General features: G+C 51.4%; 2 protein-coding genes across 5 annotated transcripts; both read left to right on the top strand.

Annotated features, from left to right (window-relative positions):
- The first annotated feature begins 23146 nt into the window (after positions 1–23146).
- Positions 23147–37183, top strand: SFT2D1 (SFT2 domain containing 1). The gene is made up of 8 exons (XM_072966191.1): positions 23147–23312; positions 29877–29963; positions 30286–30368; positions 31413–31494; positions 32426–32461; positions 33816–33874; positions 35187–35216; positions 36652–37183. Exons 1-8 carry the CDS (start codon positions 23250–23252, stop codon positions 36689–36691), a joined length of 480 nt encoding a protein of 159 aa, XP_072822292.1. The 5' UTR covers positions 23147–23249; the 3' UTR covers positions 36692–37183.
- Positions 37184–43705: 6522 nt separating this feature from the next.
- Positions 43706–49176, top strand: PRR18 (proline rich 18). 4 transcript variants are annotated; one of them, XM_072966190.1, is made up of 3 exons: positions 43706–43821; positions 45118–45758; positions 45850–49176. In XM_072966190.1, exon 3 carries the CDS (start codon positions 45881–45883, stop codon positions 46685–46687), a length of 807 nt encoding a protein of 268 aa, XP_072822291.1. In that variant the 5' UTR covers positions 43706–43821; positions 45118–45758; positions 45850–45880; the 3' UTR covers positions 46688–49176. The 4 variants fall into 4 exon arrangements, 1 of the variants encoding a protein (XP_072822291.1); XR_012075128.1 differs by lacking the exon at positions 43706–43821 and having other exon boundaries at positions 44684–45758; positions 45850–46973; positions 48321–49176; XR_012075127.1 differs by lacking the exon at positions 43706–43821 and having other exon boundaries at positions 44684–45758; positions 45850–46973; positions 48317–49176.
- The last annotated feature ends 19279 nt before the right edge of the window (positions 49177–68455 follow it).

Genomic DNA, 68455 nt, shown 5'->3' with positions numbered 1-68455 from the left:
CCCCAGATGAACCACGGGAAAAAGTGGGGAAGGGTGTGAAATGTTTCACTGCTGGAATCTGACTCCTAATTATTTCCTAATTGGACACAAAAAACTATTTTGCAACAAGATCTCTCTCTCTCTCCTCTCTCTTTTTTTTTTAAAGGTTCGTGGTTGCTTTAAAACGACCAATGTCTCATTAGCAAAAAGGACAGAACAGTGGGCATTCTCTTTGTAAGCAATAGCCTTGTCAGACAGACTTACCAAACGGTGCTGAAACTTCTCATAGGATGTGGGAGCCGGAAGCCCTCTCTCCAGGCCCGGGGCCGCTCGCACCGCTCTTCCTGGGAACTTATGGAGCTTTGTCTTGCAGAGAAATTTGAAGTATGTGATCACAAAATGTGCGTTATTTGGCCTGAGGGGGGTGGTATAGCTCAGTGGTAGAGCGCATGCTTAGCATGCATGAGGTTCTGGGTTCAATCCCCAGTCCCTCCATTAAAAAATATATAAATAAATTAACCTAATTGCAGCCTCCTCAAATAAAATTAAAATGCAGTAAAAAAAAAAAAAAACCCGGGGAGATAAGATCACAAATAAAAATTTCTTTTTCACTTTGGTCTCTACTGTGAGAGCAGTGCCCTAGTCCTTTCCGGGTACTCTCAGGGCATCATGACCTGAGCGTTTGGGGGCTGTATCGGGGTAAACACTGCCAGCAAGGGCCACGGATGTACGTTCACCATGAAAGGGAGTTCGCGTTTGAAGTACTGACAGGCGCAACTAAAACGTGGAAGCACAGGATTGGGTAGACGCAAAGCTTAATTACTTCAAAACCCCAGGGATGTATTTTCAGATGTTTAAATGACCTCACATAACACTCTCTCTAAATAATACTCAGGGGCTCAAAGCATTTTTCGTTTCAAAGAATAGAATACGGCGTTTATGGATGTGCATGCGCTGTGAGTAACGTCCAAGATGAGTGACGTCACTGCCAGGTCCAAAGCGCCGCGAGGGTTTCAGCCCCAGAGCATCTCCTTCCTCCGCGTGACAGGTCCACGAGGCGGAGGCGGCCAGTGCGAAGTTCTTTCTGCACTGCCTGGACTTTCCAACTGGCAGGCAGTGGGAGTCCTGGCCCCGGGAAGTGCTCCTCCCCGGGTGCAGACGTGGCAAACCGTCAGGGGGAGATGGTTGAGAAATCCAGTTTCGTAACTCCTCCAGGCAGCTGGCTGGGGACCACACAGCTCCCATCGGTGCTCTCCCCAGGCACAGGGCGGTGGTCAGTCCTGCCACTCAAGCCGGTGCGGTCACTCCTCCCCTCTCCTCCCCTCTCCGTCTGGGATTTCTCAGCTGTTTTCTCCGACGCCTCTGCAGGCGGCTGCAGAAGGCAGCAGTGGCTGTTACAACATCTGGCGTCCTGACACCCCGACGTGACGTTATATTACTTCAAAGTCACTTGATTATCTCAAAATAATTTTGTTTTTCAGGATCAGAAGAGAAGCCAACAAGAGCAAAGCCGGGTTACCTGGGACTGAAGCCCCAGGCAGGGTGGTGGGCTTCTAGGGTCCCCGGGGGTGCGAGGAGGGCAGGCCGCTGGTCTGGGAGGGGAATGCCGGCCCCACGGGCTGCTGAGGGCTGAGCTAAGCCGCGGTGGCCACAGGGCCCCCAGGATGCCGCTGCTGGAGGTGGATGTAACAGAAACCACTGAGGAGCTGTGTGAGGACTAGCAACTCCCTGCCTGGCAGCTTTATTGCGACAGCTGGTCTCAGGCCAAAGATGTGCTTGTCCACAGGTGCACAGAGAGAATGTTTCTGAACCAGCAGGCATGAAACGTGGCTGCCATCCGTGCTCCTGATGGGGCCCGGCGCTGACTCCTCCCAGGTGCTCCGAGGGGGCCGCCGGAGGCCGGCGTGGGGATATTCCAGCCCCAACAGTAGTTCTCAACCCAGCTTGTGATCCGTGAGGGTAGCTGGACCGTGGCTTTCTGTCTCTTGTTATCAGAGAGCCTTCTGTAGAACAAAGGTTTACTCTGCCCACCAAGACTGTTCACTGAGTCTCAGGCCTTGCTGAGCAAACCCTGTCGGAAAGGGAGGCTAAATACTCTGTTCTTCCTTTTCTGCCCAGTTTTAAAAGTGTGATTGGTTCAGTAGCTATTTCAGTTGTAACAAAGTACTTTGAATTATTTTTTCTGGCTTTTGTCCTTTTGAGCGTAACAGACTCACGGATTTTCATAGATATATGTTTATCAACAATGCATATTATTGCTTTTGCTCAGTTGTCAAGAGGTGGCCACTGGGAGCCCCTCCAAAGTCTCTTTTCAGTCCATCCACCAATCGAGAGCCCGTGTTCCCTGGTGCGAGATGCCCCCTCCCCGCTCCGAAGCTTCGCTGCCCCAGCGCAAGGGCGATGCCCCGCGGAGCCGGCTGCACGTCCGGGGCATGGCGTTCGCACCCACGCGCGGGCTCTTGGCGCGATCTTGCTGCTGGAGGGGCAGGGCGTCTTGGCCAGTCCAGCGCGTGGTGCTGAAAAGGACTTTTTTAAAAAATCATGTGTTCATACTGGTAGTTCCCTGTCAATCCCAATGTAGTATTTCTACTTAATTTCTTTCACTTTCACAATGGAATCTTCGCTGTTGTACTGAATTGCTTTATTTCTAACAACACAAAATTTCATGACTTACTTGCTCTCCCTAACAATATAAAGAAAAACAGTTTCGCAGTCGTACCATTATCACCATAAACAATGAAACTACTGAACACAAGCTCGAAATTTCCCTTAACTCTTTGTCCTTAGAATGCATGTTCCAAGGACGTAAGTTCCAAGTGAAGTTCTAAGCTCCCTTGAAGCAATCTTGTCTCTCTGCCACGTAACCCTTGCCCCACGCAGAGCTCCTCCCAGCTGTGCGTTTTTATTTTCAGTGTGAAGCCTTTGCATTCTCGCAGCTGGTAGTTCTGAGAAGGTGGCAGCCATCGGCCAGTGTTCCCAGAACAGGAAACTGGAGGCCAGTCTAACACAGACTGAGATGACGTGAGCGCCTGAGTAGTTGAGTCCCTGCGAGCGCTTGGACCCTCCCCCACCCAGCCTGTCTGCACTGGCGGGTTCTGGCCAAGCAAGTCAGTTTCTCCTGCTGCTATTTAATTTCTAGCACTGCTACAGCCTACGTAACTGAATTGTTTAATGTTGTCCTAATGTGAAAGTCTTACCTTGTGCCCTGAGTTATAATTTTCCTCTTTCAATAAAAATATTAATATCCAAATTTGCTGCATACCAAGCTATGTATTTTCACATCAAGTCTTGTATTATACATATTACATTAAATAATTCTCAGTTAATATCCTCTTGACCTCGTGCATTAATGTTTAATTTTCCTGTAGGGAGATTTTGAGGAGATAGATGATTTCAAGATTCCACAGGATAAAGAAAGGCAACATATGTGAAAACAAGCTCCCCTCCATTTTTTTTTTTTTGGTCTGAAATCTCTTCACTCAGAAGTCAAAATGCAGGCTTTGCGTTATTTATGTATTTTCTAGCACAATCGAAAACCTCAAACTTCATAGTGACTATTACTAGGTACTTAAAAATACAAACAGAGAGCCAGGAGTTTTGCACGACCACAATTGCTTAGTCTGTAACAGCAGCACGACTTCCGGCACAGTTTTTGCTGAGACGCAGGGTGAAGGTCGACGTGAGTCAGCCAGCCAGCCGGGTGTGCAGCAGCAGCTTCGCTGCAGTGCCTTCGCTTCTCGCCAAGAGAACAGGGCGTACCTCGTGACAGCAGACTCAGCCGCCTGCTCTGGGCACGCTGCCACCCGTCCTCTGCAGGTGCCCCAAGTGCGTCCCGTTCGGCAGAGAAGCTGGAACACTGCTGCCGCCACAGGCGAGACCGGCCGGCCCCACGCTGGGCCTGCTGCTTTCACTCTGACCTTCGTATCTACTGCTTTTGCCGCGAGTTAATCACTAAAGGGATGTTGCCTGTACGCTTAACTGATGCATAATGGCCCATCTCTGGGAACCCTGCCTCCCAGGTAATGAGTGTTAAACTAAAACACCGTTGTTTAGCTCCCAGGAACCATCCTGACCAGGGCCACCTGTGAGTGACTGCGGGAAGGAAGGAATGAGCACATCCCATCCAGAGGCTGACTGGGGCCAGGAAATGCCTGACTTTCCTCCCTTCCCTTTTAGTGTAAAAGAAGTGTGAATTCTAACTGCGGCAAGATGGTTCTTTGGGACACTAGTCCACCATCTTTTCAGTCTGCTGGCTTTCCAAATAAAGTCACTGTTCCTTGCCCTAACAACTTGTCCCTTGACTTACTAGTCTGCCATGCAGCAAGCAGTGGAAGCTTGGACCCAGCAACACAGATGCAATAATGTGTATTATTGTAAAGGTGATAGTAAGTCTATAATAGATGGATCCAGTCTTTCAAGTTTTGCTTCATTTAAATTCAGCCACATTCCACTCTCTTTTAAAACCCTTTCTAATTAAGAACAATACAGTCTCATAATTTTTTATTGCAGTTTTCAGAAGTTGCTACTTAGAGCAAGCAGCACATCTTTAAACACAATTTGGGCACGTAAGCCAGCTGAGGGGTGGGGAATGACTCAGCAGTTCTCTTTCTAGACAGAAGGTCTGCAAACTCTCCAGATCAACGAGGTAACATCTCGGGGGGACAGGCAAGCTTACAACATGGGTAAAATGGTCTGAAAACTTCTTGAACATGTGAGCAAGAACTCCGCAAATTTTATTTAAAAGGCTTCCCTCTCATGCAGACAGGAGAATTAGACAAGCCCTCGGAGACCTGTGTCCCTTTCCCCACAGCGGTGTTAGCTGTCTTACATTAGATTCTACATCTTGGCTCTATCTCAGCCTCAGCCCTTGGGCAGAACTGAAGATGTCTGCATGTCTCTCTCCGCCATTGGACTGTGGGCTCCTTGGGGGCCTCCCTGCTGAAATTTGTCACAACCATAGCCCATAATGATTAAAACAGCCTTTGGGTATTTTAGGAAGTTCCCAAACTCCCCATTTCCTGACAGGCCTCTCGGGCAGCTGGCAGGCTGGGCGGGCCTCCCTCTGTGCCACCCAGGCCCTCCCACGTGACACCGGGTTTGGAAGTGAGCGTCCCAAGGAAGCGGGCTCTCTGCAGAGCAGCCACGCTGCCGGCCCACGTGCAGCCTCCATCACTGAGAAGAGGCATCAGCGCTGGGAGCAGAAGTGCAGACACTCACCTGGCGGGGGCAGCTTCCTCACCTGCGCAGTCCCATCCTGTGGTCTGGGCGATGGTCCTGGAAACATAGTCTCAACACTCATCGCCGTTCTGTGCGATTCTCTGCTCGCCCTCACAGCACAGTACATCCTTTCCTGCTCAAGCTGGTCAGAGGAGCTCACGTGGTTTGCAATCGGGCTCTCACTGTGAAAAAAAAGCCCAGCTGAGCTAACAAGCTAAGTCATAAATCCAAGTTCAACAAATGTCAGTAACGTGATCTGTTCCAAATTGAGAAGCTCCAGTGTACTGATTCCTTGCTTTTTGTTGTTTGAGCCTTATTGGCTAATAGCCCCATACTTGTAGTTAACCCTGTAAAACCTCATGTGCACGTCTTGGAGGTGCTCAGAGCTTCGGAGCAGAAGCCCCTCTGAGCCCGCCGGCGTAACACATCTGAGTACTCCAACCCTCCGAGTGGTGCTTGTTTCTTGGCTGGCCTGTCATTTCCGTAACATCACCGTGCTGAGTCTTCATGTCCACGACTCCTGACGGGCAATCAGTAGAGGCCATGCCTGGAAGTTCTTAGGATGGCCAGGGGATCGGGCTCCTGACTTCACAGGCCCAGAGATTTTGATCAATGCCTAAGGCCGTGAAAGCACTCAGAAATTAAAATGTACTGGAGACAGAGATATAAAGCAAAACGCCTTTCTAAAATTTGCAGTAACAAATGTAAGTCTCACAAGAGCTTAAGCAGCTCCTGTTGGCAGGATAAGGGACTCTCTACATTTGACCACAAGAAAGAGCCTGGGGGTGAAATTACAGCAGGAGTAACTGGTACATGGATGGAGGGAGAGGGGGAGGAGGAGAAGGGAGGAGGGAGGGAAAAGGAAGGAAGGAGAGATGACTCAAATGGAAAGAGTTCATAAAAGGCCAAGCAACAGACCCACACCTAGACGTCCTATAACAAACCCAACAACATCACATGCAAATGAGAAAATTCTGAAAGCTTCCAGAGAGAAAGAGCTAAGCAGCTGTAAGCAGGGCGACTAAACACCCTGCCAGTGAGCAGAAGGCGTGTCTTGGCTTTCCCAGGAAATCTGGTTGACACCTGCTGCCCGGATCTGAGTCTCCTCATCACTCTGCGAAGCGTCCTGGTTGGAGGACACATTTGATCCTCACCCTCCCTGCAAACGAGTAAGAGGCGGAGTGGGAGGGCGCTTCTCAACAGCAGAACAGGACAAGAGGATGCTGGTGTCATGGTTTTACAGGAGTAAAAGAAAAAGTGAACTTTGAACGTTAGGGTTTTTTTAACCCAAACGATCACTCAGATGAGAGAATATAAATATCCTCACTCATATAAAGTCTCAAAAATGTTCCCACACTTTGGAAATGCTCTTGAAGGAAGGATTCAGATAAGAAAAGAAACAAAGCTGGGAGATTCGTGTAAGAGACGTGGAATTAAGGGTGATCATATGCCTGGTAGAGGTCAGTCACCACGGACCAAAACAGGAAACAGACTGTGTCCAGTACAGTCCAGAGCGAAGATGTCAACACTGTGTGGGCTGAGGGAGGGGGACTAAGGGACATGACCACGGGCAAACCCTGAATGGTGAGGCGCGCCATACTGCCATTGCTAACTGTACTCCTGACGGTGAATGTGAATACTTACAGGCTTAAAATTGAGGGTCACCACAGTAAGAACAAAAATACCATGTTTCACATTTTAAACTGGCAGAATACTCGAAATGACCAAAAGAAAGCAGGAAAAGAAAATACAAGCAGCAAATGAAAGTCCAACAAAAGCAAAATATGAAATAAGACAGTGAAAACAAATCCACTACATGATCATTATAATAATCATAAATAGAAAAAATATAAAAGATAAAGACTCTGATTGAACAAAGAAAAAAAAATCCAATAATGTGATGTCTAGAAGAGGCGTAATTAAAACAGAATGTTTGAGTATAAAAGGTGATAAAAATATAAATGTTGGCAAGTAGAATTCAACACCACATTAAGAAAATAATTCACCACGACCAAGTGGGACTTATTCCAGGAAAGCAAAGTTGGTTCAACATTTGAAACTCTAATAATATTATACACATATTAACAGATCCAGGAATATAGCATATAATTATCTCTGAAGATGCTGTAAAAGCCTTGGACAAAATTCAAAACCCATTGCTGATAAAGATTGCTCAGTTGGATTTGAAAGCTGCTTTCTTAATATAATAATTATATATATACATGTCGGTCCTAAAGCCAGCATCTCATTTAATGGAGAAACATTAAAGGCCCAAATAAACTTACTTACAAAACAGAAACAGACTCACAGGCGTAGACAACGAACTTACAGTTACGATGGGAGATAAATTATGAGTTTGGGATTTGCAGATACTACCTACTATGTATAAAATAGATAAACAATAAGGTCCTACTGTACAGCACAGGGAACTATATTCAGTATCTTGTAATAACCTATACTGAAAAAGAATATGAAAAGGAATGTATTATATGCATGTATGTATAAGACCGAAGCATTATGCTGTACACCAGAAATTGACACAACACTGTAAACTGACTATACTTCAGTAGGAAAAAAATTCCTAAAGGCATTTTCACTAAGATCAAGAACAAGGTAAGCATGCCCAGATGCCCAGTATCTCTCAACCACTCAACACTGTATAGAGGTGTCAGACGAGGCAATTAGGTAAGAGAAGGCAATTACAGGTGTAAGAACTGGTAAAGAAGCAGTGAAAACTACCTTTCTGCGTATGAAAGTACACCAGGAAAACCCTAAAAAGTCAAGGATGAAACTGACGACAATGAAAGAATTTAGTGTACTACCAGGATATAAAACTCACATACAGAAATCGAGTCTTCACTTACACAAACAATAGGCAGTCGGAGGACGATGATGGAGAAAACAACAAAGAAGATGAGACACTAAAGAAAAATGTCACAGGAAATATGCAGAAACTGTAGGAGGAAAGCTGGGAAGTATTCTGGAAAGGCACAAAAATAGACCTGAACAGATGGAAAGTTCTTGCACAGGATGATTCAAAATTATAAACATGGCAGTTCTCCCTAATTAGCTTATGAATACAATAAAATACTAACAGAAATAAAAATATCAGTGCTTTCTATGGAGTTAGACAAGTTAATATTAAAGTCTATATGGAAAAATAAACATTCAACTCTAGCAGGAAAATATGAAAAAGAAAACCGTGAGGGCGGCTCACCTCTGCCAGACAGCAAAGCACGCCATGCGCCTTTCACGTTGTTGGGCACGATCAGAAAACAGAGCAGTAGAATGGAACAGAGAGCCAGGAAATATACTCAAGCACATGGGAAACTTTAATATAAGAAGAAGGCAGCATCTCAAGTCACCAGGGCAAAGAGGAAGTTGGGTCGAGAGCAGACCTCTCAGTGGCAAAGCTGGACACCAAAGGACACTGGTAACTGTTGCAGGGACAGCTGGGTAGCCGTTGGAACCAGACATAGACCCTCACACCGTACATAAATACCAGAGGAAACAAGGACATCAGTGAAAAAGGAAACCATTCAAATACTAGAAGAGACCGTGGGTGGATTCCTCTCAGTGCAGGGAAAGGCTTTCTGACTAGGACTCAAAATTCAGAAGCAATAATACATAAAGAACTCTTTGAAATTGAAGAACTTAAAACCAAATCGTGATACAAAAATAGAAAAAACGCATGATCGGACAAGATGCTCACTTAGATATTAAAATGGCACTGAAACGTGTGGAAAACATGTTTACGCTCACTCATAATTAAGAAATCAAAATAAAACAACACCGAGACACTAGTTTTCACCTGTCAAATTGGCAAAAACAGAAACGCCCCACAAGCCGTGCGGCTGTCCAGGCCGTGGGTGAGCGCACTCTCACACGTCGCCGGTGGGGACGCAGATCGTGTAGCCCGCCTCGAGGAGGGGGGTCAGCGGTGCCTGGCAAGACTGCGCGTGCTCGTACGTTCACCCAGCAGTCCTATTGCTGAAAATTTTCCCTGAAGATACATCCCACGCTAGGCAGACTGTAAACGGGCTCCCAGGACCCCCAGCTCCTGGAATTCATGCCCTTGTGCACTCCCCTTCCCTGAGCGTCAGCTGCACCTGGCGCCTCACCTCGAACCAACAGAACGTGGCAAACGTGATGGGGTGCTGCTGCTGAGACTAGGCTGCAAAAAGATCGCGACTTCGGTCTTGCCCTGTCTTGCTTGCTCACGTGGATGGAAGCCAGCTGCCAAGCCGTGAGCCACTGTGGACCACAGAGGAACTGAGGCCAGCCTCCGGTCAGGGAGGCACTGAGGCTCTTAGTCCAACACCTGGTGAATGACCGCATCCTGCCAACGGCTGGGGGCGTGAGCTCGGGAGTCGACCCTCCTTCAGCTGAGCGTTCGCAGGAAAGCACAGCCCCCCGGTACCCTGACTGCTCCCTGGCAGGGACCCTGAGCCAGACGGCCCAGCCAAGCCCCGTGTGGACTCCTGACCCACAGATTCTGTGAGGTGATGAATGTTTGCTGTTTTAGGCTATTATGTTTGGAGGTAATTTTTTCATCAGCTGTAGATAACTCATAACTCTAAACATACACATGTATACATGTATGTGTATATACATCTACGTGCATTAAGTTTTTCATTGTAGCATTATTTGTTGTTTGAATTTTTTTTTAATTTCTTTTTTGGGGGGTGGTAATTAGGTTTATTAATTAATTAATTAATCTATTTATTTATTTATTTATTTATTTTTAAAATGGAGGCACTGGGGATTGAACCCAGGACCTCATGTCTGCTAACACACACTCCACCATTGAGCTCTACCCTCTCCCTGTGTAGCATTATTTGTTATTGAAAACCTTTAGAAAGAACCTAAGTAGTTGCTAAGAAAACTATAGAACATAATGTAGTATTATGCAGCTGTAAAAAAAAATGAGAATGACCTCTAAGAACTGATAGGGAGCATTGCTAAGTGAGAAAAGGAAAATACAAGAGTCTCTCAGTACACCAGCCTCATGTAAGAGAGAAGGGGGTGTGGGAAAGGATGCATCTTGCTGCTCTTTCTTGCAAAAGAAATGCAGAAGCAGAAACCAGAAATTAATGAGATGAGTCCCCATGCCGGGAAGGTGGGAAAGGGGTGGAGAGAGTCGGGGAGGGGAGAGGGACACCTCTGCATACCTTCTGGTCCTAGAACAATTCCCCCAGGTAGGTACTTAAAATCAGCCAGGACGTGGGGCAGCCTGAATGAAAGAACGTAACTCTGGTGAGGCTGAATGGCATGGGGCACTGGATGGGTAGGGAAGAAACTAACCCTGTTACGGGTGGAAAATGGCAGAGTGACTACAGCCTGAAGCTCCAGACAAAACAGTCCGTCCACGGGTATTTCCTCTCATTAGGAAGTGTGTTTTCTGTAGGCATGTGGACAAGAAATGCTGAACTGCATTACATTTAATCTAGGAAGGAGTAGACATGTAAACACACTGCAGGTGATGGAAGCCAGGTTCCTCACTGTCAGAAAAAGACATTTCGAATTAGGTGAAGGGGAAGCAGAATGAACGGGAGGTAGAAGGAGGGTCTCACGGTGTCCCCGTGTCCCCGGCTCAGGTCTATCTACTCAGGTGGCCCGGCGGCAGTGGCACCCAGGGCAATGAGCACACCTAGAGGCCAGACAGGCATTTCTCAGTGTGAGTTTCCAATAAAAGGAAATAGGTCTCCTTAGAAACCTGTTGACCCTGGTGCAGGGTTGGGAAAACATGTGAACATCATATGGTGCCAGAAATTAAGGCAGTGCTCAAAAAATGATGAGGGTACGTTGAAAGCACACAGGAGCCAGAGTGAAGAGCTCCCAGTGGCCAATCTGGGTCAATTTGAGCAACAAAATAAGTAATGATAGTAATTACAAGTCCATAGGATACAATAAATACCCACAAGTCCATGGTCATATCAACGGATAAGTGAATGAATGACTGAGTAAACACACACGCATACAGAGGAGAATGAACAGTTCTTCCTTATAGAAGAATCATAAAGATAAGTGTGGAATGGACTGTGGATATAGAACATTTCTCCCCGGCCAACACCACAGTAACAACAGGTGCGTGCAGGCTGGGAAACGCTGGTTAGCCTCTCAGTAAACCTCCTCCAAGGTATGTGCTCATTACAGAGGGGGAAATAGATAGCGACTCTGCACTGAGGAAACCCAGCTGATGCCGCCCAAGTGATCAGAATTATCTTTCATTATCCGAGGTGGTTGGTTCCAGGATCTCCCAACCCCAGGCACCAGAGTCCACAGATGCTCAAGTCCCTGTATGAATGGCCGGTATTTGCACATAGCTTGCGCACATACCCCTGTGAACTTTGAATCGCCTCTAGGTAAGTTACAGTACCTAATAAAATGTCACTGCTATGTAAATAGTTGTAAGTACAATGTAAATACTTTGTAAATATTTGCTGGCACCTGAAGACTCGAGTTTTGATTTTCAGAACTTTCTGGAAAAAAAATGTTTTTCGAATGTTTTCATTCAGCCTCAGTTGGTTGAGTCCACCGGATTTGGAACCCGTAGATATGGAGGGCTGACTGTCTGTAGTGAGACCTGTCAGCACAGCGTCCTCCCTGAGGGGTGCGTTGAGAATTCCGCGGTGTTCTTGCAAAGACACACAACCTCAATGTAACCATGAGGAAACGTCAGATTAGCCCAAAGCAGGGACATTCTACAGAACTATTTGCAGTAATTTTCTAAAGCGTTCAGGTTGTGAAAGCGGAAGAAATCTTGCAGGGCGGCCAGGGGCTGGAGGAGATGTGGCTTCTAAATGTGGGATTGGACCCTGGACATAAAGAAGCATGTTCGTGGGGCAACTGGAGAAACATGAACAAAATCTGCAGATTAGTTAACAGCATTGCATCCACGTTAATTTCCTGGCTCGGATCATTGCGGTTGGTCGTGTAAGACGTTAACGTTTAGGGAAACTAGGTGAAGAGCAGACACAAACTCTACTTTGTTTGCAACATTTTTTGAGTCTGAAATTATTTCAAAAGGAGACATCCTGGAGGACAAAGATGACATTATCATAAGCAGCATATAGGATGCACTTAATTAAGGTGCTCGAGGCACTTTACCCACCACGCTGTTCGCTCTTCCACAGACAGAGCTGGATGCAAAGAGGTTAAATAGCTTGCCTGAGATCAGTCCCACAGGAAGGGGGAGCAGGGCTGGAAGCCGGCTCTTTAACCCCAGAACCCACCACCTACCCACTCACAGCGGGTCGCCCTCAGTCCCCAGCGCTCACAGAACGTTCACCTCGGACGATGTGTTCGTTCTGACGTGATAACTGCCCACAGTCGCAGAAGCTGAGATACGTGTCTTACTCTACCTGCTCTCAGCTCTCGTTCCATGAGAATAGGACAGGCACGGCCGTCCCGCTGGAGTTTCCCTAACCAGCACTCGGATGACATCCTACAGTCAGAGAACAGATTTCCATCACGTGGAAGCAGCACAACCCTTAGAAGAAGAACCCCTTCCAGAAAGCCCGGGGCACGGAGCTGCCTCCCAGGCGTGGGCCTGAGCTGCTGCTCTTCCTCCTGTTCACACGGGCACTTGTGGGTTGGTCCCCAGGCAGCACTGTGAGTAGGTCAAGGTCAAAGGTAATACTGGGAATGGAGGCTCCTGAATATGAGAGAAAGAGGGAGGAAGGAAGGAAGGAAGAAAAAAAGAGAGCGAGAGACAGAAAGAGGAAGAAAGCAAGCGAGCTGGGGGGGGGGAGGGAAGAGAGGAAGGAAGCCGCCAGTTTGTTTTTGTCAGTTTTAGCAACCAACCAAATATATTAGTTTTTCAATAAAAACCACGTGTCAATAAAACCTGCTACATCAGCGACACAGCTGCAGGGATGGCCCTGCTTTCCCTGTTTCCAGCTGCGGCCCCTCAGGGGCTCAGTCAGGGGCTCGTGCTGGGAGGGCCTCTGCCTCCGGCTCCCGGGGAGCAGCGGCACCTGAGGGCGAGCCCGGAACCGCAGACACCTGCTTCCCTTCCCAGCATGGGTAGAGCCAACGCGTCTATACCTGTCTGCCCCTGGATTGAGGATATTTTGCGGCGAAATTACGCCATCTTGTGGCCTCAAAAGATTCAAAAGTTGAAGTTATGAGTTATGTCTAAATTTGTGTTCAGCTAATATTTGTCGTAAGGAATCTAAAAACACTGTTTAAGGGGAGGTTGGAGGGATACATTGGAAGTTCAGGATTGCAGATACTAACTGCGGTATGTAAAATACATAAACAACAAGTTTCTCCTGCATCACACAGGGGGCTGTATTCAATATGTTGTAGTAACCTATAATGAAAAAATATGAAAATGAACATATGTATGTGTATGTACGACTGAAACATGATGCCGTACACCAGAAATTGACATGACATTGTAAAATGACTGTATTTCAATTAAAAAAGAAAAACACTTAAAAACACATCCTCCTTATTAGAATCTCCCTTTTCTCTGCTAACATACACACAGAAACTGAGGACAAAAAGCTCACAGATTCCTCAGACTTAGTGTCTGGCCAGGTCAGGCTGGGCCCAAGACGTCTGTGAAAACGGCTTTAGGTGGCACAGCTTTTAGTTTTTGGTTACCAACCCTTCTGCAGGAGTGATTAAACAGTGACCCTGATGCCAAAACAAATCTACCCTTAGACTGCCTTCTGCCTGCACACATCTTTCTGAGTGGGAAACGCAGGTGAAGCGTGAGGGAGACTCCGCGGGTCAGGAAGGATGCCTGCGGACCGTCCACACCGCCACCACTCAGGTCCGTCCAGATGAGCAGTTCTGCTCAGAAGTGTGTCATTTGCTCAGCATGCAGCCAGCTAAACGACTGCAAGGATGTTACTGCATGTGGATGTTTGGTTTATCCATTTAAGAAGGAGGAAAGATGAGATAACGTCCAGTGAACCATTGGAGCTACAACTTTTTGCTCATCCATTCAAGCAAAAAAATACTTATAGAACATCTGCTGTGTCATGTGACTCTGCCAGACCCTGGGACACATGAAGGAAAAAGCCAGGGTGACAAGGACGTGGTCCCTGAGTTCAAGGAGCGTCTCCTGTGGGGAGATGAGAGCCTCCTCACAGGGAAGAGGGTGGTGTCTTGTGGGCCGGGGTGTCACGACACCACTTCATCACCAAGTGGAAACTACTAGTCAAACTCTGACACCAGGAACGCCACGCAAAAGCCTGGAGAAGTCACAGTGTGTCTGCTGAAACACCTCACGGCTTACGGAAAATGACCCCCGCTGACTGCTGACTGCAACACACCGACCACTCATGAAGCTGGAGAGCCCCGGGCATTTCATCCAGGCAGCCAGGGTGCTCCGATGGCACAGGTTCTAGAAGAGTCTTTGATAGGCTGGTTAGAAATCTGGTGCCCTCACCTCTTGGATGACCCTGGCTTTTGTAATAATTGTCACAAATCTTCCCATTTATCTGAACAGAAGCATGAAACTCCTCTAAGCACTGAGAATGGACAGTTACCCACTGAATTTTTAGGAAATTTTATCAGCATCAGCTGTATTTCCTGCACTTGCACGAGCTTTTCAAGCAGCAAACGAGCCCCTGCCCGGGTTTCTGTACAGTGCCTTCACTGCTCCGATGACAGGAAAACCAGGACAGGGTAACGGTGATAGATGTCCGGTATATTTTCTGACGTTCAAATTGCGTTATTCTGGAGTAAAGACAGCATGCGATTCAGTCAGCTGGTGCAACGGCAAACCCAGAAAGAGAGTGCCAGGTGCCAGCGAGCCCCCAGCGTGTGCATCTCCCACGTTAGTATACTCTGCAGCTGCACAAAGCAGCTCTTCCCTTTTCCTCTTTGATTATCTAAATAGATTGCTTAACACGGATTCGCAATTCATTTCCTTATCCAGGGAGCAGAATTTCCAAAAGCTGCAGTCAACAAAAAGAAGTGCATGAAGTAATGTTATTTCTCAGCAGAGACACGAAATACAAAAACAACAGAAAACCTGCACAAGGTCACAGCAACTGAGAGACCAAGCGGTGACACAACTGTTGGTTTCTCCAAATAAACGATGCTCATAGCGTCAGTTGCTCACAGCACTCAGCAAGGAGCAGGCACAGTTCTAAGACCCCTGCTTGCAGAATCTCATTTAATCCTTACAACATCCCTGTGATGTCGTACCATTAGGATGCCCAACTGAGAGAGCGGAAGGAGACAGAGACAAGCAGGAAGTGAACAGGTCCTGTGAAATGACTGCCAGGAGTCAAACACAGACAGCCCCAACACCGACGCAGGCTCTGCCCAAGGTGTCTCTAAGAGGACTTTCTGTTCTTCAGCCAAATGGCTTCAAGGACCTGGAGGGTGCAGGTATAACTCAGGGCTATTTGTGCCCTGCACTCCCCCAGGTGCCCCCACGCTCCCTCCAGAGTCCCCCTGTGCTCAGCGAACCTTTCTGGCTATGGCAGGAGAGCACTGCGTCCCCTGCCACACCCCGCAGTGGCCTGCTGCCCAGGGCTGCGGCCGACCTTGCAGTCGGCTCCTCAGTGATGCTCGCCTTTCCACGGTCCCCACGCACAACCTCGGCTAAGCCACTCGGGTGCTGCTTGAGCCCCTCTTTGGGAACGGCCACCTCATACGGTGTCACACCTTTCCCCAGGGACAGCTCCCATCCATTGACAGGTGGATGCAGAAGTGAAGGCCTGGACCTTCCCCCTCCACGTGGGTTGCCTCTGCAGGGCCACCCCCGCTCCCCAGGGTGGGCTTGAAGCCTCCTCTGTGACTGTTTGTATCCCACTGTCTGTGTGCTCACCTGTTCCTGCCATTACCCCACCGGCACTGGCCCCCTGTCCTGTGCACAAACTCCTGCTTCCCTATCTCCCAGGGAGCCTATCTGGTCAGGTGGTAAGGCCCTGACCTGTCTGGAAGGGAGACCCACGTGGACATGAAAACTTGGGACCATCACGTGTGTTCCCTGGTCAGCAGAATGGGGGCTGCGTCAGAGCAGAAGCAGGGTCCATGGGGAGGCAGGGATGCTGGCCAAGAGGGGACAAGGCTCAGGCTCTGCAGAGAGAGTTGAGATGGAGAAAGACGGTGGGCAGCAGCACAGACTGGGGAAGTAAAATCTCTGCAATTTGGCAGCAAATCCTTGTTTTTATACAAGCATCCTTCCAAATCTGCCGCCTGAGAGAGCCGCCTTGGGGACGAACCAAATTGAACACTTTAAGTATGTGCAGCTTATTATATGTTAACTATGCCCTGATAAACTGTTACACTTCGGAAGAAACTAAGGGAAAATAACAACTAAATGCAATGTAGGATGCTAGTAGGATTCTGAAAAGAAGAGAGATGTTAGTGTTAAAATTGGTAAAATTCAAATAAAGTCTGTGGTTTAGTTGCTATTAGGCCGATGTTAATCTCTTGCGTCTGGCCATTCCACTGTGGTCGTGCAGAAGGTGTAACATCAGAGGAAGCTGGAGCAGAGGGATAGGGAAGCCCTGTACTGTCACTGTGGCTTTTCTATAAGTCTAAAATTAATTCAAAATAAAAAGTTAAAAAGGCATGCAATAAAACTTAGAAAAGAAAACTGCCTTGGAATCTCCCTGTCTTTCCCGGACACCCGTGTTTGTCACACTTTCCTGTGCGTATTCATCACCGAAGGGCCCGTTAGCGGGAAGCTCTCGCTCCATGGCCCGAGACTCCACATTTCCAGCAAGCCTCCAGATGCTGCGTGTGGCCTTCAGGGACCACTAATGGACTGTGTGCTGTCTCGTGTGCTGTCTCGCTTTGGTTCATTTCTGTTTAAGTATCATTTCAAAAATTAACATGTAACTTCTTCAAAGGCGAGATGATGTCTTTCTCTTTTCTGAACAAAGTACCAAGTATGCAACGAATGCACGTCGATCCACCAGCCCTTTAAGGGCGAGATCGCATTACTGTAACTGGATCGAAGTCAGGCTGCAGTGATACACACTTCGCCTACAGACTGCACCCTGGTCGCAGTTGCTGTGGGGACATGCTTTATTCTTCTGGGTCAGACTGCAGTTGCATTTCCACTAACTAACAGGGATACAGCAAATGGGTCTGGACACGCGGCAGTCTGGTGGGACGACTGACCTCGGCCAGGCAAAGTCAGGAGAGAGACTGGTGACTCTGCTCAGGGGTGGACAGACCAGCTAGGAGGCTCCGGGCAGGGGCCCCCAGCATATCTTAAAAGGTCCAAGAACAAGAAGGATTTACTGTACAGCACAGGGAACTATAGTTAATAACTTGTGATAAACTATAATGAAAAAGAAGTGGAAAAAAGATATATACATTAGATATATACATATATATGTGTGACCAAATCACTTTGCTGTGCACCTGAAACTAACACAATATTGTAAATCAACTGTACTTCAATTTAAAAGAAAAAATCCAGGTTGGCTCCCTGGAGAAGGAAACCCATAGGTCAAGGGGAAACTGGCCAAGAAAGAAAGTCTGGGGGAATTGGCAGGTGGAGGACCAGGCACTGGAGGGGAGAAGGATTTCAAGCGGTGAGAACAGAGTGTAGAAAGGCCTGCAGGTGGGATTGTGGGTTTCACAGACTCTGTGCAGGGAGGCCTGGCTAAACACGTGTGTGTTACCCAGTGTGTGTGCACACATGTACACACGCGTGCACAAGTGCTTGTGGTGGAAGGAAAGACACAGTGACGACTGAGGCTGGAGAGAGAAGCGGGCCCGAATCTTGGCCAGCTCTGTGTGTTACGTTCATCCATTGTGTCCTTTGTTATCGTGATGAGAACGTCCTTCAGTCTGAGGATGTAGTGGGCTGGCTGGAGGTTTTTCTGCAGAGGAGGGAGAAGAACAGATTTAAAATGCCTTCCATGTCACGTTGTGGAGAACGGCTGAGTGGAGCCAGAGGGAAGGATTAGCCAGAGCTATTGGCCATTGGAGTGCCTTGTGTCTCCTGGGACTGGACACGGTCAAACCACGTGTCATTTACTTGCCCACAGCCTGCCTTCCCTTGGTGGGGTGGGGGAGCTGTCTGACTCTCGTCTCAGTGTCCCTGCTGACCACTAGGAGCATGGCCACGGCACAGGCCTCCTGACCCCGTGGACACCCCGAGTGTCACCTTTATGACAGCGGCTGACAGGGCACGCCACTTTGTTTCCAGGGATGACATCTGGAAGGGAAATGCTGGAATGTGGCAGAAAGGATGAAAGTCTCTCTGGGAACACAGGAAGCCAAAGTGGGATGAAGTCTGCACTTCTCTAAAGGTTTGCCTCTTCCCTTTTCATTCCAGGCACGTTCATCCCAGACAAGCGCCCCCAGTTCCCTCTCCCCCACCTCTGCCCCGGGGCAGCCTCTGGAAAGAGACCAACTCACAGGCAACCGGCTTTGTTCCCTCAAGAAGCATCCTGAGGCCCCTGTCCTCAAAGAAGAAAAGTCATTGTGTCCTGTTTTGCAGAGATTGGCTATCATGTCCGGAGAAGCGGTCAAGACCAGCTTATCAGACACAGCCAACAACCAGTGACGGACTATTACGAGGTTTACCCCAGACTCGGGCTGCTGCGCTCCTCCTATGGTGATTCTAACGGCTCAGGGGCTCAGATTCTGGTGTGATTTCCTCCATGAATTGTCACTTGACAGTGGCTGATACAGTTCTCTACTAAGTACTGTATGAAGTCCAAGAAACGGGACCGGGAAGTTTGGGACATTGTATATCATCTGTGTTTCAAAATGCTCAGCATGTTGCCACTGGGGAAAGTCAATCTTTATGACTTTTCTGGGCTACAGCCCCTCTGGGAACGACCGCCTTCACCACAGTCAGCAGGTGGAGGGATGGTGCTTTGCGTGTGGGGTCCCCTGGGGGCAGAGGTCCTAATGGGGGATGGAGTGGGGCATCTGGGGGGTGGGCCAGCCTGGACTCACCTGCGGAGAGGACCACACTCTCGGGCTCCGGCCCCCTCCCCAGCGGGCAATCTCTGTCTCATTGCCGGGGAGTGGGTGTGGGGGGGCCTTTTCCACTGGAGCTTGTCCTGGCCCCCCTCACTCCACTGCCCTGTGGTCGGGGAAGGGGAGGGGAGGCCACTGGCTCCGGAAAGCATCGGGGCTGAGACGCAGGAATGTGAACAAGTAGGAAGCTTGGAGTTTTCTCGAGGTTTATGGGCAAGAGGTTCAGGCTCACTTTAGCTTTCCTTACAGACTGTTCAACAGTTCACCAGGGTGTGTCAGCCTCCAGAATCATGCAGGAGGCTGCAAAGAAGAAGAGTTTATTTGGGGCCATAAGAATTGTAATTCGGGAGACAGATTCAGATAACCCCAAAGGAGTGTTCCAAGGAAGGGAAAGAGTCAGGGGCTTATAAAGACAAAAGGCCAGGAAAAAAGAAGAAAAATCAGAAGGCTGTTAAAAGCTCCTGGCAAGACTGTGATTGACAGACGCAAGTCAGAAAATTTTGTCCTTAAGGAATCATACGTTGTCTTAGGGCAGGGGTCCAGGAAGTAGCAGACTGTCCTAAGTTATTTTAGGGTAAGGGTCCCATACGTATCTTGGGTTTCTGGCAGGTGTTCTGGACGACTTCATCAGGCCGAGGTGTGCAAGTCGCTCTTCCTCCCTGGCCTCCTGGCTCCGTTTTAGAGAGCTCTCTGTGCAATACCGACTCTGTTTAGATATTCCTTCCACAGATGGGAAGGGAGACAGGGACCCAGAGCAGAAATTATACATGACGAAACAACAGTAGTGATTATTACCACAAAACCCAACATTCACTCAGCCCTTGGCATGTGGCAAGTTTTGACACGTACAGTCACTTCTTGTTATTTGCAGGTTATGTTTGAGAGAGTCGCCCTGAACGCTGGAGCACGAAGACGGAGGACTGCTGCTGAGGGAGACACGGGTCGGGTTCCTGCCAGCCTGATTACATTCCCCTCAGCTGATCTGCCCATGACCTTGTCTGATGCGTGCTTCTGTGTAAGGACACCTCATTCCCCATGCATTCTTGATTCATTAACATGGAACTCACAGCCATCAGCACATAACGCATGCCTGAACAAGGCTTCTCTAAACGTGTATTCTTTTTTCTCTAGAAGGCAAGTCAGAGCCTTCCTTTGCTTAAGACACTGGACAACACTCCAGCACTAGGCCTGGGGCTATTATTGAAGTAGTCAGTTTACAGTGTTGTGCCAATTTCTGGTGCACAGCATAATGTCTCAGTCATATATTTGCATACATATCCTTTTCATCTTCTTTCTCATTGTAAGTTACTACAAGGTATTGAATATGGTTCCCTCTGCTATACAGCAGAAACTTGTTCATCTATTTTATATACAGTAGTTAGTATATGCAAATCTCGAACTCCCACTATATCCCTTCCCCTCCCCCATAACCAGGTTTGTTTTCTACATCTGTCTTTGTTTTGTAAACAATGTGTCCTTTTTTTTTTTAGATTCCACATATAAATAATATCATATGGTATTTTTCTTTCTTTTTCTAGTAGGGGCTATTTTAAACAGTGAAATAAAATAAAATTAAAAGGCACAAATATGTGAAAAATGTAGCACTGAGCAGACCACGAAAAGCGTGCTTGTTTGCAGTTTGAGCTGAAACAAGAAGGGACATCACAGCCTTGCTCCACCCCAGCCGTGACCATGTGTTGGGTGACTAACTTCTCACTGTTCTGCACACATCTCTGAAAGACTGGGAAAGTTCCTGCGGGTATTGATTTTAGGGCTACAAATCAATGTTGACAAGTAGGTGAATTTGCAACACAGAACCCCTGAATGATGAGGGTCGATGGATGTATTGTTTTATTTAATCCTCATACCAACCCTGCAAAATAGGAACTATTAACATCTTGATTTTCACATTTGAGGAAGTGAAACAGGTTAGGTTGACTGAGCCAAGACTCTTAATCATTTATCTCCATTGTATGCAGTATTTTTTTTTTTAGGAAACCAAGCTTGGCTCACAGGGTATGAGAAATGAAAAAGCCCAAACCACTTTCTTAAACCTGCAATATATTTTCTAAGTACAATTTCTTACACCCAAGTATAGATTGAAATATGTGAAACTGCCCTTTTTAGGTTAAAAATAGTTGGACACTGGCAATTTCACTGGCTGAACCTCATATACCCTTAGAAAGCTTTTCTCCCTGCTACTAGAGGTATCAGTTTATTTCATCTTTTTGCATATGGAAAACTGAAGTTACTACACTTCAAAGTGAAAAATTTTAAAGAGTGTTTGATGTACTCTTTTACAAAATAGAAGCACAGAGGTTTATTATTTTACAGCAGATGTTTACCATCTATTTTCTGATCTTTTTCAGTTAAAGACAAAAGGATGTGATCCCACACTTTAGTATAAATAGGCCAAATGTATTTTCTGCCTAAAGGATGCTGAGCACTGGACTGTTTTTTTCAGAGCAAGCATGTGATCTGTTTTTCTTATAACAGATCTTATAATATGTTTTCTATCTCACCGCGATTAGATAAAATTCTACTGAAGGCAGTAAAAGTCTATGGGGCTCTATCTTTTAATTACCAGATTTTAGGGAAGGAATAGAGTATGTGATGTAATACGAACAGAACAGTAGACATTTTCACTATGATCACCCCAAACTGGAAAGGAAAACGTATCACTTGGTGACCTGAGAGTAGTGTATTTACGGAAACCTGCAGACTGTCTGGAATTCATACTGTACAGGCAGCTCTAGTTTTTTCTCTCTCAGCATGGTAGAGAAAAAGAAAGGGAAAAAGTCACTACACCATGGCTAGTGTTCCTCCACCCAGCACGGGCGAGCAGTGTTTACATTTGTGCAAAGGTTTGCAGTGATTATGCTCAATTGGAAAGATGGGCTGGATTAGCTATTCCTCTTTCAGGTAGGGTTTCACCCTCTCAAACTCCTAGCTGGAACAGGAACTGAGTAATTAAGCACGTCTCACAAGCGGAAAGGAATGAAGCACCCTCTTGCTGTCTCTTCTGAGATAGTTTCAGGTACAGCTGATCCTTGAACAACGCGGGGTTGAACTGCACCGGTCCACTCATACATGGATTTTTTCCAGTAGTAAATACGGCAGCACCACAGGGTCCTCTGCTGCTTGAATACGAGGACGCAGAACCACGGATACAGAGGGCCCGAGGATAAGGAAGGATGAACCACTTGGGCTGGCTGTAAGCTCTTCAGGGATTTTAGACTACAGGGAGGGCAGAGCCCCTAAGCCCCACGTTTAAGGGTCAACTGTGGTATCTGTTCTCATCTGACCTTGAAAGGCAGAGAAGTATACCAGCCTGGGTTCCCAATGCCACAAGCACAGTGGCAGGGCTGAGGTCAGAGCACAGAACCGCTGGTCCCCAAAGCCTGTACTTTGTTCCCGAACTCCTTCCAAGCAGAGACACTTCGAGAACTGCAGTTTAGAACTGAACCCTGGCAGTGTTCTCACACCGACCCCAGCATCCTTCTCCGGTGTCAGGCTTGGACCTGCGTCCGTTTCGCAGGACCTCCGGTGTACGGGACTGGTTCTCGGGTCTGCGCACTGACGTGAGTGTGCAGTACTGGACATGAGTCTGCAGAATCAGACCTCTGGTCCAGGCACTGGACGTGGGTCTGCGGACCGGACCTGGGGTCTGCAGTACCGCAGTGCTGGGTGTCGGGTCTGCAGAACTGGACCTGCGGTCCGGGCCCTGGCCCCCGGGTCCGCAGGCCTGGACGCGGGTGCGAGGCACCGGCGCCGGGGGCACCCGTGAGGATGCGCATTCGCGGGTCTGTCCGTCCAACAAGCAGCAGCTGCGCGCCCGCCGGCCCCGCCTCCGGTGGTGGGAGGCGGCGACCGCTGCGTCGGCGCGCGGGACCGGGCCCTCCGAGTTCTCGCGCGACCCCTCGGCCCCGCGGGCGGGCGGGAAGGGCGCGCGGTGCGGACGCAGGGCCCGGATAGGCCGCCCCCGGAACCCCGCGCGCCTGCGCGCTGCTCGGGGGCCGGAAGCGGGGAAGCCGGACTTCCGGCCGGTCCGCGGCGGCTCGGGTTCCGGTTTCTCCGCGGGCGGAAGGGGCGGGCGAGCGAGTGGCCGCCGCTGCGGCCCGGGAGCCGGCATGGAGAAGCTGCGGCGGGTCCTGAGCGGCCAGGACGACGAGGAGCAGGGCCTGACCGCGCAGGTAGGAGCCGGCGCGCGCCCCGGGGGCGGACGTTTGCTGGGGCGGGGCGGCGGAGCCTGGGCGCCGGGTCTCCGCCTGCCTCCCGGGAAGCGTCCGGGGAGCCGTGCAGGCTTTCGTGGGGTCTGCAGAAGCTCACTCTGAGCGCCCCTCCCCGTGGCCTTGTGACTCTCGGGAGCCCACCTGCCGCCCGTCCTCCTCTCCCGTCTGTCCGCGCGCTGCCCCCCCCCCCCCCCGGCCTCTGCCTGGGCTTCTGCGCCTGGGCTGGGCGCTGCACGCGGGCCGGCCGCGCCGCAGGTGTGCAGGTGCTCGTTCTGCCAGCTGCGTGAGCCGAATCCTTTAAAGCTTCGTTAATTCCGTTTGCCCCTTGAAGTAAAAGATGCGAGTGTGTGTGTGTGTGTCTTTTGGAAGGAGGGATTAGTGAAATAACACTGATTAGAAAGTTGTCTGTTGAGCCCTGTTGAGAGATTTAAAAGAAAAAACACACACACACACACACAACCGTTGTCTCCGTGCTTTACCCACGAGCCGTGATAAGGGTTTCTCTGATAAGAGGGTTAAAAATGGAGGAACAGTATAGCGCATGCTCAGCACCCAAGAGGTCTTGGGTTCAATCCCCAGTACCTCCTCCAAGCGGAAATCAAGGAAGAGGGTTAAAAAAAATAGTGCAACAGGAACTGCTTTATAAGTATTTTTCTTATCTGCACGCCTGCAGATGCTTGTTTGGCTCTTACGGAAGTGGAGCATTTTAAAATCAAACGTATTACGTAAGAATCTTGTATTTGGTTCTTTTTCTGTCCTAACTTCCTACTTTGTTGTCATAATTATTCAACGATTCTTGTGAACAGGGTTCCGGACTAATCTGTGAGGGTTCAGAAACTAAAGGACAAGCGTCTGCTCTAAGTGAACTCAATGCTGTATAACCAGTTTGGAAAATCATAACGTTAATACAAGAACCCATACAAATAGTGATACGAGGAATGTCCATTAGGCAACAGTGGCTTGCCCAGCTCACTCACTGCACTACTATTTTGTGCTTCACTTTATGCTGTAGATCTGTGTTATACAAACAACAGCTGTAGTTACCTGTGGCTATTGAGGTTTAAATTAATTAAAATTAAGTAAAACGTAAAATTCCCTTCTCAGTCACACCAGCCGCATTTCAGGTGCTCAGTACCCACATATGTTGGTGGCTGCCGCATTGAACAGTGCATGCGTGGGGCATTCCACTGGAGAAAGTTCTGTTGGACTGAGCTGCTCTAAACCTTGGGGACATAAAAGTGACAGTGCCACTTTTCTTGAGCCCACTGTCTAGAGGGGAGAAAGAGTATGCAGAGAAGTCCTTGATGGAAGATTGGAGTGATTGACTGGAATGGACAAGTGCTGTGAGTTCACAGGAGGTGCTCATTTATTCATTCAACAAGTATTTTGAAAACTACGTATGATTGGCACTGTTCGAGGTGCTGGTGTTATAACAGTGAGGAAAACAAAGACTTCCCTCACATGGAACTTACATTTTAATTGGGGGAAATACATAATAAAGAGTACATATAAAAATACATCTGCCAGTGATACATACCACGGGAGAAGTTAGAGCAGGGTGAGGAGGCTGGGGCTGCCGTGTTGTGTTGGATGGTCAGGGAAGGGCTGTCTGGTGGGTAACATTACAGCACAGGTCGGAAGAGTCGCTAGGATACCTGGGCAACTCATGGAAAAAAAAAATCTCCTAGGCAGAGGGAACAGCAGCTACAGATCCTGAGAACAGAGCGCTCACATGTTCAAGGCCAGCAAAGAGGCCAGAGTAGCTGGAGCAAAGGGAGAGAGAGGTGGGAAGGTAGGAAGTGGGGCTCCAGATCACGTGGGGTCCCGTAGGACCTAGAAAGGGTTTTAGATTTTACTCCGAGTGTGCTGAGAAGCCAGTGGGTTTTGAGCCAAGGGGTGGCATGACTGATGGGTTTTAAAGGCTCACCCTGGCTGGTCTGTGGAAGCCAGGAGACTGGTCGGAGGACTCGTGTAGTAGTCCTGGGGAGAGATGACTGGCCTGAATCAGGCAGATGGAAGTGATTCTGTCCATGGTTTGAGTGAAGAGCCAGCAGGATCAGTTGTTGATGGATTGGATGTGTGAGAGTCAGAGGACCCAAGGATGCTTCTGTGGGTTTGACCTGAGCAGCTGGAGAGATGGAGTCACCGTTAACTGCGATGTGGAAGGAGCAGATCTGGGGAGGAAAATCATACAGATATTAAGTCTGAGATGCCAGCTAGCATCTGAGTGGAGGTGTCAGGAGAGCAAGTTGGCCTAAGATTCTAGAGTTCCTGGGAGGAAGTGTTTGAGATAATCAAGGGATTGTGGGTAAGGAGGAAAGAGGTAAGGCCCACGGTTGGACCTCTGGACCTTTCCAGTGCGGGGAGCTCAGGAGACAGAGGAGCAACCAGTGGGGAGGGAGGGAACCTGGAGAGGGCTAGGTCATAGAAGAGTGTTTCAAGGAGGAAGGCGTGGGTCACATAGTTAGTGGGTCAGATAGTTCTGGGGAGGAAGGCAGGTGTGGGAGGGGCGCTGCCTGGGGCTGCAGACAAGGAGACCCAGGGCTGGGAGTGCAGGTGTGAGAGGGCAGGACCAGCTGCCCAGGCCTGGACCCCAGCTCCTCCCGGAGACCTCGGTGCAGACCTTGGTGCCCGCGCTGTGCACCCCGCCTGCTGGGGCCCGGCCTCTTCCCCTCTCCCTTCCCTGTCCCTTTGAACCAAGGGCCAGACTCCTCGCTGGGCACTGGGAACAGGCCCCCAGGAGTGCTCATGGGGTATTTGCTGAGGTTGGAGGGTGAAGTCAAGCTTTTTGTTTGTTTAAGATGGAAGAGGCTTACGAGTGGTTAAAGGTTGCTGGAAGGAGTCTCAGAACACCATTCCCTCTTGGAGGGGGTGGGGGCAGGGTGGGGTTGCGAGGAGTGGATAGGAGAGCTGGTGTCAGCTCCCTGGGGAGGTCAGAGGGCAGACAGGCTGGCCTCTGCCCCCGCGGTGACCTGAGGACAGGAAGAGAGTGCATGTTCTCGAGGTGAGCTTGGTGTCCCAGAGTAGCGAGCAGAGCAGGGACTTCCCATGGACGGTTGCCGTTTTTGGTGTGAAACAGGGGAAGTTTCTGCTGAGAGGGGAAGTGTCAGCACAGGAATTGAGGTTGAAGGGGAGGATGGTTGAAATGGTGGAAGGAGAGGGCAGGCTGCCTCAGACCAGCAGTGCACTTCTGGCGGCCAGGCAGGCGGTGTCCGGGCCACTTCAAGTTGATGGGGACCTGGCTGCAATGCCCTGTCCTGCTGGGGACTCTGCCCAGAGGAGAGGGAGGAAGGCTGGCATCGTGATGTCACTGTGCCCGATGGTCGCAGAAAGGAGACTTAGGGGCCCTGCTGAAGGGAGGTGCCCTGACATTTCCACCGACAAGGAATGTGAGTAAAGGGGCCCAGGAGGCTGCAGAGGCTTCGAGGCAGGAGCAGTGGAGTCAGGCGCGGCTGGGAGGGCTTCGCAGGGGGAGAGCAATGACTTGAACTTTGGAGATGGAGTAGTTGCGGGTGTGAAGAGTACCTGGGTCCCTGAGTGGCAGGGAGGGTGAGGAACAGAAAGGCTGGGCTGCCCGTGGGGATGCTGGAATCGTCCGAGACTGTGAGGATCCAGGGTAGGAGTAGGGCCTGTGGTCGTGGGTCCTGAGAGAGAGAATGACCAGGAGAGCGGTAGGTGACAGAAATGAGGAGGCTGGCTGGTTACAGACGAGCTGTAAGGGGAGGGGGCCGAGTGAGGAGCAGGACACCGGCCCCCGAGAGGGTCTGTGGGCGCCTCTTCCCTGTGCTCACCGTCTGCACATCTTTGCTTTCTGCACACCGCTGTCACTTAGAGGGAGGACTTCCAGGAATACTGCCTTCAGTGAGTTCGTTAGTTCCCTTTATGCATTCAAGCGGTGGCAGCTGGGGAGCAAGGCTCAGATGTCCTCAGCTGTCCCCTTTGTGCTGGCGTCCATGCCCCCCCCCGGCTCTTCCATCGCCGGAGAAAGGCAGCTCGAGCCTGTGCCGTGGGCTCGTTCACAGCGGTGATGTTGCTGCAGTGAAGGCCCTTTCCTCCGTTGTTTCCAACTCTTTTTTTTTTTTAAATAGTTGAATTGAATTCACTATTTCCAGGTGATGTTTATTGATTTATTGCAGCAAGAAGGAGAGCACTGGAGAATGGGAGAGTCGCTCCTGCCCCCAGGAGGTCCTGCCAGAGCAGGTTTGGAGGGTCAGGGCTCTGTCTGTCTCCCACGTGGACAGGGCAGTGGTGAACAGTGTATAAACTGTCCCAGTTAGGAGTCTGGGGATCTGTGATTTGTTTCTATGTCCTGGACGGTTTCACGGCTTGAGACAAGTCGTTTCCTTGTGGATTGAATATTCATTCCAAACTTACAAATGGGGATAATTTGTCAGATGTTTCATTTTAAAGATCATCACTTGGAAGGTGGTAATAAGAGGAAAAATGCCGCCCACTGTGCAGATAACCATGCTGAACGCCACCAGCTAAGCTTGCGGACAGTGGGGTGATGTAGACCTGTAAGGGGAAGTGAAAACGGACACTTCCTCCTCTCTCGTTAAGTCATCAGGTCACTGTGTTTTCACATGACCAGTTAGAAACCCTGCTTCTTAGAACCCTGCACCCACTTCTTACAAACCAGCGGGTCATTTCCTGTGCGACATCGGTCTGCAGGGTCAATTCTCTTCTGTTTAGTTAAAATGAACTCGATGTGCCTTCTTCCTGAGCAGGAAGAATGAAATTTGGATGTTCTTATAGGCAAGTTCATTCTTTGTTTAAAACACAGTTTTACCATGAACAGATGACATTGCTGGAAACAAGAATGCCTGTGGGTTAAAGCAAATTTTAAAAAACATTATAAATATGCTAAAAAGTGATGGATAGTCTTTATTTAGTTGCTTTTATCTACTTTTCATGCTTCCTGAGGATTCGCAGATTGGTCTGTTAAGGTAAGGAATATAAAAGGTATTTTGGGCTTTGGCATTGAACTTTCCACTTTTGCTTCATTATTCTTGAAAATACATTATAAACGTGTGGTCTTATTTTAAAGTATATGATAATATGTTAGAAATTTAAATTTTGGAATATAAACTTCTATTGTGTGTTTCTAGTTCATTGGAAGAGCTCTTGTTACTACTTTGCCAGCCTTACTGGGAAAGTAAGTTTCAACAGTGTGCTCAGTAATCTAAGTAGGTGCTTACCTTTGCAGCAGCGTGAGGGGACCTGGAGGGTATTGTGTTTAGTGAAGTAAGTCAGACAGAGAAAGACATATATATGTTACCACTTCTGTGGAGGATCTAAAAAATCAAACGTGCCTGAGGAAACAGAAACAGACTCACAAATACAGAAAACAAACTGGTGGTTACCAGTGGGGAGAGAGGAGCGGGGAGGGGGTGGTTAAGAGGTGCAAACTACTGTGTATAGAATAAACGAGCAGCAGAGATACTGGCCAGCACCGGGAAGCACCGCTGCTATTTTGTAATGACTTCAAAGGGAGTATAATCTGTGAAAACACTGAATCACTGTGCTGTGCACCTGGAGCTAGCACAGCATTGCAAATCAACTCTACTTTGATTTTCAGAAATGTGTACTTAATCATTACTGTATTCCAGCTTATTGTATAAAGTATGCAGAGTATGCTTTTCCCACATAATTTGGTCAGAATTTGCATGACATACAGAAATGCTGTTGCTCTAGAATTAATTATCATTTCGAAGTGTGTGTTTAATGATGGTTGAGGAGATGCCCAAGGCTTTTGTGAGTTGCTTTTAAGTGAACTTTTTCTAACAGAAGTTGGGAGTGTGTCCATCCCATGGCGGACACTCCTGGTGGCTCCCCAGGTTGCTGTCGTTAGGCGGGTGTACCCATGGCCCAGCAGCTGGACTCCTGTGTGAGCACAAGGAGGTCCTGCAGGTCCTCCAGCCCCAGCCCTCCGCCCCCCACCGGCAGCCAGTGACCAGCTGATGGGAGGTCCAGCCAGACCACGGCCTGGCTCATTCCCCCCTTCTCTGTCCAGCTTCCCTCCCTGCTCCCAAGGTTTCTCCCGGGAGCAGTTCCTGCTGGAGAAGCCCTGTCCCCGGCTCTGCCTGTCGGGCTTTGCCTGAGCACTCTCAGACGCAGATGCCGAGAGAGGGCTGTGTCCCGTGACGCCACCTCTGTGTGTGTCAGCAGTCGGCCCGTCTTCCTTCATCTTTCCCGTTTTTCTAATAACTGAGCATCTCGTGATGCGTCTCACACTTAGGACATTTCCTCCACATCCGTGCTTCTGTCCCCAGCAGGTAAGAGCCTTTTAAGCTGTAACACGATGCTGCTGCCTCACCTGGTAGAGGTAGTCTCAGGGCCACCTGATTCCTGGACCATGTTTGTGTTTCCCTTCGCAACCACGGATCGTGAGATTCTGACACCCTGCGACTGCAGAGTAAACAGAGTTACTGTACATGTTACAGGGGAACGCCGCCTCCCTGTGGTGTGAAGATTCAGATCGGCAGGTGGCGATCTAGAAACGAGTTCTGCCCCTTCCTTCCTCAGGTCCTGGATGCCTCGTCCCTCAGCTTCAGCACCAGGCTGAAGTGGTTCGCCATCTGCTTCGTGAGCGGCATCTTCTTCTCCATCCTCGTGAGTCCCGGCTTCTGTGCTTAGTCGCCTGCTCTGTGTCACTCGGCAGTCCTCGCCCTCCGCGCGCAGCCCACTCTGGACTGGCTTTGACGGGGTGTCTAGTCACCTGAAGTAAAGGGTAGAGATCAGTAAAAAGATGGAGAAATTAATATTTTACAGGCTTTATGGACTGTTAAAATAATTTAAGAAAAATTAGTGTGTGTTAAGAGAGTTGTAGTCGGTGATTTAGATGCTCCTGTTATTACGTTATAGTAGTGCATTTATATTTTAATCTGTTCAAATGATAAAACTATTTTTAAATAACTGTAATATCTTCACTTAGGGAACTGGATTGCTGTGGCTTCCTGGTGGCATAAAGCTTTTTGCAGTGTTTTATACCTTTGGAAATATTGCTGCCTTAGCCAGGTGTGTACAGAAGTTTGGCTTCTCAAAATGCTGCTTCTGCGGTCGCTGTCCCCCCACCCTGTCCTTTCTAGTAAGTGGTTTCCTAACAGGACATATTTCTGTAGACGTATACACATCGTGAATTCAGCCGCAACTGAATTTGTATTTGTTCAGTAAATACTTAGGACTCCTGCTCTGTGCCAGCTGCTGCGGTAGGGGGTGGTAAGGGAAAGAATGGCCGGCGTTCCTGGCTGCAGGCACTTGCTGTGGGCCGGGAACCATCCTGAGTGCTTTGTATCTGTTACCCCATTTGTGAGGTGGGCAGCATTACCTCCCCCATCCTGTAGCTGGGTTAGTGGCACAGAGAGTCACTCAGGCCCCGGGAATGTGCCGAGGGAGGTGACCAGGCCAGTTCCAGCAGACAGGCCTCCAGAGTCCGTGAGTGTAGGCCCCCAGGCACAGCGGCAGTGCCCCCAAGGCCCTGTGGGCGGGGTGTCGGGTGTCCTCTCTGAGGGCCTGGGGCCCGTCTTTGGGGGTTGATCTCTGGTGGAGCAGCTGTCATGGTTACGAGCTCTCAGCTTTCAGAGGTGAGCGCCTGTCTCTCTGGGGACGTGGTGGGGCGGAGGTGCTGGCGAGTGGGCGGCCGTGCCCTCTGCAGCTGGTCCCTGGGTGCCTCCTGCGGTCCCAGAGGACCCGATGGAGCAGCTCCTGCCGCGTCGCTGTCAGGAGCTTCACCCTCACGGCTCTCTTGGAGGGTGTAAGAACCTCCAAGTGCAGTGCGTGCAGACAAGGATGGTGGTAGGGCCCAACTGCCACAGATGAAAACAAGCCACCTTGTCAGCTGGCCTAGCTGTCCTGTTCACCTGTGGCTGTAAAATGATGCATTCATGTGTCACAGAAAACGAAAGGGTTAAAGTTTCCTTCTAATGCTAAAAAAAAAAAAACCAGTGAGTGAGCTTTTTAAATTAAACTCACGTAGGATTTCTTTTCTTCAAAGCACTTATTTTTACATAGCTAGACAAATTAATAAATCCATCTCTCAGTTCTTTTATTTGTTTCAAATAGTACGTGCTTTTTAATGGGGCCCATGAAGCAGCTGAAGAAAATGTTTGAAACAACACGATTGCTTGCAACGATTATTATGCTTGTGAGTAAATAATGATAATTAAAAAAAACTTTCATTGAATTTTTTTGCATTATTTTATGACTTATTACCCACTCTCATGTCTGTACTATTGTTATATTTCTTTTGTTGAATATAACGAACATGTTCTTCAGACTGTGTTTGAAGAGTTTGGGTTATACAGCGTTACCTAGAATGCTTGGCTGGGCGAATTTGTTTCTTTTGCATACATCTAACAGTGCTGTTCTGGGTATTTCAAATGGAAATTAGAGCTGTGCACGTGTTTCATATTCACGCCCAGGAGAGCATTTCTTAATGGACCACTGTGTGCACTTTTGGAGAGTGGGACTGGAGGACAGGTCACTTCTGGGTCCATCTGAGTCTTCTTTGGGAGAGTTGGCTTAATTCAAATAGCCTGCCACCTGGCTTCTGTCCCCGCCCTGTCTGACTGTTGCTCAAACACCTAAGTCCCTGTGTCTAGACCTGTCATGTTGCTGCCACCTGCCTCCGTGGAGGACACAAGTGTGGGATGACAGTGCAGTCTTTCTGTGTGAAGTCAGTCTAGTAGGTGCCTCCTGTAAAGCCAGTGCAGGAGCGCTCACCGTGTGTTATGGGCTGTACTGAATCCGGGTTGGCGGTTTGCTGTGACTGAGGGCGACATGAGCATTCATATGTTCCCACCAGCGGCTGTTGTCACTCTGGCTCATTCTTCAGTCTCTCTGTCGGCTTAATCAGCAGATGACTTACTAGATACTTTCAGTTTGCCAAGGAATCTTGCAGCCACAGACTTTAAAGTAAAATAATACTCGGGGGATTTGTAAATACAACTAGAGTAAACGGTCTTGTTAAATTTGTTGTGAAGTATTTTATGCAAATGAAAGCAGAATAGCATGTGCATTTTTGTTAACCTTTTGGAAAGGCTCAAACATGCAGTTTGTTCTTTCTTTTCCTGTAGCTGTGTTTCGTACTTACCCTGTGTGCTGCTCTCTGGGTAAGTGACATCAGCCACACCTGTTTTCTGCTAACTAGGTAGCCCCTCACCAGGTCAAGTGTCATCACACCATCACCTCTAAGGAGCTCAAAGTCTGGTTTCTTAAAATACCCAAAGATTCAGTGTCCCTAAAACCATGTGCAGCAACATCCAGTTAGTGGCTAGACTTGTGACGGCTTCTGCCGCCTAAAGCCAACGGCGGCGAGGTCCTTGGTCCGGGTCAGCCTGGCTCCGCGGCCGGTCCGGGGCTGTGAGGCCGTCTCCCAGTGTCCGCGTGCGCTCTGTCTGCGACGCTCACTCACCTCGTTATGCTTGGCTCTGGCGCGGGGACTGGATCAGGAGCAACAAGGTGTCCAAACTAATGAGGAGAAAGGGCCAGAAAACAGGCCAGAACAAATTGACAAAAAGGGCTTGAGTTACTCTTGCACCACTTACCTAAGGTGACCTGCTCTTCATTAGCCTTTAAAGAGGTCACTGTATTGCAGCTCGGTTTACCTGATGCTCCTGATTGTTCATGCAGTTTATTTAGTGTTCCCATCTACTCCCCAGAGGGGGCGGAGGTGGTTCCTGAGCGCTCTAGGATGCTGCACGCTGTAAAGCAGATAGGGTGGTGTGTAATACTCCTCAGAGATGTTCTGTCAGAGACGTTCTGACTTCCATTTGGTGAGGCAAGGACCGACCTTTAGTGATGCACACATGTGCGTACACTTCATTTCCCAATAACGTAAATAAGAATATTCTTAAATAATTTTTGCAAAACCCTGTGGAAAATTGGTTTCTGCTTTGAAATTGTCTAGCAATCTGTTTATAAGCAGTAGCTTAAAAATGAGAAAAGAAGTAAATAAAAATTAAAAAGATGGACAAGAAATTTTAAAAATAAATCATTTTGAAACAACCATGGAAACTGTTTATTTTACATTATTCTGGATGATCACAATAAAACACAGTTCTATTTCAAAAAAATAAGAGAAGGAACAAGTGCGAATGAGTACATTCTGCACAGGCTGCAGACTAAGAACTGGGTGGGATTTTAAATGCTGATTTTAGCAAAGTGAACCTTGACTTAAAAGATGTAACATTAAAGAGTTTTAACATTTTCACCTACGCCAGTTGCCTCATTAATATTTATACCATATATTTAACGGCATTTGAATAAATGGAATCAGAGGTTCTAGAAAAATCCAGTTTTGGGATATTTAATTTTTAGATCTACTGAATCTTAAATTTATCCTACTAATGTTGAATGGAATAAATGGAGCTGTCATTTGCCTTTCTGAAGGGGAGGAATTGAACTTGCTTGTGAGAAATATTTAAAAAATCTTAACTCATCATTTCTTTGCTTTGCCCTTGTCAGTGGCACAAGAAGGGGCTGGCCTTACTATTCTGCATATTGCAGTTCCTGTCGATGACCTGGTAAGTCTGCACTAGTTAGAAAGTTAATTTCCTGAACAGTGCCAAGCATTTCGTTCTGAGCTGTTGAGCTAGGAAGGTCATTGGCCTCCCGGGAGGTCAGATGCCTGAGGGCTGTGGTGTGTCCCGTGGGACCTAAGACCTGGGTGTGCTGAGAGCTGCGGCTGTGCTTCCACGGTCCCCTGGTGACACAGTCACTTCTCTTCTGATGTGTGAAGGAGAAGTGATGAGAAGTGCAGGTGATGTCACAGGGATCCCTAAAATCGAGGCCGAGTCATGGCGTGAGCCCGAGCGAACACTGGTGATCACTCACTCTGCCCGGTGTCGCTGGTCACCACAGGGTGGGCTTCATCCAGAGCCGACCCTGGCCCTGCAGCGTCTGCAGCCGTCTTCTGACTCTCCAGTGACCGCACAGTCTTTCCGCACCGCTTCTCTGCCTCTCCCTCTCCGCCCGGGGCCCAGGCCTGCCCGTTTCTTCCTGATCAGCTTCTGCCCGTGTGTCTTTGACCATATCCTGTCCAGCCGCGTGCCCAGCCCAGTGAATATTTGATTGAATTGACTGTGCCCCTCCTAGTATGCTTTCGTGTTAGACCAGAATGGTGTTTTTACATATAAAATATTTTTAAGAGTGTTTTTCCTTTTTCTTTAGAACTAAGTCTTGTTTGCTTCCTTGTGATGTCTGTAAACCCCTTCCTGATTTTCCTGTTTTAAATCTCCCCTTTTTGGCATCACCCAGTCTGGGCTCAGTCTTTCTTTTGGTGTTGTTTCTACCTTTCCGCTGATAGAATATCAGTGAATGTTCAATGCAGTTCCCTACAGGTTACAAAAGAACCGTATGATTTTGTTTTATTACTCTTTTTCAGTGAATTGTGGAAAAATTTAAATCTTGATTATTTTCTATAATATATTGCTTTTTATTGCTCACCTGCAATTGATTGATCCCTAAAGGAGAATGCAGTTTATTCTCAGTTATTTTATAGTTTTCTTTTTAAAGGTTAACTTTCTGTTTATAACAAGCTCAAGCTTCAGCAGGCATCAGAATCGCTTAGAGAGCTTGTTAAAACGCAGACTGTTGACTAAGACACGGTTTTTCACTCAGGAGGTATGGGGTGGGCCCCAGGCATTTGCGTTTCTGACGAGTTCTGAGGTGACGCCTTACCACCTCCTCGTCAGGGCTCCTACTCGGAGAATCACTGCAGTGTTCTACTGCTTCATTCCTTACGGTGTTAGAGTATGGCCATTTGGTATTAAAAAAAGAAAAAAGTCATTTGTATTTTTTAGTCATTGTTTCAACATTCTTGAACTTTCCTTGCAGGTATAGCCTGTCTTACATCCCGTACGCAAGGTGAGCTGTTTGATTCCATCTTGTTTTCTCTTCCTCTGATTCTCTTTACACAGGTACATGAATTTTAGTCATTTTCATGTTAAAACACTATTTAAAGAGCAGTTTTTTGTTGACTTTGACTTTTTTCCCAGAAGGAAATTGTTTCAAGTGAGTTGAATAGGAGCTTGCCAGGTAAAGCAGTAACATGCTGAACATATGTGGCAGGTGGGTGGGGACCTGGCCTCTGCTTTACCCCCTGAACATTTGCCGGTAGGGAATTTTTACAGGAGATTCTAGATCCTTCCATGACTGCGAATATTCAGTAAATAGGATGTGGAGACCTCAGCAAAAACAAGTTCTGCTTTAAAAAGGGTGGGGGAGGTGGAGTTAGTGAAAAAAATGAGTCTGATACATTAATGTTTGTTTTAAGCCCATAGAAGCATTTATTCTGTGTCAAGTGGTAACTGCCATTTTCTTACATTTTTTTTCAGAAAAATGTAGTAATTTAATTGTGGTGGGGAAGACAAAACTAATTGTAGTCTTAAATCTGACAGATTCAGAAAAATACCCTGCTGAGGCCCAGCTTTGCTTCTTTGTGAAATTTGGAAACAGGTTGTATATGAAAAACAGCAGAACTGTATGCCTAATAGGGACAGTGCAGGAAACGGATAGAAATCCTATTTGTATTCCATTTCAAATGAGGATTCTCTTTGTTGCGCGCTGACCGGGTGAAAGGCAGCCTGGGGCAGCGCAAGGCGAGGAGGCTGCTCCTCGCTGCAGAGCGCGTGCAGGGGGTTGCGGGTCCTCAGGGCCGCTGCCGGAGGGGAACGTGCCCTGGAAGCGGTGTCCCTCTTGTGCAGCTGGTGCCCGCGGTCACGACCAGGCTTCTGGACAGTGACCACACCTGCCCCTCTCCAGAAGCGCAGACCCCTGCCCTTGAGAGCAGCGCAGGGATCTGTCCCTGCGCCTCCAGGCTGCTGCCGCACGCCTTTTACAGGCCGTGTAAAAATGCTGGTAGTTGAGGCAAACCGTTTTGGAAGAGAAGTGTGAAGGGCAGTGAGGTCTGTCATGGGGAGATTTTTAGAATTCTTAGGGTGCAGTTACTGACATTTTGCTTTTTAAAATCCAGGTCATTATTTCTTTTTGAAAATTAGTTATTTTGTTAGGCTATTTTTGGTATTTACACTTACTTCTTTGCATTAAGATTAGCATATGTGCTGCTTAAGATTTCTAAGTAAATAAATACCATTTTGGAAACTAACAAATGATTTCCAGGCCTCAGTTCTTGACTTCAGGAGACACTCCGCAAAGGTTTAGTTCCCTGGAGGCGCTGGGGCTTCCACCGAGTGCTCGTGGGGAAGGTGGCCGTGCGGCTGTCTCTTGGCAGGAAGAAACGTTACAGGTTCAGTCTGAGGGATGGTTATACTGTTTTTCCTCTTTTATTTTTTCCCACCAGGGATGCAGTAATTAAATGCTTTTCTTCACTCCTGAGTTGAAAACCAGAAACTCTGAAAAGACCATTTGAAAGTTGATGTTCTGTTTGTGGTGAAGTATACTTTTCCTGGTACAGTAGTCACTCAAAAAACAAGCGCACTGACCGGTTAAGACCATTTGTGTCCTGATAAAAACTACTTGCTGATTAAACTCTTAAATGCTTGTGACGTTAAACTCACTGTGTGTCTGCCATTAATGTGCTCTTCCAAAGATGAGATTTTTAATCATTGCCATTTGTAAATGATTTTTAGCCAGTTTGTTTAATCTTTTCTAAGCAACATTTGAGATGTGAACATTTAAGGATAGACCTGTGCTGCAAGATAGATTCAGTTGTGGCGGTTTTAAAATGTCTACATTTAAAAAAAGTCTTTTTAAAATAAAAACTGTAAATGTGAAAGTTTTTACTTTAAGCTAAAAATTGTGTATTATATGTAATAAAAATAATATATAAATCTTTACAATTTTGAAATAAACCCACACTTGGAAAAACGGCATTTTCTTGGTCAGACTTAAGTTTTAAGTGGGGGGCACACTGTTCAGTTGAATAAAATTCAGCCTGGGCACTGTGTGCTCTTCCTGTGGGAAAGCGAATGAGGCGCACTCCCTGCCCTGATAACGCGATTGAGGGTAAATGTGGGAAAGACACGGTGCGTTTGTGAGTGGTGGCTCAGGCACCGCCTGAAAGCAGAGCCTGCCGGGCCGTCCCCAGGAGGCTGTCACACTGCGGCTGGCGCGGAGGCAGGCGGAGGGCTGACCGCCCGGCCCTGGTGGCCCCGGCACGGGAAGAAGCCGCCTCAGCCCGGCCCGGAGGGAGGCCGGGGCGGGCGGCGCCTACGGCAGCCTGCGTGGCAGGGCTGGAGCCTCGGGGGAGAGGTAGCCCTGCTCCCGGCCTCCCCTCAGCTCCTCCCCGCCCAGCGCCCCCAGCCCGGCACTGGCCCGGGTCCCGTGACTCAGCCGCAGAAAGGCACCTGCGGGAAGGGGGCCCAGGTGCCTGCCTGGTGCAGTCCTGGCGACGGGGCCGGGAAAGGAGGGGCCTGTGAGGGGCGAGGGCAGCGTTTCTTCTCGGGGGCTGTGGAGTGTTCCGGAGGCCCGCCTGGAGCCGAGAGCTGTGCGGGGAGGAGGCGATGTCGGGCCGGAGCAGGCCAGGTACTCGGTGTCGCTGAAGTAGGGAGCCGGTGGGAGGAGCCGACCAGGACGGAGTCCAGGGCCAGCCTGGGGAGGACAGGGAAGCCAGGCACTGGTGTGGGGCTGAGGGGGTGAGGGAGCAGGGACCGCACCAGGGGTGGTGGCACATGAAAACGCAACAGTCTCGCCCCCAAAGCGGTCCCAGTTCTGGGAGAGGCAGGCACATTCCTGTTGGAAGGTGTGGTGTCTGTGGTTACGAGCCACCGCGTATCGTGGGGGCTCAGGGAGGGCAGAGGTAGAGCATGGAGAGGAGGGGGAGGACGGCGCGCAGGGAGCAGGGACACGGCGTGTGCGGAGGCCATGCTGGAGTTTGACGCTGCAAGCAGCGGGGAGCTGGGAGGAGGAGGATGCCCTTTCAATTAGTGGAGGACACAGCAGTAGAGATCTCGGTCCTCAGGAGAGACGAGGGGATGGCAGTCGTGTGCCCACAGCCTCCAGGCGCCTCCTCCCAGTCAGACCCTGGGGGCCTGCCCTCCTTCCTGGTCAAGTGGGCAGACTGGCGGAGATGGGCAGCTCACCAGGGCGGCAGGGCCGGCATGGCTGGGGCGGGCTTGGACGAGGCTTGTCTGCGTCCAGAGTTTGGGCTCTCCCCTGCCCTCTGCCTCCAGATCCCCGCATCCTGCTCCTCTGTGTCCACACCTCAAACCACCTCAAGCAGAAAGATCTGGGAATCTTACTAAGAAATAGCTCTAATTTCACTGCTTCCAGACGGACTGTGTTCTTTTAACTGAAATGCTGTAACTTGCTCAGCGTGGTCCTGCACGAGTGGTTGGCCTCGGCCAGACCGAAGCGAGGGTCTGCTAGGGGTCAGCACAAGAGAGGGGCGGTGGGCAGGCAGCAGACACTCCTTATCCTGGACGGTGTCTTCATCTTTAGACAGAGGCCGCTGCTGGAGTCACACTTGGGGCGCCGTGCCCCCGGAGCCGGCTGGAAGCGCACTGCTGGACCGTGCAGACCGTCCGAGCACAGGGTACAGGGCAGCTTGGGGTTAGGTGTCCACCGTGGAGGTGGGGGCGTGGCCTCGGGGCAGGGAAGAGAGTTACTCCGTCCGGGGAGATGGCGCAGGAGGGTGACCCCTGGGACAGCGAGGCTGTTTCCCAGCTGGTCGGAGCGCTGGCTTCGTGGAGATGCCCTGTCCAGCCCAGGCGGCTGCAGCACTGACGCTCCCGGAGTCGGGGCTTGAATGCAGGTCTGGCCACATAGCTGGTCCGTCCCCATCCCTACGGGGGAGGAGGGACATCGCTGTGGGCTTCAGAGCCCATGGGCGTGAGTGGGACATGGTGCATGTGTGTCCCCCGCAGGCTGGGACAGTGAGAGAGGTCTGCCCATGCCCGTGCTAGGCACTGTGAAGGTCACAGGTCAGTCTTGTTAATCTCAGGGAGAATTCGTCAGGCTCTTCCCTGCACACTTCGTCGGGACCGGCGTCCCCTCTGGGAGGGGGCCTGTCGTGGTCAGAGGTCCAGATCCTTAGCAGGCTTGTCCGCACGTGTCCCCACCCTGGTGTTCCTGTTTCCCACTGTGGCCCTCACCTCCAGGTCTCCGGCGCGTCCTGCAGCTGGTATACAGCGTGGAGGCCACACCCCGGACACGTGTCCCTGCTGCCCTCTCCGCCTCGCTGAGGGGTTCATGCCGAGGCTCACAGGCGGGTTGGTGGAAAGGCTTCCCCTCCCCCGCCACTGCAGGACTGTTTCTGTATTCCGTTGCTTTTGCCAGCTCCTCAAAGTCATTCCCCACCAAGAGTTGAAGTCTGCCATGAACACAGGGCCCTCTCAGGTTGGAGGCCCCGGCAGCTGTCAGAAGGGGAGCAGAGCTCGGTGACCCCAGGATGGCCTGCAGCCTGGACTGTGTGGAGGGCAGGCGGCTCCCCCACGTCCAGCTGTTTGCACTTGGACAAGGTGCTGGCCTCTGTAAGCTTCCACTTCCTTATCTCAAGAAGACGTCTGACAGGAGGCTCTGCTGGTACCTGCTGGACATGGGGGTGAGCCCTGCCTGGCCACGGCACCCAGCAGATAGGACGTTAAAAAGGGCCGTGGGCATCTGAAAAACTGCTTTATACTCATCTCTGTGAGCCTCTGGGACATAACGCTAGGTACCCGAGTGGTCCCAGAGCAGCCCTCAGGATGGCGGGACAGGGGCGTCCAGCCCCACAGGCTCGACAGCACCAGGACCGCCGTGCAGGAGACGGCAGGACGCGGTGCGGAGCCTGTCCTGCTGGTGATGGCAGTAATGACAAGTCCTTGGGGTGGCCTCACAGGCCCTGGCGGTCAGTGACTGGTGTCCTGTCAGGAGCTGGCTGGGGAGTGATGGGCTGGCCCTCCATGTGGCGGCGTCCACAGAAGACCTGTGGGGGTCTGCGGGGGACCCACCCCAGAGACGGGGGTGAGGTGAGGAAACAGCCGGGTTCCGGCCTGCAGACCCCTCCACCCCCCCATCCCGGGAACGCTGGGACCCAGGGAACGTGGACTCGACTGTTCTTCCCTTTAACGTTAAATAAACGCCCCTGACATGTAAACTAGCTATGACAGCATTCACAAGGTCACTCAAAACCACGCTCGGCTTTTACCAAGCTGCCTGACAGCGGCCGTAGCACGCGCGGCGCTGGGGTGAAGGCCCCGGCACGTGCAGAGTCCCTGTGCTGGGACCTTCCGACCGGTGACACAGCGCCTTCCTCAGTTGACATGCTGCCACCCTTACTTTTAGCATTTTCGTTTCAAGTGAATTATTTAAGGAGCAACTTCACAAGCAGATTGTTTTTGCGGGAGGGAGGGAGCGCGGAAAACCACCTGGCTCGCGTGGGGAACGTCCGGCGCCTGTGTTTACTGTGGAACAGGACGCGCGGAGGCGACGGGGCCGCAGCCAACACCGAGCGCTCTGCTGGAGAAGGCACCCTCCCTGAGGCCGCGGGGAGGCGCAGCTGCTGGGTAACAGCGACCGTGCCCCCCAGGGCGGCTCGGACTACTCGGGTCTCTGTCCTCGCCTTGTTTTCTTCCACTCTGCCAGGACCTCGCTGCCTGACCCCATCTCTCCAGGCTAGGCTCCCACAAGTGTCCGTGGCCCAGGGTTTCTGAGCCAGCGCTCAGCACACAGGTTCCACTCAGTATGAGCTTCAGAGCCACTGCTTCTCCCTGCCCTAAGGGGACACTGTGTGTGCCTTTGATACAGCTAAAACCCAAATTTCGCAAGAAAAAGATGTCGCAGACCCTAAGGCGTGCCATTTCTAATCGCGCAGCCTCTGACTTCTCCTGCATGATCGCATGTTTTTATTCGCTTCACTTTTTCCCAGGTTGTTACAGGAAGGCACCGAGTATTAAGTTTTGCTTTCAAAGTGGAGGACGTGGCTACTAGCCAGGATGAGGGTAAGGGACATCAGAGTGGGCTCCTTCTGTAACCCGGCAGGCACTGCAGCAACTGTCCACGTGTGGCCCAGGCCAGGGACATGCCTGGGGTCCTGGGGGCCCTTTCAGGGTCTACTTTGGTAATAACCCGCAGACACCGCACCTCTCCCTCTATCTACCTTGAGTGCACAGCAGAGTCACGCATCTGCAGGCCTGTGATCACACAAGGATCAAGCCCAGAGCCGCCATTCATCTTTGATTTGTTTGTTTTAGAAAATATTATTTTCATTAAATGTATTAATAAACACCTCTTTGGAGCCTCAGTTTAAATTTCTAACAAGGTTAACATCAGTAGATAGAGGCCACGAAACAGAAGCTCTTTGGGTCCCAAGAGCGTAAAGCGGTCTGCAGGCCCACCGGCACCGAGCGGAGGGCGTGCCCTGGGGTCTCACCGCCTCTGCAGGGCTCACCCTGGCCGCGGGCTGCGGCTACCTGGGCAACCCGTGGTTTCCTCATCTGTAAAATGCAAGTATTCCTTGTTCTTCTCTTGTCAGGTTCTCATGAGGTTCCAATGAAGTAATCCAGATAAAATGGGTTATTACCTTAATGATGGAAAAGAGAAAGAATCTAAAGTAAGTAACATCTGAACAACTTCCTAAATGTTTTCTACTCCCAAAGCCTTTCATAGTAACAGACCAATGTTAGAAGAAATTTAGGGTTTTTAAAAAAATTATTGGCCAAGTTCTCTATTTCTCAGTAATAAAATAGGATTTTTAAAACTAGAATTAGCTTTCCATGTTTTAAAATTCAGATTTAGTTTTAGTTCTAGGCATTGGAGTAGTTACCTCTACATCAAGTACAATGCTTTGACTCAAAATACAGAAAAAAGTACAGAATATGGGAGGAAGTGGGTGTAATTAAAATAATACTGATGAGTTTTCCTTTATGAAATTTTCTGAACACGGAAGTACATGCCTTCGCAGAATAAGACCTTAGCAAGCTAATGAGGAAAATGAAAACAGTGGCCACTTTGCTGGTGTCACGGTGTGATCATCGCTGTCATCTAATGAGCCTGCAGCTCCACGGCGCGGACACAGCGCAGGCAGCGCACGCGCGTTCTGGATGGTGTCTGGGGCCCGGGTGGTGAAGGGGGGGCACGCCCACGGCCGTTTGGGGTCGTCATACTACAGTCTCCGTAATTTTCAGTTCGAACCTGTGGAACAGTTACCCTCTACTTTCCCTGGATATGCTCCTCTTGGTATTTTATTTTAGTGACAAATATTTTCCGCATACATTTTATTCATTCTGGAAATATTAAGGGTTGTTACCAGTTAAAAGTCTTTGTCCACACACTGACTGACAGAAAAGTAGGAGGAAAAAAGTACCATTAATTTCCAAATAGTGGAAAATTATAGTTACTGTTTATTTGAAATTTGAAAATAAATGTAATCTGAAAATTAAATATCATGAGTAAAAGATCAGAACCATTCTGAGTACCTATATTTGATTTTGCTTAAATGACCTTTCAAATCAACCAGCTTACTGGAAATAGTAAGTTTCATACCCTCAAGATGAAATGTAATCGTGTGTTTTAGAGATCAACCCTTGTGCTCTGGTGATCCCAGAGAGCGCTGTGAAGCAGGTTAGCTGGACACAGGGTTCCAGTACTCCAGTTTTACTATGTAATGTATCGTTTATCCCCATTGCTGTGTTCTGGGCATGTTATGCAAAATCCCACATAAATTATGAGTTAAACTGGACTATATTTCTTGACTAATCACTTTTCCATCACATCCCCTATTTTGAACGGAAGTTTGGCTGTGTGCTCCTGGGGTGACCCTCCTTACTGATAACTGTCACCGGCCAGTCAAGTCAACCAAACAAACAGAATGTGTAACGGATTCCTTAATAGCCAGCCCACCAGTGACAGGGAGGAGACACCTGCTGCTTTCCCACGCCCCCTTCCAGGCCCACGCGAGTCTTCCTAGCCTCCAATTCAAGGGGCTGGAGGTTTCAGGTGGACGAGGTCGCTGGCAGGGGGCAGTGATGTTGTCATCTGGATGCTTCAGCAGAGTCTGAGGACCAGAGTGCCTTCAGAAACGCTAACTCCTCCGTCGCTCCGGGGCAGTAGCCCACCATGAGGTATGGGGCCTCCTGGAAGCCCACAGGGGTGCTTATGGGGCCCTCTGGGGAGAGAAGGGGCAGGAATGCCCTTCCAGCCTGGGTGGGTGATGGGGGGGTAGTGCTCAGCGTTTACTTTTCCGCCCCAGAGGTCAGGCTGACTCCAGCTCCCAGAGCCTCCTAGTTTCTGGGCTGGGCCGAGATGTGGGGGGACCTGGACGGCACCGGTGACCAGACTGGTGGGGGTGTGGGTGTCAGTCTGAGGACTCTCACTTTCTCTCGGAGGAAAATGCCGGGTCTCTGCCTCAGTGGAGCGGAGGGCGCTCCTCACCCCATCAGCCTGGCCGCAGACTTTCCTCCTCTGCAGTGTGACGGCAGGGGCGGGGCTCTGGCACCCCACTGCTGGGACCAAGGCTCATCTCCGTCCCACGGGAGCTTTGTGGTGCTGGGAGATGCTGCCACACCTGAGCCTGTGCCCCAGGAGAGTGGAGGTAAGTCAGAGCAGCCGGGAGAGTGCCAGCCACAGAGCACTCCAGTCAATATACACGAGCTGTGGTGACCATGAGACTGCCGACCCACGCTCACCCCCCCAACTGTCACCACTTCTTGAACACCCTCAGAGTTACAAACAGGCAGAAGAGAAACCCAGTCGCTGACACTGTTACAGCTTTTGAACTGCTGAGGCCCACACTCAAACCTCTGGGTGTCCAGCTCCATCTGGGGCCATGCCCGCGAGAAGTGGTACCCGACAGCCCCCTCCTCATCCTCTCCCGTCTTAGTGGCCTCACCTCACCCTTGTCCTCTGCACTCCTGGCAGGAGTGGCCACCTGCTGCCACCGCTTACAAACCTAGTCCACACCTGCCCAGAAATACTGAGACTTGGAATGAAATGTATGTGATTTCAACACGGATGACAGGGACTTTCTGACCTGAACTGTCTCACACGTATCCACCCTGAGCTGCCCTGAGCTGTGGGAAGAGACAGGTTACCCTTGCGGCTCTGGCAGGGAAGGGGACAGCAGGGAGCAGTGTCCTGAAGCTGTGTTTGCATATTGTATGGCGAATGTGTACATGTGGGGAAGATCTGAGGGTGTGGGTTATGGGGCCTAAGCACCCCTCCGCGCCCAGCTGAAGTGAGACATTTCCCTTTGCTGTGCTCTGGCCCTGTGGCCACCTCAACCGGGGACACATGGGACTAGGAAGGAGGGACAGTGGCCAGTGTCCTTGTGGCCACCAAGAGCAGGGAGGTGCTGGTGCTGCAACAAGAGGCAGTGGGGAGCTGGGCAGCGCTGCTGGGATGGCTGGCCCAGGTCACAGTTGAGCTTACCCATGTTCGATGCTCTGAGCTAACCTGGGGCCGTAACCAGCACAACCTAATGATGTTCCTGAGTTAGGCCGGGAAGGCGTATCCTATGGCAAATGTTTTTCGGAGATGAGATCTAAACAACTGACAATTCTCGGCACAGAATGCAGGGACTGCTTATATGAAACTTCGACTTTATGATGCATTACTTTGTAATTACTCAGTTAATTATTCATTTAGCAAACATCTGAATATTGTAGGAATGTTTTCGTGGCTCTACCATTAGAATCTAAGTTGACACTGAAGATGTCTCATTCATTTTGAACCACTGTCAGAGAAATAAATATTTTCCTTTGCTCACGGGAATCACTCATTAAAAGAACTTCAAGTCTGATAGCTTCTGTATCATTATATAACTGAAACTGGCCTATTTTGCCTACTCAAGGAAAACTAGGTTGTTAACCTTAAAATGACTGTCTTTCAGCAGCTGCATCAACCTTATGGAAAACACAAAACCGGAAAGATTCACTGATTTTCCCCCACCTCTAAGTTCCAGCCAGCTTTCTCCTCTGATACGTGAATTCGAGGCCAGCCCGGCCAGATGTACCTTCCGCTGTCTCCCACCATCTTAAAGGCACTGAGAGGTTGTACAGGATTTTCTCTCCAACGTGCAAAGACTCCGCCTAGGACTTAGGACACGCCCGGTTCTCCCCGCCTCTGATGGATTAAAACTAGCCCCTGGCGGTGGAAGGCCAGCTGGGTAGCCTCTCTGGTCCCAGTCGATCTGACACCAGCCAGGCGCAGCTGCACCTCGCCCCGCTGCGTCCCCGGCCACCGCACCCGGCTCCTCCTCCCACCGGCGCGTCTCGCTCGGCTTGGACCAGGCGGTGCCCCTACTTGTCGCTGCCGGGCGGCCCCGGGGGCCGTCCTCGTCGTGCGGGGCGAGGAGACCCCGAGTCTGGGCAGAGCCCCCGGCCCCGGAAGGAAGGAAGGAAGGAAGGAAGGAAGGAAGGAAGGAAGGAAGGAAGGAAGGGAAGGGAAGGGAAGGGAAGGTGCCTGGGTGTAAAGTCCCTGAGAGTGAGCGCCAGGACGTGAGGAAGCCGGAGATGCTGCGCCTGGACGGAGGTGGGTGCGGAGGGAGGACCAGGGGCCGACTCCGGCCAAGCACGGGGAGGGCTCCGCGCACCCAAGACTAAAGCCGCCCCTCTCCTTCCAGGGCACTGACGACCCGCCGGGTCAGCAGCGTCATGCCGTTCCCGCCCTTGCAGCCGCCGCCGCCCACCCCCGCCCCGGGGGTCCCCGCCTCGCGCACGCCGCCCCGGAAGCCCAGCGCCCCACGCAAGGTGGCAGCGCCCGCATGCGCCCCGCCTGGACCCTCGCCGCCCGCTGCGACCGCGGAGAAGAAGAGGCGGCCCCCCGAGCGGCCCCCGGTGCTACTGTCCAGCTCCTGGCCCTCAGCCACCCTGCGGAGGCCGCCGGCCCGCCGCGCCCCCGGCCCGGCCTCTCCGCGCGCCCCGCCCCAGGCCGCGCCCGGCCGCCCGCGCGCCTCCGCCCCGTGCGCGCCCCGGCCGGCGGGCTCCGGCGACGGCTCCGCGGGGACCACGGCCTCGGGGGGCGGGCCCGACGCCGCCCTGCGCTTCTCCCTGAGCCTCACGCCCGAGGCCGTCCTACTCATCCAGAGGCGTCACCTGGAGAGGCAGCTGCTGGCGCGGCCCCGCCGGGCGCTCCCCGCGCCCTCCGCCGACGCCGGGCGCTTGCTGCCCCCCGGGTCCCGGGCCCGAGCCGCGGGCCTCGCCCGCCGCCCGCCCTCGCCCGGCGCGCAGCAGACCCCCGACCCCGGCGCGCGGCCCGCCGACCTGCGCCCGCTGCTCAAGGTGTCGCTGCTCAACGAGCGGCACAAGTACGACGACGTGGAGTACGAGGAGGAGGCCGAGGCCGCCGACGAGGGCCTGGTGCGCAAGTGCACCGAGTGGCTGCGCGGCGTGGAGTCGGCGGCCGCGGCGCGCGACCGCGCGGGGCCGCTGGCCGCGCTGCCGCACCTGAGCACGCTGTGACCGCGCCTGCGCGCCGGGCCCGGCGGGGGCGGGGGAGGAGGCTGGGGGGCGGGGACCCGCTCGCCCGACGCCCACCGCCCACCGCCCACCGCCGGGACGCGCTGCCCTGCCTGGGCGCCCTCGGGGGAGACACGGCCTCGGCTGTCGTCCACCGCACACCTGGGCTCCGGAGAGCGGCGCGGCCCGCGCGGGACACCGCCGGCCTCGTCTGACCCCACAGCCCCAGAGCCCACCTCCTGCCTGGCCCCTCCCCTCTGCACCATTCTGGCCTCTTCCGCGCGCACAGGTGTCCTTGGGGCTCGTGGTGTTGGGGGGAGGTGGGGGGAGCAGCTGGAAGAATGCGTCAGCTCCCACCCCTAAGGGTCGTGTGGGTCCCGGAGACCCTCTGCCTGGGGGCGAGCCTGGTCTGGTCTGTGGGTGCCGCTCTGCTGGTGCCCTGGTCTGAGCAGCAGGTGACAGTCAGGTGTTAGGGGGTCCGGGAGGGTGGCCGTCTGGTGCAGAACCGGACGTGGTGCTGCGTTTATGATTTTGTTTCTCCCGAGTAGAGAACTAAGCGTCTCTCGGATACCGGAGACTCCAGTGAACGTCGATTCCCAGCTCGAAGGGGAAGGGGAGTGACAGGCAGGATCGGGTCCGGCGGCCGGTGGACGCCGGGATGAAGGCAGTGCTCTGTGGTCGGACCCGACTCACGGGCAGTGCAGCCCTGCGGGCCGCGCGCCCCCGCGAGCCTGCACACGCACTCACGCACACTCAACACGCACACACGCACGCCTTCACACACGCATGCTTACCTTCACGCTCACGTGTGCTCACCATGCACACTGATACACGCTCATGCACACGTGGTCACACATCCGCACACTGACACACTCGTTCATGGTTTGTTCTCATCCACCCATACCCTCTCCACTCGCACACCTTCTCACACGCACACAAACCGGGGTCTTTCTGCAGCACAGCTGCGGACATTGTTTTGAACGTCCGGGTTAGGGTGTGAGCAGGGGCGAGGCTGTGCATTCTCTTTATTTGAAGCTCTGCTCACAAAATCTCTTTTGTGCTACGGAAAAGAGGTGGGGCCACAGGGAGAGGGCGCGTGCAGACAGCTGCACCCAGACGCAGAGGAGATGTTCCAGGCCAGAGAGCCATTTCTTTAGGGAGAAACTGGGGAGCACAGGGTAGATGTGTATGTTTTCAGTATTTCTGATTACTGCGTGAAAATCAGTGACACAGCGGCTTTGTACAGTTGTATAGAGTGATTTTAAAAAAGAAAAGTTCTATTATTTGAATAAAGAGGAAGACGCCTCCACCTTTTAGGACTCGTGTTCTTCCCTACTAACTCCATGCTGATTTCTAGATATTTCCTCCATGCATCTGAGTATATTTTACTCTAAGATGGAGCAGGGGGGAAATATTCTAATCAGATAAAGTTGATTATAGAAGACTGTAATGTATTACCTCAATTTTTGACTTATTTTGTAAAAGTTAATAACTAGTTTACTGTTGATCTCATTAGACTTTAATGTGTCAAGTCTTAATGATATTTTGCATTGAAGCCTTACATTTTAAAAAACCAAATTTGTATTTTTCTTGTGGAGATCTTTGCTCTAATCTCGCTCTCTCCCACGCTAGGCAGAAATCTAGTTGGCCCTGAAGCATCTAATTTTGTGGCTGAATTAGATCAGCCACCAGATGAGATGCGAAAGCAAAAGCCCACCCCTGAAGAGCTTGTCTTTCCTGCCCCGCGTGCGAGTGCACAGAGCTTGACAGTCTTGTGTTTAAGGTGAGTACTGGTACCCTCGAGGCCCAGCCCGCCGTGGTTCGGAGGTGAAGTCGGGGCACGTGTGTCTGACTGCTCTGGCCGCCCCCTGAGGAGTCAGCAGAGCTTGGTCCTGGGGGAAGGGGGCTCTTTCTGGACGGTAACTGGCAGGTTGAGGGTGAGCTGACTGAGTTCAGGGTGGGCAGCATCGTAACTTGGGCTCGTTTGCATTAAGTGTAAATACTGCCAATTAGGAGGCCCGGGTTCTTGCCTGTTGTGACAGTAACACCATTTTGAAGACTTTCCTGAAGGACTCGCCCTTGGGGAGTGTCTTTCTGCATCTGCCTGCGCGTCTCTCGGTCCTGCTGCTGACGTTCGTGGGTCTCTCTGTGTCCCGTCCAGTCCTTTGTCTGTCTCCCTTTCCCCAGCCTCCCCCAGCCGCCAGAACCCTCATCTCCCTCTTAACTGGCTGCAGTAAGTCGCGCTTTTTCCTCCTCTGCGACGTCAGTGGAGTTGTGTGCCTTGGTCTTTACCTTCAGAGCAGATGTGTGGACCATTTATGCTGTTCTGGTCGGCCACCTTCATAAAACGGAAAAGGCTCTGCCCACCCGAACAGACACGTGGTGTATGTTCATGTCGTAACTGATGCTATGAGGATGTTTTCTAAGTCACTGCGCTGCAGTTTCTTGGTGTTTAAATAAAAGAGAAATTCAACGCCTGTGTTTCTTTTTTGGAGGCTGTGTAACACTGGTCAGGACGAGATCACCGAGGTAGTGAGAGTTCTTTCCAGATGGTCTCTCTGTGGGGCTGCCCCACCTGAGGCTCTGCAATTTCCAGGGGTTGGCAAAGGTCCATTGGCCTTAATTACTGCCAGCACTGGCCAGGATTTTAAGAATTCCAATGCTAGTCAAATAGTATCATAGTAAGTCTGTTTGGCAATAGTGCTTAACCTCCCGTTGGGTCATGAACCCCCGTGAGAGCTGTATTCCAGATACACTCCAGGGATAGGTACCACCCGACAACCAAATTCACACTTATTTTAGGAAGCTCACGGACCCGATACTAAGAACTCCTTCTACACACACTCACTAGAACATTTTTCTTTGGCTGAAAGAACTTTCAGTCTGGTAGGTCATCCCAATCAGACGTTAAAGGGTCAATGTGCACAACGATGAGGACCACAGATTACTCAAAGTGGGGCATAATCACTTCGTAACTGTGGTCTGCCTCTGAAATCTTCAGGTCCATGGAGAAGAAGTTAAAAAAAGATGCCCGTGGAAGGAAGCAGGTGGGGACCATGTTCTCTCTGGATAAGGAATGGCATCCTGGGCTAACCCTCCTGCCACAGGGCTGGGGGACTGGCACCCAGAGGGTGGAGCCTCTGAGTTTAGTGGCAGTGCCTGTGAGACTCCAGAGCCTTAACACGTGTGATTCAATTCCACATGTTTAGGGAATACCCTGGCACTTTGAGAGAAGTTTTGTGTTGATCTGTTCTATTTCTGGAAAAAGCAGATGCCAGAAATCAGAAACTTCAGTTTTGTGGTTTTCGGAGAAATGACACAATCTCACTGAGGGTAGTGATCTGTGGGACCTGGTCATATGAAACTGACTCTGAAATTATAATTTTGGACCTTTGGTTTTCTCGTGGAAATTCCAGCCACCTGTAGTGTGTCATGCAAAGTAAGCCCTGAACTGACAGCCTGTGTAAATTCAGCAGTCAGAACCCTGGTGCATTACAGAGCTGCACCAGTGAGGTGCCTGGAGTGGCCCCGTGCAGACCAGCTTTGCCTTTGTTCAGAGGCTAGGGCTAAAAGGGGTGCTGCTGGGATGGTGGCCCCGTGCCCAGCTGAGAGACTGAGCACCTCCCCAGTGTGCTCTGGGAGAAGGTACCTCGGGGAGGTTAAAGGTGGCCTTTGGAGCCTTCGGGGCCAGAGTTACCAAAGGATGCTGTTCTTTGTCAGCCACCTCATTAAACTTCTGCATCTCTGTGTGATGGGGATAAGACGACATAGTGAATACTGGTATGGATTACGGTGAGGTGTGTGCAATGTATTTGGGACCACGCCTGCTCGCCCCCAGCTCAAGGTCAGTTGTAATTACCTCTGCAAAAAATCTGCAGGGGGCAGGGTATAGCTCAGTGGTAGAGCACATCCTTAGCATGCATGAGGTCCTTGGTTCAGTCCCCAGTCCCTCCACTGAAAAAAGAACTTCACACTTAAACACCTTTATTGTCTGGCACTCATACGTGCAAAATGAAAACCCTCCCTGGCTGCAGTGTTCTGAGATTTTTCTGTCTGACCGTTTAATGCACATGTGTGGTGGGAGATACACTTTCACTTCCCTAAGGAGTTTAAAAATAAACATGCCTGTTGTCTTCTAGCTTCTTATTTCAAGTTTATTTCAAGCAAAACACAAAACTTAGCTCTGGGCTTCCTGGTGGCAAAGGCAAAATTAAAAATAGTGAGCTGTTAATTTCAGCATCTAATAATGAGACACACTAACATAGTACAAGAGACAAACTTTTTCTTAGAGAAAACTATTTTTGTGTTACGTGTTTATTTATATTACATACAACGCGATGGACAGGATGCTTAAATACAGTTTCCAGCAGATGCGTAAATATTCTGCATATCGCGATTAGTTCCTGACGAAGCCCAGTGGGATAATTTGGTTGTGTCCTCTCCCACGTTGGGCCATCCCACCTGATGGAGGTGGACTACATGGAAACCTGCAAAAAAATAAGAGAGAACTTTTAGGAAGTAGTTTTAGGTGGGCTCAGGTATTTAGCAGGTACTGGCCTGGAACACCAGAAAACTGCCTCTGCTGTGGCAGAGCCCCGCCCGGGAGAAAGGACAGAAAGTGATCACAGGCCAGGACCCCGGTCCGACGTGGACAGGGTCAGGTGGACGGGCCCAGGCATCTTGGCCACGGGTCTGAAATAGTGGTCGCTCTTCTGGGAATGACTGTGCTCGGTGTGTCCCCCAAGAGTCAGGGCAGATGGAAAGATGGGGAGGGAGGCAAGTGTGATCTGAGACCTTCATTGTAGGTAAACCGCGTACGTCTTCAAACCTGTCAGAGGCAAGCGGGCGGAAGTAACGCTGAAGAGTGGGCCACCTCCCACAGTCAGCCCCGTGGTGCTCCCGCTTAGACTCCCACTCCTGAGGGCTGGTGGCCGTTCAGGGCTCGGAACCCAGCCCTGCCCTCCCAGCTCGCTTTAATTGTCGCCCCCGGGGCTCTAGACTGTGGAGGGTGGGGGGCTTACCCTGGGCGCTCTGAGAGTAATGAGTGCTTGCAGAGACTCAGAACCTCCCCACTGCCTCGTGAACAGGTGTGTGAGCAGTTCCACGTAAAGTGATGAGACTTAATTCTAAGGTACGCTTCAGATCCCATCCAATAAGTCCTCCAAAAGTGGTCACCTTGAGAGATTTTGCACGACTTCCCTTGGATGACACGGAGCGTCCGGTGCCCACAGGCACAGCTCCAGTTCCCCGCGGCCTCTACCAACTCTCTAGATGAAGCAGTGGGTGTCATTTGGTCATCTTGGGGACTTTTATAGTGTTTATATCATCAGGTGACAAACGTCAAGATTCAAAAGACTGGAGTCAAAAGAATTGTGATGCACTTGTGGTGAACACTGAGGGGATAAGAATTTGTAGAATGAACAAAGATCTGATACTAACACTGGATTTATCTGTCTGTTACTTATAAGATGAAATTTAAGGAGGTTCTCTTTACAGCTAGAAGAAACAGTAGATTGAGCAGGTATGATGACACGTTTACAATTGAACTCTGCAGGTAGACAGATAATAGATACGTCGGTAGGTAGATGACAGGTAGACAGATAGGTAGATAGTAGGTAGATGGGTGACGGAGAGAGAGTGCTGTGGACTGATAGTCTGTGTTCCCCTAAGATTCGCATGTTGAACTCCTGACCCCCATCTAATGGTGTTGGGAGGTGGGACCCGGGAGGTGATGAGGCCACGAGGGTGGAGCCCTCACAGAGGGGATCAGTGCCTTTATAAAAGAGACCCCCCAACAGCTCCCTCACCCCTTCCTCCCCTTGAGGACACAGTGAGAAAACGGTGTCTGTGAGCCAGGAGGCCAGCCCCCCCCGACACTGAACCTGCAGGCCCCTTGATCTTGGACTCCTGGCCTCCAGAACCGGGAGAAATCACTGCCTGGTGTTTATAAGCCCCTGGTCTATGGCGTTCTGCTACACTAGCCCAAATGGACTGAGACAGAGCTATTGCTAGGTAGACAGCCAGGACAGACAGACAGATGGACAGGTGCCAGACACACAGAAGAGGCAGGCGGGCTGGATACCTGCTCCATTGCCTCCCAGGATGTGTGTCCATCACCTGCTGGCTCTTGGCTCTGCTCCCTCCCACCCCCTCAGGAGACAGGAATCACGCAGACTGCACCTCCAGACTCACCTGCCCACTGGCTTCCAGTTAGGACCTGTGATGGGGGTGACTGCAGGTGACAGGATGGTTGGGGAGGGAGGCCCTCTTTTCCTCTCTGCTTCTGGTGGTGCCACAGCAGGAGCAGCCGTGGCCCGCGGTGGGTCCCGGGTCCACCCAGGTGGCAGGTCCAGCTCCGGGAGATATGGGGCAGCAGATGGGGGCAGCAGCCTCTCACGGCATCACATGCAGGCTCTGACTCCAGTGGCAACGGCCCGGCAGCCATGGCTGCAGCGACCACAGTGGGCGCCGTAACCTGACTCGACACTCCCACGGCCTCTCCGGGTCTTCCAAGTTCTGAAACCAGTGTGCTACGTGAGATTCCCTCTGCCTGAAATGCCTGCCGTGGTCTCTGCTTGTGGTCACACACGGGAGTACATGGGACTGGCGCACACGGCCTCTGCACAGTTCCCGGAGGGGCCCCCACGTGCTCCACGCGGTGTCCCCGCCCCGGGGGGCGGGATGTGGGATGCGGCCGGCACTGGCTGTCAGGGCACGTTTCATCCCCGCAGCAGCCTTCCCCTGTCTGGGAAGGTGAATCATGGAGGGCAGAGCAACTCACACCTGCACCCACTGCCCCGTCGCAGAACTGACCTCATACCCAGGTCGCTGGGGTCAAGTTCCAACCCTTCACTCAAAGGTGTACCGAGCAGTGAGGGGCTTGTGGGTGAGCGTGTGGGGGGACCACCACGCGGGGCCACGTCCATGCACCTCCCCCGGGGTGAGTTTGGGGAGTCTTGAATTCTCCACGGAGCATAGATTGAAAATCGTCTGTGGACCAACATCACACCGGAAATCAACAAAATGGGATACTAACCATAGAGAAAACCTACAAAGCCCTCTGTTGGTTCTTTTTAAAGATTAGTTAAAATGAGTAGTGTCTAGTGTGACTGATCAAAACAGAAAAAAAATCACAAGTTGCCAAGTTCAGGAATAAGAGGACGGATGTAAAGACAACGCTGTGGAGTTTAGAGGGGCGATCGGTCAGACCAGGGACAGAAGGACGCCGTCTGCAGCCTTCCCAGTACTGCCAGCAGTCCTCTTCGGAACACGCAGCAGCCCAAGGTTTCTCTGCCTCATTTTAGGGAAATTTCCTTTCCAAGGTCAATATCTAGTTTGCTAAACAGAATAGCTGCTCTTCACACATCTGAGGCTTAAGTGTTTTCTGTTTTGCACAGGATTCATCAGATGGGATGCAAGGAATATCTCACCTCTGTTGCCTTAAGTGAAAGAATAAACAGAACGCCCCCAAACACAGTCACAAATGTGTTGGAAAAAATAACTTCCCTTTTGCAGGCAAAGCCTTGTGTGCGGGGCCCCATCAGTCGCACGAGGAGCCTCTGCTGTGCCCTGGGCATGCCCCGCCTCGTCCCCGGTACCCACTGTGTCCCTGGGTCCCACGGGCTCCCTCCTCTGTGGTTTAGTCTCCCTGCCCTGCTCCCTGGCGCTGGGTGTGGATCTGCTAACTCACAGCCCTATTTTTGCCCTTTATTGCAGAAAACTAGCCTTAATTCTGAGCTCTGACATTTACCACCACAGATTTGGGTGAAACTCTTTGGCTAGTTTTACAGACAAAGGAGAGGACTTGTGATGTGATGACACTTGGGTGAGTGTCAGCAACCAAACTGTGGCCAGCGCCCAGCAGTCACAGCTTCCTTGGATGCTGGGGCAACAAGGAGAGGTGTGTCCGCCCCGCGCCGCCCCGGCTGCTGGGTCTCACGTGTGCAGGGAAACATCCCCGAAACCCGCCCAGGACTGCCTCGCGACACGGACTCATCACACTGTGGCTTCCCTGGGGAGGGGCCAGCACCTTTCTAGTCATGATGCTTGTGAGGGATCACGGCCTGTCGCCTGAGACCGTGAGTGTGTCACACAGCGGAAGGGCTGGGATGGGGAGATGTGGTTCTAGGATGAAAGCATGAAAACCTTATCCCAGGGACGTGCTGAAAAGGAGTTTTTAGAAGAAGCCACCTTTCTGGGTAAAGGAGAAGGAAGACAGATCCTGAAGGGACGGCGACTTGAGGAGGCACTGTGTCCAGGGGTCACAGGGTGATGCCCGAGCCCAGCCGCCTGGTCCGTCCCAGGTCCCCGCATTCTCAGTGACCTCAGTCATCACCGTCTGCCCTGCTTTCCCCCCGGGCCAGGGTGATGGGAGCTCCAGGTGGGGGACGCGGCCTGGCGCGTGGTGACATGGTGTTTACTGTTGGGCACAGACCCCTGAATGGGACTCGCTAACTGCAGCGCTGCCCTGGCAGAGAGTTCTGGAACAACTGCCGTTCTTTGTGGCCAAGACCGGAATTCCAACAAAGGGCTCATTCATGACCAAGCACAGCGAGTACCCTCTTCTGCGCCGTCCCGGGGCCTGTGGAGAGACGCCGCGTGTGATGGAAGGGCCAGCCACAGACAGCTGGGGACGGGTGACCTCAGTGATTCCATTTTGTTGTGAAGCTCAGCTGTCTGGGGCAGACTGGCCTCGTTCAGGAGATTGTTCCATTGTGCCTTCACCTTCCGTCTCCACTGAAGGCGTGTCTGGAAGTCATGGGCACCTTTGCAAGGACGCCTGCCTGTGCTCGGAGCCTGACAAACCCAGCAGGAATTACCCCTGTCCTGCCACCAACAACAGCGTATTTGACAGAGTTTTAGAACAGTGCCCTCAAAATGTTATAAATGCACCACGTAGGGCAGGGGCCCCTCATCAGGAGAACGGACAGGCAGATGGATGTCCAGGGGAAAACTGAGCCGTGCTCATGTGAGTGACGCTTGGCCGGAGGGTCTCTCCCCCCGCACTGACCTCTGTTCAGAGTCACCAGGAGACCCGCTGGGGAGGCAGGTGAGCAGCTGGGTTACAGAGGGTTTGGGAACGTCGTGGAGACCAGCTGACTGATGAGGAGACAGAAATGAGGCGACTCCAGCTGGGCCAGGACAGGAGAGGGCAGGAGTCGGCCAGTCGTCCAGGCCCTGATCTCAGCGCACACAGACTTACTGTCAGTGGCACGAAGATTCTACTTCTGCACTGAAGCGCAGGGAGCGATTTGCACGGCTATGCGTGGGGCAGGCCAGAGGGGGCCCGTTTGCTCCCGGGCAGCTTGTGGGCTCTTCTCTCCGAGGGGAGGTGGAGGGTGGGTGAGAGAGCAGGGCCAGGAGAGATGGACAGGAGGGTTGGGTCGGGTCTGGTCGCCAGTGTCCCCTGGCCCTGGAGGAGGGACAGGAGGAAGCTGGCGGGGGGTGGGAGGAGGACCTGGGGGTGGGTTTGTAACATGCCTGACTGGTACCCCTCCCGCAAAAACCTCCCTCGTCCTCCAGGTCCAAACAAACTCTCCGAAGCTTAAAAGCAGTCTGATACACCCTCAGGGTCTGCTTTAAGGAAACAGACCCACATCTGTGTCCTGACATCACTGTTCAAACACATATTGGAACATAAGATGTGTCTGGGGCCCTGTCCACGGGAGATGAGTGGACCGGACCCCTGGCGCAGTGCCAGCCTTACTGGAAAGACTGGCCCTGTGCGCTCAGCCTCCCCCAGCCTGGAGTCACTGAACTGCCGGACTGACTCTGCCTTCTCCACGGCAGCACAGTGAGGCCGGCTGTGTCTCAGAGCCCTGACTGTCCTTTAGCTCTGAAGGGCCATCAACATCTCACACTGAGCTGTGGAGAACGGAGGGCTTGTTGCTTCAGCTCGGGCCCCGTGTCCAGAACATGACTGACCAGCTCTGGTACGGCCTGTCGATACTGTCGGCGTGTTCAGCAGATCGGGAGCTCAGGACCCCTGTGCACAGTATCCGGGATGCCCGCGCAGGGCCTGTGTTGTCAGGGCAAGCCGGTGCTGCGGGGGCACATCCCGCTGTCTTCCGGGAACCTTAGCCAGGTCCACGCGGAAGAGTTTACTGCTTGGTGTCGTTGAGCTGTGAGCTAGTGGGTCGGGCTGCTGGGGTGCGTGTTCATTCTGCAGGAGTGCGGGGGGCACCCAGAAGCCGTCCACATACTGTCTGCAAATCCGGATACTTGATGGAGCCAGGGGGCTCCGCTGCCTGCTGCTGAACATCGGGTGTCTATACACAGGATGATGATTTTGGCTGCAGCTTTCATGATCAGAGTTTTAAAAATTACAAAATGTCACCGGCTCATGATGACCAAAGATACTAGACTTTTAAAGAAAGAGTTTGGCGTCCACGTCCCCGGTGCCCCGAGGCCCTCCTCGCCAAGCAGCCGAGAGACACCGGGGGTGGGCTCCTCAGCCGCCCCACCCCACGGCAGGTGTGTGTTAGCCTTGCTGCTGGTGACACTGTACTGTGCGTTTTGCAGTTAAAAAAACCCTGGAAACTAATGTAATTATGTTTTTTAAAAGCATATTAAAATATTCATCTGATATTTAAAAAAGACCCCCCATTTGCCCATCAAAAGACTGACAGTTACCAGTGTGAATCAAAGGGGCCCCTGGCCACACCCTCCTGTCACCAAAAACCTAGGCAAACAAATGTCTGGGCCCTGGGGAGGCCCTGCACGGTGTCTCCTGGGAGCAAAGTGTCAGGGCTGCAGCAGGTTTGAGCAGCCACCCTGGGCCGTGCTTCCCTGAGCCACTGGGGACCAGCACGGTGCTGTGGGCGTGGACTTGCTCTGTGGTCCTTCTCAGCCTCGGGCACAGCCTGAGAGCCTTTGGGAAGAGCCAGCATCACCTTCAGAGTGTGTCTTGATGTCATCTCACTTCTGGACGGAGGGGGAATGAAAAGGCACATGGTTACCACACCTGCAGACTCCTGGCTTTCGGGGACGTTCTGGTTCAGCGAGCCCTCCCCACACTGATTTTACTTCCCATCAGGAGAATCGTCCAGAAAGTCGAGGGCCACCGCACAGGTCAGGCGTGCGGCCGCGGGCATCTCCCGCTTTCCTTCCCCCCTTGTCTCCTCTGCCAGCTGGAAGGGTCTGGAAGGCCTGAGCTAATCCAACATCGCAGCCTCTCCCGCTCACTTCAGAGAAATAAGGGGCCCTTCAGTGCACAGCAAAGCCAAGGGGAGGACCTGGTCACCCTTATTCAGAATTCTCTCTCTATCTTGGTCAAATAGTGATTTCTTAAAATGACAAAACCACAATACAAAGTGAGCCTAGGGCAGAGCACACACCTGAGCTCGTGGGTTACAGCCACGTGGAAGTGACAGGTGAACAGGAAGACCTCTCCCAGAAGGGCCGCACGCTCCTGGCGTCTCCGGAAGTCAGCCGTGTTTCTGCATCAACTAATTTGACTGCAGGACCTTATTCGTTTGGATTTTCCTTTCTCAAAAAAAACCTAGCATCTTACAAAGCCTAGAATCAAGCACAAATTTCATCATGCACAGTAAGTAGATTTCTAGTGACAGGAAACCACCCCTCGTGGCTCTGCAGTATTAAAATTTAAAAACTGAAAGATCAGTTGGGAGCAGAGGAGAAAGGGCATCTCCTGTGATCGCCGGTATCTGGGTTGAAAAAATGAACTCTCGTCTTCCCTTTCCTGGGTTTCTTTGAGCAGGCAGAGAAATAAGGTTTAAACAGAAGCGCTCCATGCCTTATGTGCTTAGAGTTAAACATCACTTCGGATTTGGACACCGCTGAGGTTCAGATTTCAGCTGGTGCTTAACTCTAAGGAGGAAAGAGTTGGGGCTAGTCCTCCCCTAACTTTCTGGCCGCTTTGGAAGGCGGAAAGCACCGTTAGTGACACTTTCCTCCCTTTCATTAAGACTTGAAGCCCCCGATTGGCCTTTTTGGCTCCTACAGATGCACGTGCTCATCCTGAACTCACGTTGAGCTGCCCTTGAAATGGGGGGGGGTAGTCCTTGGAGATTTGGAAGCACAGGTACTGGTCCGGGGCGCGGGCAGGGGCTGCTGGGCGCAGGCGCCTGGCTCTGCCCCTCAGGGCTGTCCCCTTACCCCGCTCCAGCCCAGGGTCATCCCCAAATACCTCTGCACAACCTCCAGGCTCTCCCGCGGAGCTTGTGATAACTAGTCAAAGTCACCATTGCACCTGAAACCTCAGTGCCGCCTCCGAGCCGGAGCCATCCCTCTGCTCGCACTTCGCTCCTTTCCATCCCCGCTCTCCGCTGACCTGGGCCAAGCCCTGCCTTGAGTTGGAGCTATTTTTGCATCAGTCTCTTGTTTCCTGTTAGATGCCTCCCGGCGAGGGCAGGAACCGAGGAGCTGTAATTCACCTCTACACTCAGTACCAGCCCCGGTGCAGTCGCCTGAGCGCTGTCAGTGCACCCAGAGACCTCTTGAATGAATGAATAGGGGAATGAATGAATGAATGCCTTTTGAATTGAATGAGTGATTCATCTCGTTCCACTCACGGACTAGAAACCGTTAACACAACCTCCTTAAAGGGGGATGCGGATTCTGCTTTCCTGGCACGTGGAGAAGCCGCAGCCAAGGCTTCAGGAGAGTCAGGAACGGGACAGCGCGGCTGTGATCCCCAGTTTCCCCCCACGTGTTCCGTGTCCCTCTGATCTGCCAGAGTTTTACACGGGATGGGACCAGCCATCCCGTGGATGCTTAAAAAATTGCCACGTTTACTCTTCAATGACCGTTTACCTAAAGTATTAAGTGGCCATGTAAGATGGTGATCTGGTGATTTCTCAACATGGCAGCAAGAAAGCTGGTAACTCAAAAATCAATTCATTGGACCTCAGTTTAAAAAATCAGTTCATTGGGAGCACCAGGAGCAACCAGAGATGGGCAGATCAGTTGAGGTCCTTTTCGCTAAGGGGGTCGGGATGTCCAGGGAAGGACAGGGGAGCTTTCACATTGTTTCTTTGGTTTTGGATCCTGGTAGAATCAGCACTACAATGCATATTCCACGGCTTTTACTCGGCGTAAGCTGCAGCCCTGTTTGCGACTGGACGGCTTCACAGGCTGCAGAAGGCGGGCTTGCCACCGTGCGCTTCTCCAGCTCGAGGCAGTGACTCTCCCAGAGTTATTTGGGCAGGATCTGCACGCTTAGCCCAGTTATTAAATAAAAACAAACAGCTTTGTAACTTCGGTTTTCTCCATCCCTAAGAGCATTTAAGTAGGGAAATAGAGAAAGCAAAAATCTATTTTTAGGGTTCTTTGGTTTCTAGAAATAGAAGGTAACTCTGCTTCAACTTGAGCGAAGATGAAGTTCCGAGAATGTTATGGGTTCCGAAAAGAAGGAAAGCGGCGGGGCAGGTGCAGGCGGAGTGGGCAGGGGCGGGCAGAAGAGGCACAGACCTGCAGCTGTGAAGCAAACGAGTCAGGGGCTGCAATGCAGGGAATACAGCCAGGAACGTCGGAGCAGCTCTGCGCGGTGGCAGGCAGTAGCTAGACAGCCATCATTTCATAATGTGTGAAAATACAAAATCACTGTTGTACCCCTGCAACTAATATCATGTTGTATGGTTGTAAATCAGTTATACGTCACTTAAAAAAATTAAAAGAACCGGAAGAAAAGCTGAGGAAACAAGCTCTGAAAAGGGCGGGACCAGAGCAGCCTCGGGGGTCGGGCTGCAGGCACTAATGGGGGTCCTTCTGGGCCTTGGATGACTCCTGTGTCACTCCCTGCAGGATGCAGACTTTGCGGGGAGGCAGGTGTGCTTTGAGCCCACACGGTGGGGGTGGGGAATGATGTTCGACCAGATAAGGGCAGGGTGGATGCCGCTGGCCGCGGCAGCTCAGGAACGTGGGGCACCTGCCCTTCGCTGGGCACCTGTGGGCACCGTGCCACGTGGTGACCTGGTGACCCACTCACCAAATCCAAACACATGGCCTGAGAGCCTGCAGTGCATCATGGCACGCCCTCGAGGGGCGTATACTCTGGTGGTGGAGGGTGCTAAGTACCAGGGGCTGGCGGTCAGGCAGGGAGGTTGGCTCCACGCCAGGGCTGAGCCCCAAGGAAGTCTGAGTGGTGAACGGGCAGTGAGCCCAGAGGGAGGTGGGGGCTGGGCAGATCACAGGAGCCTTGTGGGGACCCCCACGAGCACAAGGCAGGTGGTCTCAGGGAACTGCTCGCCCACCTCCCCACAGCTACTGAGCGGCAGAGCCGGTGCTCAGCCTAAGGACGCCCTCCGCTTCGGTGCGCCGCCTGCCCGGCGCTCGCCCGAGGACGGATCCCGCGTTCTGTGAGCATCACCGCACCCTCGGGGACTTCTCCTCCAGGTTTGTGCCTGTACACCGGTGTCTGAGAATGCCCTTTCCAACGCCCCCTGCAAACATGTGGTAGGATTATTTTTTTAAATGTTAATTTGAAAGGGGGAAAAGGACATCTTGTTGATTTCTTTGATTAATAGTGAAGTTGAACTTTTAATTTATTTTCTGGCTGCAACTATTATGTTTCTGTTTGGATAAATTGTTTACCTTGGCCGTTTTTGGGGTTTTTTTTTTGTAGTTTGGGGTTTTTTTTTAGACTTCTCTTTCATTTATTTTCAGAAATCCTGGATATAGAACACTGTCAAATATCTAAACAGACAAAATGAGGAGCAAAGTTTTAAATACAAAAGTGATTACGTCAGACAGGTTGTGTTTGCACCCCTAGGCCCACTTTCCATCCTCTTCATCCAGCTCTGTGCCCAGGAGGCCAGCCTCTGGGGCTGCATCTCTGGAACCCTTTGCCTTTGCTTCCGGTTGGTACCTTGGCTGTTTTTAAAAGTATGCTGTTCAGCATTCGAAAGGTGACAGTGACTGCTCACAGTCACAGCGTCTTTCACGTCTACTACCCTTGGTTCCCAGCTGCAGGCTCCCTGGCCAAACGTGAGACCCGCTTCCCTGAGCCTTGTTTCTCCTGGGCCTCCTCCTTGGGTCCTGTCCTCTGCCTGCCTCGACCAGCTGTAGCAGGAGTCCTGTTGTGTTGGCTTAGAGAGGTTCCCCGCCTTGGTGCCCGTTAGTCTCGCCCGCGGACCGCCCCCTCCTTGCTCCTTGGCCGTAAGTCCCCGGCTGTGTTTGCTGTGTTAGCAGTTGAGCCCAATTCCTCTCCCTATCGTGACAGCCTTGATTCTAAGGCAAGAGCCCTGAGTAACCTCTTCCTTACCGTTTGAATGGGTGCCAGGCTCATTTTTCTTTAGCACGGCACACGGCACGTAGGTGAACCCAGAGTCACCTTGCCGTCCTGGTGAGGTAGGCACTATCTTGCGGATGCTAAGACAGAGGCCCAGAAAGGTTGATCCACCTGCCCACTGTCACACAGCACTGAGTGTAGGAGCTGATTCAGCCTTAGCGTGTCTGCTCCTAGTTGCTGCCATTGTACACTTGCACAGCATTTAAGGAAGGAGGGGAGGAGGCTTGTGGTTTTACACGCGGTAGAGAAATTCCCTTCCAGACGGTTGTGTTTTTCTCCATGTTAGATCAGCACTCATGGCCTCTCAGAGCCGAGTGGATGAGATTTGTGTGGGCTTACATGAGGCCTCCTTCTCTCACTGGAGGTCACTGCTGGCTTCTCAGTTGGAGCAAACAAATTAAGGGAAAAGGGAGTAACTTCAATGTGTTCCCTTCTACTGATACCTGTGCCCCTGCGTGAATGGGGCTCCCTCCCAGCTTCCTGGATGCCACGTCTGCCCACATCACCCTGCTGATGCCAGGGTTCTGAACATGAAGGCACCTAAAAGGATGGGATGATGTGACTGATTGAAAAATAAACAGAAAACGACTTCTGTTTCCTCCTAGGCATTATCAGGCCATATATTTAGTGTAATTCTAAGTGTCACAAGTGCCCCACCTTTTAAAAATGCAAACCCATGGGGTGTTCCCAAATGCTTAGTAAATTCCAGGCAAGACCAAGGAACCAAAAGCTCAAGGAGGCTTCTCGGAGGAAGGAGTCCAAAGAGAGCAAGAAAATTATGCAGCAGGGACAAACCAGCAGTAAATTCCAACACGAACCAGGTAGCTGTTGAGAGAATGGTAACTGAGGACAGAGGACGCTGGCGCGGGGCCTCGGAGCGCGCGTCCGTTGCCAGGCACTGCTGGCTTGTGTTGTGACAACCGGCTGGAACCGCAGGGCCTGATCGTGGCCGCACTGGTGACCAGCCAGCTGGAGCCACGCCCTGAGCTCAGAGCGAGGGTGGGTGAGCCGGGCACCCGGAGGGCAGGACGCTGGGCCAGCGGGAGGTGGGGGTGGGGAGAGTCAAGGTCAGGGCTGGGGCGAGGGGTGAGGAGGGCGGAAGGTGCAGACTCAGGGCCAGTGGAGGATGTGGAGCAGGGGACAAGGGGTGGGCGCCACGACCCCTCCCGGCACCTTCCTGGTGGCGAGACCGCTGGGCCCCCTCTGTGTTGGCCTGGGAAAGACCACGGGCCTGATGGTTTCTCTAGGGAGCTAAGAGGAGGTTAAAACCACGCCCGAAGGCGCTCCAGTGGGCTTATGAGGCCTCTTTATCTGAAATAGCGCTGCGGCAACACAGACTTCACGCTGTTTGGAAGCTTCTGGATTTGTTTTTGTTTTATAAAACTAAATCTAGCAATGGAGAGCAGATTGTTATACACCTCCAATAAAAAGAAAGGTGTATAATATTCTTAAGTACTCTTGGCAATACTGGGGAGTTTGTTTTGTTTTGTATTGAATCATGAAAACAACTTTCCAGTGTAGCAGGACCATTAAATGCTCTGTTTCCCCCTCAGCTAAGCCAGCAGTGGTTCTGTGTCTGCGTTGTGGTTGAGTGACCTGTGTTCAACTCTGGCTGCCCCCGGATAGTTAGGAACCAAACCAAACTGGAGACAACGCCCGGCGGTCAGAGTCCAGGGCGGCCTGGAACGCCCCGGGGGACTGCCACCCCTCCCCTCGACCCCCGGAGTTATTTAACTACATCACGTACACCAGCAACTTAAAACCCACGCGTGTTTCCTTTCTTTCCTCGCCATCTCTTGTAGAGCAGAAGCCTTGGGAAGGCAGGTCATGGAGAGCGCTGTGCTCGCGGAGTAAGGCAGAGGCTTAGAAGGTGCTGCAGGGAAGTTTCAGTCCCCAATATGAAAACCCAAGGAAGCAGCTTTCTGGCTTTCCGTAATGCTGAACCTTTTCCAAGACAATGGGGGGCAACACCCCACATGACCCAAACAGAGCCCAGTCGCCCCCAGCTGGTTTGGGGAAGGACAGGATGAGGCCCTGAGGGCTTGTAGCCAGAGGGTCCCAGGATGTGAACTGGACGCCCTGCCTCTGGCAGGTAAGGTCCTACCAATCCCGTTTACAGTGAGGTAGGTGAAGTCACAGGAAGTTGAGCAGTGCCCAGCCGAGGCCAGACTGTTCATGCACGTGGGATCGGGCAGAGGCACCTGGGAAGACCCTGTCCTTCCCCTTCTTAGCCTCGTGAGCTTGGAGGTAAGTGGCCGAAGTCACGCTGCACAGAAGACCGTGGCCCCTGACACCTAGGGCTCCCTGCTTCCAGGGCTCTTTTCGCCCCTCCCGGAGCCTCCCAGCCCCAGGCCCTCTCTGTGATCCCTGAGGGACAGCAGACCCTTGAGGGGGCCCCTCATATGCACCCCCACTGCCAGAAGAGCTCCTGAGAAGACCCCGGGGTTCCTTCTGCTCTGAAGTGCTTCCCCGTGGACCAGACCATCTCCTTCCTCATCATGGGAAAAACACGCTATTATTAAGGGTTTTCCTGCCAGTACCAAAGGGGAGTCAGTATCCGATGAAGTGCCACCTTCGACTTTCTGACCAGCCTGACAGGAGATTGTCCGGGAATAAACTGGGTCCTTAGAGTTGCTCTTGTTTCATCCTCCCATTGGGCATCGTCCCAATGGGATCTTCAGGGAGGAAGGTGGTCCTGGTGGCTTCTAAGCTTAGGTGCTTGGAAGGCTGTGACACTGCCCTGCTGTGTCCCACCTTGGAGAGGCCGTCCTCAGCCTGGCCGGATCCTGACTTGGCCTCGGTCTCCCCAGTGGATGGTGGAGCCTCTCCTGGCTCCTGGCGGCTGGCCCTCAGCCTGACCGGGAGAGCACGTCCCCCTCTCTCCTAGAAAAAACACAATGTTGCTCTCATGAACAGGTTTGGAAAACTGGAGGCAGAGGAAATAACTACATTCCAGTCACAGAAATGGAGCAGTTCCCACTTTCTTTCGCCTTTGTTTGTTTCAGACCATCTTCATGATGGGCTTCTAAAAAGGTCAGATTTGGGATGGGAGAAAGTGTGTGGAAGGCAGGACAAATGCGGAGTCATCGAGAACAGAATCCCAGCGCTGCGGAGGGCAGCCGTGGGGAGGACACGGCGCTCGTGGGGGACCTAGGGCCCAGCAACGCAGCGGATGGCCCCCGCTCCCCAAGCTGCTGGTCTTAATGAGACAAAATGTTGATGCTTATTTTGATACAATGACAACTTATTGCCAGTAATATGTCATATTTTGTGTGCCTGTAAAAGACTGAGCTTGATTCCAAGGCCCCTGAATCTCCTGGGAAAGCTGAGAGCCCCAGAGTTCTGCACAGCTCAGGCAGAGTCCGAGGGCGTTGGCAGAAGTCAGGGGGTGAGGTGGGCCTGGAGGGGGGTGTCAGAGTCCACAGAGCCGGGGGAAGACAGAAGAGAGTGACTTAGAGAGACTCCGCGCTACCCTGGTTATGCTGAGAGCCCCCTCGGGCCACGTCTGGCCAGGAGGACAGGCTACTCCCATGGCCCGCTGCCCCTCAGCCTCCCTTGTGGTCCACGAGCCAGTCCCCCGTCAGCTCGCTCTGTCCAGTTTCACCACAATCCACCTCTGCGGATCGGGCAGTTTGGTGTTTCCTCCTGTGCTCGGTTGTGACCGCCCAGGCTGTGCTTCAGGTATTCAAGCCTGATTCCCTGCAGGAGACCCTCTCTGGGCAGCAGCCACCTGTCCCTGGCCTGTGACTTCATTCCCAGGACAGTCTGACCGCGGGCATGAATCCCACCGCCTACCGCTGGGGTCTCCCTCCACCAGACAGAAGCTCCGTTGTCCTTCTTTCCTGCAGCACAGTGTCAGCTAAGATCCACTGCACCGTTGCCTCCTTAGATGCCACCCCAGATTTAATGACATTCAGCGTGAACACATTTGCAAACAGCAGCAAGGAGGATTAGAGCTTGGTCCTGTGCTTAGAGCGTCAGCTGAGTGTGTTGTGCTGGTGTGATGACCCCACATCTCGGTGGCATCTGCATCACATGGGCCACAGGCCAGGTTCCCCTCTTCTCAGGGTCTCCCCGCAAGGGGCCTCAGGCTGACGGAGCAGCCTCAGGGACACGATCTCCGGGCAGAGGAAAGAACTGTGGTGACACTTCATGACGGCTCCGCCAGGCACACTCTGGCAGAGTCTCAGCGCCTGACATCAGAGGTGGGGACAGTGTCCCCATCGGGCAGGCCTGAGAGGGACAGATGGCGAATGTGAACAAGTGAGTCCGTCTACACCATCTTCCCTCCTTGTCACAAGGAGTTGCGTCTCTTCCACATGCAAAATACCCCTCCTCCCTCCCCAGGCCCCCAGGCTCCAAGTCGAGGACCCGGGATTCTGAAGTCCCAGCAGGCAGTGGGCTGGAAACATCCCTTGATTAGCTCCTGCTGCCTCTCTCTGTGGAAGTATGTTCCAGGCCATGCACTCATGGCTTTTGGTTCAGCTTCTGGAAGATTCTTCATTTTCCTGGTAGAGATGCACCCGGGAGAGTGTTGCAGGAAAATGGGGCACCAGAGGAGGGCCGTGGCCCAGGTCTTGGGCGAGTCCCTGGGACACGCCCCATCAAATGAGGGCCCTTGGCTTCGCGCAGGAAAGAACTCAAGAGCGAGCTGTAGTAGAGCAAAAACAGGTTTATTTAGAGAGACGCACCCTCCAGAGACAGAGTGGGGGCCGCCTGGGAAGGTGAGAGAGAGCAAGACGCTTAGGAGATGCACAGTCCATAGGCAGAATGTGGGCCACCCCAAGTGGCGGCCGCCGTGTGGGGTCTTGTAGGAAAGTGAGATCAGCCAAGGGGGGATTCGGGGGCCGGGCAATTTCATATGCTAACATGTGGGAAGTTTACTCCGACTACTTTGGGGAAGGGGTAGGATTCCTGGGAACTGGGCCCCCGCCCACGTTTTGGCCTTTTATGGTCATCCTGGGACCTGTCCTGGCACCTGTGGGAGGGCCATTTCCTGCTAGTGTATTGCAGTGAGCATTTGGCAAAGCTCAGGGTCTACTGGGAGTCAGGTCTGCCACCATCTTGGGCCCCGTTGGTTCTAACCAGTTTGCGGCACGTCCTCAGTGGCTGAGTCATCCCTTTGATGGCTGTGCGTGCCCCTCCCTCCTGTCTCAGGACGGGCCACAGGGTGTCACAGACAAAGAGTTCACTCCCCCACATTGAGCTCTGTCCCCATCTCCATACTTTCATTTGATGTTTTTTCCCCTGAAGATTATTCTGTCAGGAGTAAAATACAGATCTGACTGATTTTCCTCAAACTGTTACTTCCATAGGCCACTCCGTTTTTTTATAGGTTTTCTTTGCTTCTCAAAATTATCTGTGGTGAGGAATCAGGTTTTTTCTATTTTCAATTTAAATGAAATTTTAAAAAGGCCTACAAAACGCAAGGCGACTGTTTTCTGTTACTAATTAACAGATGTAAAATTCCTACACCCAGTTTCCTAAGAAGTTTCTCATTCCAACCCATCAGTTTCTGTATTTGCCTCCTGTGGACCACGTTTGAGCATCACTGTTCTGGACAAAGAGCTTTGCTGCTTTGTGTGTGTGTGTGTGTGTGTGCGCAGATGTGGGGCTCAGAACCGTCTCAGCAGGACTTCCTACGGTCAGGGGACTCAGCTCAGCTCCAGACAGACTGAAGGAGAGAATCTGTCCCGATTAGGGGGTTTCCATGGTGCACTTTTTCTTCAGGCTTCACTTTATTTCTGTCATCAAGCCCCACCCTACTTAATATTCTTCTTTGCTGTCTTCAGTGAGGATGATTAGTTTTGCACGAGGCTCATGCATTCTTTGTTTATTTTATGTGCCCAACAAGTGCGGGCTTGTCGGATTTAATCCTGGAGTGGGGAGTGCCCACAGCATCAACATCCCTTCACAAGGTCACCTTCCTTTTCTCAACTCCATTTTGGAAACTACTTCCTTAGCCTTGGGAAGAGGCTGTAATCTAGTTCATCCTCAGTTTGCTTGGAAAACCCAGTGTGGTGGTACAGAGGTGCCTGGATTTTCTGCCAACAATCGTCCTGCCCAACTCAAGATGCTGTGATGTCCTCTGAAAGGGTGAGTGCCACCTCGCTGTTGGACTGGAGTGTTCACATGTCCCTGGTTTTATGTTACCAGGCATCCTTTTTACTTTCCTTCGCATTAATGACATTTATTAAGCAAATATTTATTGAGTTCCTTTTCGTGCCAAACACACTGGATAACAGAGGCTGTGCCAGTTGGACTCTTGCCTACAAACAGTAGAAACTAATTCTGAGTAACTTAAAAAAAAACAGGGAATTGGTGGCAAAGATGTTAAGCAGCTCACAGAGTCAACGAGGAGTGTAGAGAGCGGCTTCCCCTGTAGGAGCGTGGGGAGCGAGGGAGACCACGTGAGGCAAAGTCACAACAGGGAGAGTCACCTAGGGCCACCCTGCCCGCTCTCCTCTGGGCCACGGGCCCCCCGTGTCTCAGCCACCACGTGCTCTGCATCACCCCCTCAG

Source organism: Vicugna pacos, chromosome 8 (genome assembly GCF_048564905.1).
Source record: "Vicugna pacos chromosome 8, VicPac4, whole genome shotgun sequence".
In the NCBI taxonomy this organism is placed as follows: domain Eukaryota; kingdom Metazoa; phylum Chordata; class Mammalia; order Artiodactyla; family Camelidae; genus Vicugna; species Vicugna pacos.
This window is presented reverse-complemented; position numbering and strand designations above follow the sequence as displayed.

Bases quoted from the DNA above. Each gene is read 5' to 3' on its own strand.
- PRR18 (XM_072966190.1), top strand. From the start codon at position 45,881: ATGCCGTTCCCGCCCTTGCAGCCGCCGCCGCCCACCCCCGCCCCGGGG.
- SFT2D1 (XM_072966191.1), top strand. From the start codon at position 23,250: ATGGAGAAGCTGCGGCGGGTCCTGAGCGGCCAGGACGACGAGGAGCAG. The intron at 31,495-32,425 runs GTGAGTAAATAA...CTTTTCCTGTAG, and splicing joins TTGCAACGATTATTATGCTT to CTGTGTTTCGTACTTACCCT. The intron at 35,217-36,651 runs GTGAGCTGTTTG...TTTTCCCACCAG, and splicing joins TCTTACATCCCGTACGCAAG to GGATGCAGTAATTAAATGCT.